The sequence below is a fragment of the Melopsittacus undulatus genome, chromosome 1, assembly GCF_012275295.1.
Source record: "Melopsittacus undulatus isolate bMelUnd1 chromosome 1, bMelUnd1.mat.Z, whole genome shotgun sequence".
Taxonomy (NCBI): Eukaryota; Metazoa; Chordata; class Aves; order Psittaciformes; family Psittaculidae; genus Melopsittacus; species Melopsittacus undulatus.
Genome location: NC_047527.1, coordinates 126,019,226 through 126,080,173, shown reverse-complemented (window position 1 = coordinate 126,080,173; position 60,948 = coordinate 126,019,226). Strand labels below are relative to the sequence as shown.

The window sequence follows — 60,948 nt, the reverse complement described above, 5'->3', positions numbered from 1 at the left end:
AGCCCACAGTGTTCCAGAAGATGGTTATGTACAAGGAAGGCAAATCTTGTCTAATCCTTGATTAAGAAGCTACAATAACTGTTACTTTCAAAAAATGAGAAGAATCATATGTATGTCTCGAATACAACCATCAGATAATTACAGGCTGCCCAGTGGCTGCATGAAGTGCAGTAGCTGAGGAATAGAAAAGGTTTTTGTGTTCTTTCAGCAGGACATCTTATTCACTCTCACAAATATACAGCAAGACCTATCCTTTAAAAACAGACATACACCCATTTCCTCCTGATTTATCAAATATTCTCATAGACAATACTTTTTGTAGGCAGAAAGTTACAAAGCCAACGAGTTTGATAGAACAATGGTAGTTTTTCCTAAAAATGAAATCCCAAGGTAACAAGCACCCAGTCCTATGATTTTCACTCAGGTTTGTACATTTGAAGTTGTTGGGAAGAGTTAATGCTACATTGGGTAAAATAGCATCAAAGTGAAACCAAATAACTTCTCATTGCATGGTCCATCTAAAAAGGAAGGTACCTACCAGGATTTTTAGGAAGCTTTGCTTAGATATCAGTGGAAGCAACAAGATGTCAGAGAGAAGAAGATCAGCTTAGCAAATAAAATACTGGGTTTTGTAATTTTATTTTAAATGAAATGGCATTCAGATACAGCCCAGTTATATCAGCATAAATTTAAGCAAATGTTTAAAGCTAACAAACTCCTGTAATTGATCTCTTAGCTTCGCAATTCTTTTGTTGTTGATATTGATTATAAGCTCAGACTAAATTCACTCTTTCGCATTACCCAGATTCAAAATCAATCATGTTAAAATACAAAAATGTCTTAAATTTCACTTTCTACCCTAGCTTACAAGAGTAATAAAACCACTGAAATGCCTTCATTAATAAGCCATATTGACATGATATAAAACTGTACAGACTGTTGTTTAAAACAAGCATTATAGGGTAAATTATTATAGCAGTGCTAAAGATTTTAAGCAGAATTTTTCCCACTTGTCCTTATGTAGTCTCTTTTGACTAAATTACAAATAAAAACCACTTTGAAAATGTACTCTTAAATTCACCAGAATAAAAAAAAAAAAAAAAAAAAAAAAAGCTGTCTGAGAGAAAAGGCTACATTCTGTGGTGTGTACTCACTCCAAATTCCCAGGATGTGGAATGCTATTGGAACAAGGGGTTTCCTCATGCTTGATGTACTTAGAAACACATTCTGCACCTGACAAGGTGAGCAGTCTGCATGCTGGAAAAGTACTGAGTACTGCTGAGTAAGGCAACTGAGACAAAGTATGGCTTAAGTTCAGTGTGGTTAAGGCAGAGTACATATTTTGAAGCTGTCACTTCTTCTGCTTCCACATCAAAGCACTAGTGCTCTAGGAATGTGTTTAAGAGCCCTGCTTAAAAAGACCTGCTGGAGCTGGAGGTGGTTCCCAGACATAATCTAAAGAAATTCACTACAATGAGCTAGACAGTCCCTGAAAAAAAACCCTTTGTTGACTTCAAAATCTTACAACCATTCAGTCCAAAGCTCCAAATATATGCATATGTAGTAAAAAGACAAACATGTTAAGCACAGCTTTCTCAAAATACCCACCCCTTATTTGTCCCCTGTAAGACCCATCTCCCCCTTTGGATCAGGCATCATCTGAGTGAGTGTGGCAATACTTTGGCCTAATAAGTAAATCAGGTTTACTCCTAACCTTGCAAAAGATGTAGAATTACTGCTTTATCAGGACAAATTCTGCACACTGTTATGCTGACCTTAATTTAAAGGAATTTCTGTGGCATTAGTTTAGATTAATTTAGGTTTTCAAGTGAAGGCAAATTGTAGCCCATTTTAGCCCATTAAAATAAACTGACCCACAGCTTCTGTTTGAAGAATCAATAGCTTAAACAAAGCATTGGCAGTACTTTCCACATTTACTACAAGAAAAGCCCCATTCACCCCATTTGACAAGTTTTCAGTTATTATTTAACCTTTCCAGTGCTAACAATTTCTACCTTATCCACAGAAAGACACCAAAGCTCAGGAAAGCGTATCAACAGGGGTGTCATATTGTTGCATAAGCTTATGCTTAAAAATACCAGAAAGTAACTGGGTTCTGATCATTCTTTGGCTTGAAGCTGGAGCCTCCTTGGATAGATCAGTTCTTCCACTTGTTGGAGTCCCACGCAAGGAACCAGCCTGTGAATGTTGGGGGTTCATGTCCCTGCTTCACAATGACAATGGAGGTCCTCTTATCTCTGCCAGAAGGATCTGTTTCAATATAGCGTTTGGCTAAAACCAAAGAGGAAATATAACATGTAATAAATTAGTTAATTCCTTTGGTATAAGAAATACATTAAAAGCCCTAGTGAAAGAACCCAGGGCTACTGTAACACAGTATTCAATTAAATTATTTCAAAGGCAATGAAATGTTCAGGTAATTGCTGATTTCTCCCAGCTGCCAATGAAGGAATTTTCCACAAGGTTGAAACAGGGTTATTGTTCCTTTGATCAGTTCATTGCCATACAGCTGGATTTGGCTCCTGAATAGGATAAAAAAAAACCCTGCTAGTGCTGTGTAGATGCACAAGCTTCATTCCTGCTTTGCTTATGTAAAAGCCAGTATAGTTTCCCTCAACATCACAATGTGACATCCACACAGATCAGAAACACAATCAGGTAACCCCAGATGCTCCAGGGAAATACCTGCAAGTGTTTTTAGAACAAACTTTGCCAGAAGAGCTCAGCTTTGTGAAATCACACCAGGGAGAATATATGATTTTCCAAGGAGGTGCACACCATATGAGTTATCATGCTTTGTTCTGTAGCTGGAATTTCCTCCTCCTAATTTAAACTCAGTGAAGGGTGGCAGGGGAAGGACTTGAGGATTTGTTGGCATGCCTTTGTATAAATTAGTATAGGGCACAGCTCAGTAGGTACCTCCTTTTCAATTCTTTTTCTTCTCAGTGCAGTTTCTTTTCATGGAGCTCTCCTATATATTCTTTAAAAAGCTCTGCAGCCTAATAATACTATCTTGATTAATTTTATCCTTTATATGCTTACAGATAACAAAGATAAAATTAGTTTTAAAGCACATTTGAAGGAGAAAAAAAATTTCTTCAGGATTACATCCTAATAAGCTCAGTAACTCCTTTAAACACTGTAAACATATTTCTTCTAAATCATCTTTTTCACTTCTTTGAGTAATACTGATGCTACTTCACTCAAAATTCTTCCAAATTGATTTGATTTACCAGATTTAACGGATTCCTGTCGCTCAGTTTCATTAGCATCCTTCCCAATCCAGACAAAAACCTGCAAACAGAGGAAAGAGATAGCTTCCATGTTGTTACAAGGATGTTGCATACAGCAGGTAAAGTACAAAACAGTTGATTCTACCAGGAGAAAGAATATACACTATAAAAAGATTGCAGAGAAACACAGCTGTCACAAACCACAACTGATATTATTTTTTTCCTTGCAAGAGATCGTAGTTCTATCTTCCAAAATCCACAGAAAAGGTAATTAGAGTTCCCTTCACCACAGTACATAAAGGTCCATACTTCCAGTGTCAAGAGAGTGGTGAGATTTCAGAGGGTAGAACTAGTCTCACAAGGAAATCAGAAGCCTCAGCCTGCAGTCCCCACTTAGTTGTTTGGTTGGTTGGGTTTTTTTCCTGTCAAGGATCTTTTTGGGGACCAACTATGTGTCTCAGACTTCCTTCCTTCTTACCTGAGTCACTATGTTCCAACTACTTTCCATCCAGCTCTTCCACACACCTTGTCCCATCACTCCTTCATACATGAACCTTGGACATTCCTTCTCATTTCCAACAAACATCAGCCTTTTTTTCCTTAAGGATTAGGCTGAAGAACACAAATAAAGGATGAGATCTGTGGCTTCCTCCCCACTTTCCCCCAAGGAAAGAGGAAGGGTAGAGAACATACTGTAAGAACCAGATGTGCTCTATGCACCCCCAAGTAAGTTTACAAGTCATCTAAAAAGCTCTCAACATTCTCAGTTTTCAGTGAACCTGCGAAAATTACAGATTGTTTCTGCTAACCTCCACTCAGTTCGTCTGAAGAAAACTGTGTAAGGGTTTAGTCTTTGTCCCCTTCTCTAATAAAACCTTTTGTAGGTGCTGCTGCTAAATGGATTTTGTGGCTTCTGAATACCTTTTATGCAATAACTTTCTTTTTTAAAAATCAATAAACCTTATTGATAAAGTCAAGAATATTGCTGAGAGCCTTTCAGGGCCTCATACTCTTGCAGCATCCATTGGTTTTAATGGGGAGTGCCTGCCATGATCCTACATGATGCTTGGAAAATCACTCGTGTCTGTTCACACTAGCACATCAAGTAGCTCAAAAAATATAGCTCCCCTGGTATAATTTAAAGAAAACAAACCCTCTTCCATTCTCAAAAGATTATTTTTCTTCCCATCTTATGATCTAGGTGGTAAGGAATAAATTATCCTCATTACCATGAAAAGCATGGTCAAGGACATAGCTTACCTGCTCCCAAGCATCCAGCAACATAACATCATCTTCAGCTAAATCGTCCTGAGTGAATTCTCCTGGGACCTCCTCAATCTGAAAAGGACATTATGTTTTGGTTTGGGTTTTTTTTCATAATTTATCAAGATATTCTGATTTTGCACAGACCAAAGATACTTTTAAGAGGGTAAGGCTAGAAGCTGTTGCACAATTCTTTTTGCTCCTAAAGAATAAAGCCCTAACCTGATTTGATGAATATGTCAAGGGTGTTTCTCTGAAAGGAAACAAATCACATAATTGCATATCCTATAAAATCAGCTCAAAGTTTGTCAGGATTGATAGGATATCCTCAAGAGGGGCAGAGGTTTACAACGTAATTATGACTGTTGTTAAGCTGGGACTGAGGTCTGACAGAAGGTGGCGACAGGGAAATTCTCATAGAGCACCTTGTACCAAACAAATCAATCAGCTAATCCCAGCTGATGTATTCCTGCAGCTTACATTCATCAATAAGAGAAAGAAACTGCATTGGCCTGCAGTGGGTGAGCTCAGTGATGGAATATAAACCCAATCAAGTTTTCCAGTCACTTGACAGTGGGAAATTAGTTGATTAAAGCATCTCACAGCTTAGTCCCCAGAGGAAATGCAGACTATTTGCTTCTTCCAAGGATGTGGAGGCAGATGGGAAAGCAGGTTAATACTATTCTGTGTGAGAAGGAGAGATAGCAATGTAGCTAGTGGTCAGCCCTCTACTTTTAAAGGACTGTCAAGGGTGTGGCTATGCTTGGTCATGTAGGAGTGCTGAAGAGACAGTGAGCAGATGGTGCAAAAGACACTCTTTTTCTCCACCCTGTGTTACAGTGCCAGAAGGTCAGAGTGATCTGACCCACCTCTTCTGGTGCACTCTAACAGTGATGATTCTGTTAACTAGCAAAATGCTTCAGGAAAGAGGGGATTTCACAGAATTTGGAGGGAATTTAAAACAAAAACTAAACAAGTGCATAGCTCCCACAACACTATTTACAGAGAGATTTGTTCCTGTATTTCACAGGAGTGTTTTAGAAGCTTGTTAGGAGAATTCACTTTACTACTCTTATGAAAAAGTAATCCTTATTAAAAGTTCCTGTTTGTTTTATCCCTCTTCAGATGAATCGGCTGTGTTTTAAGGAGACTACAGAGATGGTGGCAAACTATGTCCCCTACCCAGAAATTAGTAGTTCCTTGCCAGACAGTGACACACTGTTGCCCTCCCATAATACAGGAATAAAGCCCGAATACACAGTGCACACTTTTGGTATTTCTGCTAAGGAACTAGGTCTTCCTACCTTTTAAGCATAGGTTTGTACATCAGACACATAATTTTATGTCTTAAATCTCTATGGAAAAATTCAGACTGCTAGGGATTTTTGGCAAGGAACATTTCCTCACCACCGCTATCAAACACATTAAGGGGCAAGGCAATGACCTGCACTTTCTCAGTGAAAGCAGTCTGGCAGTGCTCTGCAAGAACGCTATTGCTTTCAACTGGGCAAACACCTCATCTTTTTGCATCTGCAGGCCTCTAGTCCCTGGCTGGAACAGGCTCTGTGTGCAGACTTCTGCATTATTCATTCTTCTGTTCATCCATTGCATTTGGATTGATTTAAAGCATGAAACATCAATTCTCCAGCTCTTGTCAAGCAAAGCTAACTAAGCTAGATCCCCAGATTCATTTAATGTCTGATGATTCCCAAAGCAAAATATACCACCAACTATGCAATTAAACAGAGAAGAAAGTATCCCTCATATACTCACAATAAATCTGCCAGTCTTGTTAGAACAACCATACAGGCGAGGGGGGTGATCTTCAGCCTTTGTCAAGAGTTGTGATGATGTCTGGTACATTTTTTTACCTCCAAGTGCTTTCCAGAATTCCTCTGAAATACACAGTATATAATTTATTCAGCAGTGGATTTAATATTTGATGGGTTAGCTTGTTAGATACATTTCAAGAATCCCCAAACAATATCTGCGCTGTCTCAAAGATGAGTGCATTTTCCTATAGTTCTTCCCACAGTTTGCCAAAATAGCAATGAAAATATCACTTGCAGACCTAGAAAGAGCAATGCACTATGTCCTTCTCCCCTCCTAGGCACTTGCGGTAAAGAAAGGATCACATTCCTCTGCAGCTCCTACTACTGTCCTGCAGACTTCCATGGCATCACACTGCTCATGCATCAGCCAGTTCTGGATGGATCTCCATAGTAAATGTCAGGTTGGATTTTAAAAGGGAAAAAGTGAGCATATAATTCTGGCTACAAAATATGTATGATCACAAAACCCCATTTAGGCTGTATTTCCATGCAGTGCTCTGTGTTCTTAGCTACCTATTAGCAACCATAGGCCTCATACTAACCAGGTTCCTGGCCTTCATTAATCTTAGTGGTCTGGCAATTAAGAATGCTGGCAATGTATTGAGCTCCATGTTCCTCTTCTTTGCTTGATCCTTTTCCTACCCAGGTGTAGCCAGAGTTGTTTGGCAGTTTCAGAACAAAGACATCATTAGAGTTTAGAGACATTGCATCTACATCAACCTAGATCAAAAAAGAAACTGTTTAATTTTCCATATTTTCAAATAATGTAATCACTATTTTTCATGCGTATATAAACTGTGTAGATAGACCTTAATCAGCTATGCTTTTTTCCTTCAAATTTTCCCTAGATTTATACTGATATAAGTTACAGAACCTAACCTGAGACAGGGAACCTGCTTGAAGGGCAAAACTTAGGACTGTTTGGCAGTGGGAAAGACTATATCATAAGGGTTGCTGATTCTTGTCTGTTATTTGCCAGCTGACTCTTCGCTACACGTTTTCTTACAGTTTCCTCTGAAAGCTGTAGATTGGTTGCAGCCAGTTACAGCATATTCTTTTTGATTTATTACATGGATTGGTCGCTCAGGGCAGTGGATTTGATTTGGAATTCTGCATTCCTACTAGATGTGACTACCAAACAAGATTAGTCGGAGAGGCTATGGCAGCTATACCATTTCCCATGGAGAACAGCTGATTTATCTAGCAGGTGGCCTTACCTCTGCAATCCTAGTAATAGTTGCAAGGTTCCTGCGGATTTGGAAGAGTCGTGTTGGTGGAGCAGGTTTCTGACCTTCATTCCTGGATGTCCCATCCTTGTAGACAATAAGTGGTTTGTTTTTGAACAAGCTCAATAAATGTGCAGGCTCTTTGCCTTGACTGACTCGGATCTGTACATATGTAAAGAAATGCAATAAAAGAAATGAAAGGACACAGGCAGTTATTTTTGGTCTTTGTTGAATAGTGCAGGGGATGTTAGCCATTAATATGAAGTTTGTTAGTACGAGGGAGAAGTGGCAAGCAGAGAAGACCTAAAGATATAGTTCCAGATACATTAAAGTTAGAGCATCTGTGGGACTTTTTTGTCAATCATGCTGACACAAAGACAAGATTCAACATTCTAACATATCGTTTAGCTGATTAAAATGGCTGCTATCTACTGTAATGAGAAAATTACTCTCTTTCAAAAGAACTGTCATTTCATAGCATTTTATAGAGTGACTGAGAAACTATCCTGGAAGTTTAGTTGCCTTGTATTTAAGCAGAACAGAATGAGTATTCATCCCTTTCATTATTTCTATGTGTATTTTATCTGCAAGAGGGTGAAAAATATGAGCATAAATCTGTGTTGCAGATAACAGATGACAAAAACAAACTTATATTACAGATGTAAAAGATGTTATTTCAATATAAAAAAATGAGCTATGAAGAATAGATATTTTTTAGGTTAATGTACTATAAAAATTATATGTATAAAACTATTTATTCTTCCTTCATATCAGTGCCACCTGTCAAGGGGGAGGGCTGCGGCTACCTGCCTTTCGCTCTCAGAAAGAAAGAGGAAAAAGGGAATGAGGATGCTGCATAGCCAACAGAGAACTGGAGAGCTCCAGCCCCTTAGCCCTGCCTGGTGAGGCTTGGGGCAGTGGGGCAGCAGTGGTCATGCTAGGCAGCAGGAGCAAGTGTTTCTACTGCAGAGACCACAATAGCTGCCTGATGAGGATACCCTGGAACACATACACTTGTGTGTATGCCAAACTGCAGCAGGATTCTACAGATGGGGAAAAAAACTGATCACCAAACAAAACAAAACAAAGCAAGCCAACAAAAAAAGCTGAAGGAAACATACTCTTGCAAAACAAATAGGGAATGACTTTTTTAGTCATTTGTACTGTTGCGCCATCTAGTGACCACAAAGTAGTACATTTAAACCCTTCAAATAATGCTAATACAGACGTTAAGCACAGGCAATATAGTCTAGGTAGCCATGTACATGCATACAAAGGCACACATATGTGCTCGTGTATATACACATACATATATATACGCACATATATACATTCCTAAATTTATTTCAGACTAAAAGTGTTTTTAAGTATCGTGTCCATTGGGCTGAGATGGATCTCCTTCAGTTTTAATAAAGAGTTTTTAAGCACATTACTATTGCAGTTGAGAGTAGTAATATTATTATTACTGTAGTATTAGTACTGGCCTTAGGTATGAGGCTGGTCCACACTGTGCTGGACTCTGTTCAAATATAGTACACGTGTTAGGAATATTTTAAGCAGTAATTGCTTAGAAGTGTTCTAATCCTTCCTTAATTTAATTTCAATCATAAATCATTACTGATTAATGGCTAAAAGTATAGTCTTCCAACTAGATTAACTGTACCTTAGTGAGTGAGGGAAGCCTTTTACTTTGGTAATTAAAAAATGGCAACCACAGAACTTTGCCTAGAAAATCTCTGTCCCTTGTTCTCTTACAGCTCTAGTTTTCCTGTGAAAAGAGACCTCTCACCTCTCCGCCTACTCACCACTCCTCACTAGTGATGAAACAACATCACACACCCTAGTCATGCTAGGACTAGCTTATCTCCTCACACCTGTTAGCTGTCAGTGTCCTGCACCTTCTGCAAGTGAGGGTGTGTATCCTGCTTTCATGGAGCTGCGAGCACTACAGAATGGGAAAATCCAAGGTATGTTCCTCAGTAAGGCAGGCACAAGCCAGATGCTGTCATACAGTTCATCATATCATAGAATTATAGAATGGTGAGGTTTGGAAGGGACCTTAAAGATCATCTAGTTCCAAACCCCCTGCCATGGGCAGGAACACCTTCCACTAGACCAGGTTGCTCAGTATCACATGGCTTTCTTATCTCCCAGTTTCGGCCCAAAGTCACGTATCCTGTCTGGGCTAAACATCACAGCTTCCTCCATAATCAAAAGGAGACAGGGGAGCTCCCACAGGTGTATCACCCTGTCAGACACCTGCTTCAGGGTGAGTTGCTCTGGAAGGATCTTATCATCTGGTCTCTGCTGACCATGTACAACATCTATAAGTCTAGGCAGGACTAAAACCTAATTTTTAGACAGTGAAAGTCAAAGGAAAGAAAAGGCAGTTTTAGGCTGTGTTATATCTGTGTTCTTCTGAATATCTACATTCAGAAAGAATGATTCATATGAGGAACCTCCAGTGACTTTAAAAGGAGTCCATGGTGCTTGACTTATACAGATTGTGAGCAGTTAACTTTCCCAGTCTTCAAACACTAATTCCTCCTTTCGGTTCTTATAGAAATTGGTATATTTTGCATGCTGTGTTGAATTTTATCCAAAAGACACTAACCTGCACAGCCTGACCATTCAATAGCCGATCCAGCTGAACAGTCAGAAATGCAGAAGCAGTCAGTTCATCTTTTGTAGCATGGGCTCCTTGCCTAAGAGAGAAAGACAAAGAGAAAGACAGCGGTTAAGTCCAGTTTCAAAATGATCCAGAGCTTATACTGCATAACAAATGCACAGTAAACAATCTTGCATTTACATGTGGTTCTACTGAAAAGGACATTAAAGTCAGCATAAAATAATATTCACATTCTGGAGGTTTTTGCAAAGCCAACCAAACACACCATGTGTAGATGATCTGTCCTTTAGGGTAAGTGTAGAGGATAATGTAGCAGTCGCCACCATAGAACTGTCCATAAGTCTCAGGTCCCACAGGAACTCTGCCACTGCTTTCTACACGCCAGATCTGAGGAAACAGAGATATCACTGGAGTATGCTGCACTTCATCCTGAGACTCTGCAAGAAGCAATTCACTGTGTCATCCCTTTGAGTGACCTTTGTTTCTGTTCCCAAGTGTTATGGAATAAAACCAGAAGGATTCTTCATGAAGTAGATCTATACACCCTGCACCCACTGAATGAATGAATAATGACCATCAATAAGACAATGCAGTACACTTTTCTTTGTCTGATGCTTTAGTGCCACACGATCGTCTCATAATGCTATGTTGAACTCACTTTAAGATCTTAAGATGACAATATGACATGAATGGCACAACATATCATCTGGGAGAGCCACACTGCCGTCAGATAGCACACTGCTATGCAGATTTCTTCCTATTTGATTCATTACAGCCCAGTTCAGTTAACAACTGTTCTCCAAAAACACACTACTAAAATTATAAATCAAAAAAATGCTGCAGATCAAAGCTGTTTTGGCTTAAGCCTACGGACCATCTCAAGTGTGATCCTAGAAACCTAGAAAACATAGCAATGAGACTGTAGGTATTTATCTCTTTTTTTTCTTCCAGAAACCCAACATGCAGACTTGTATTAAACAGGCTGAGTTGCTAAAATGCCAAACTAGCCCTGTGTTGCCAAAGATATTCCTGCAGTGGGATATGGATAGATCTAGAAAGACTGTACAGTCGTTTTTTCTCTCCAAATCCAGGCTACCTGAGAAACACGATAGGGACAAAGAAGGTTATTCTAGACAGCAGACTGGATACATACATAAAGACACAGAACTGAATATTTTTACTCCAAGGGCAAGTCTTCCCATTCCAGAGTTCAAGCTGATATAAGCCAGAAGACTCTCCTTATGCTAAGGATCATATTTAAAGTACATCTTTAACAGGTATTGCATAGAGGTTCGATTTCTACTTCAAAGTATCTTTTCTGATGATAGAAGTAACACTGCCACTAATGTAGCATTACTCTATGCAACACTATAAATGGCAAAACATAGAGTAGCAGCCTATCCCATTACACATAACAGACTACACTGGGTAGATGGGATGCAATTTGACACAACACAAAAATTACCTCCACTTTCCCTGAACCGTCATCTACCATGTTGTGCTGGGCAGCCATTTGTGGAGACTCATGTAACTTGGTAGCATCAAATTCAATTTGCTCAATTTTAGCCACTCTCTCCGTGACATACACTTTGCCAAAGCCATCACTTTGATCTTTATCCTTCCAGTCTTTAAAAAATTGTTTGAAAATTGGTGTTTCACCTCCTTCTGGAAGGACTTGAATCTGAAATGAAACAAGACACATGAAATGGGAGGAAAACAAAACTGACACAGTTACTCAAACAGAAACTTTTCTGAGTTACTTGTGAGTGAAATACTGCCCTTATATCTTACAAGCCCTCAAAATATTTTTTGCTTATTTAAAACCAAAGTTTTAAACAGAGCTCGTGTTTTCCTGGTGTCATCTTACAAACAGATCGCACCTGTGTGTTGGCAGGATAATTCATCTGCTGTATGAATTGTTCAGCATTCTTCATGGCAGCTTTTCTCTCTTGTGGGTTAGCATTTTTGCCTGGTTAAAACAGAAGGATAGCAATACATGGGAAAGCGTAATGAACTCACAGATCCTGCAAAAAACAAGATGTCCTTGAGCCAGGTTCTCTCTGACATTGCCCTTGCCTCAAGCCTTGAACAAACACAAATGCTGGACATAGCATGCGCAAGAAGATTCACACATAGGCTGAATGTCCAAAACAGCAGCTTTGAAAGCAGCTAAAACAAAAACAAAAATGGAGACATTATTTTTATTTTATTTTTTTCTTAGAGTGTGGGCCTCTACCAAAAAAATGCTGTTTATAATATCTGCTTGGTTCAAGGTACAAGAACACCCCGCTGTTATTCTCTGAATATTTTCCTTACTGGGCTGCAATGTGGTAAATAAAGCTGCTGTCCAGAACTGCCTTTACTTCCTCAGGCAGTGCCACAGTCTGAGTAAAAGCAACTCCCACTTTGGCTGGCTGGGTTGTGCAATTTCCACCACCCTTCCCCACCCGTTGCTCCTTTTTCAGCCTTGCTCAGTGTTAGACACCTCAGGAAATCTCTGTGGGATGATATTGTCTGTCAGGTCTGTGTCCCAGCTGGCTGTCAATTACTATACTGCAAAGACCTCTTAGTCTAATAAGATGCTCTTATGAGCTATTCATTGTATTCCATTCTGAATGAGATTATTAGAAAAGCAATTCACACTCCTCAGCTTAGTGGTCTGAAGATTTCCAGCAGAGATGATAACTGCAGCCTCCCAGTGCAAGGGTGAGACTCATAGACTAATGTGAGTCATTATCGTTACACATTATTTTTACCAGCAGTAGCACAGTGAGGATGCATGGAGGAGCCAATAGGTTCACATTCAAAGGGCCTAAATAGTATTTTATTTCTTTTATGCCTGATCCTATTGGTTTGGTTCTTCTTGAAGCTGTCATGTAGAGAGTAAAAACCAGGAATCAAGGGATCAGGTAGACATTAGCCCATCTGAGCATAATGCTCCCAAAACACTCTCTTTTAAAGGATGCTTCCCTAACTGCAAATGAAGTTTCAACAAAAATGCTTACGCCTCTTCCTGGACTGACTTCAGCAGTTTGACCAATGCATCAATTAATAATTTTCTATTCACATGGTAAAAACAAATGCAAATGTCACAGAATAATACAGTGGCCTCAGATGAAAAAGGGGAGATACTCAGCACTGGAGGCAATGGCAGCGCCACAACAATCCAGCTGCAAGGTGTACAGACCTAATTCCTCATTAGTAGTATTCTCCTGGGAAATGTTCAGTCAAAGTAACTTCAGACACTCCTACAAGCATTGATGATACTGCAGAGAAATATTCACAAGACAAAAAGAAGCATCAAAGCATGTGCAAGCTTATGCTTTTAGTTGATGCCTGAGACACTCATCTTGCAATTTCACACTTCTGTGGAGCAATGTATGGAATCTACCCATTATCAAAATTTATACATCCAGATTTTGTCCCAGAAGATAGTGATTTGGTGACAGTATATAGAATATGTAGAATTCTTTATGTTTGCTTTGTAACTGCCACTTAGATGAGCACTTAGGCACCCAGGCTTACAAATACCTCAGAAATAACCAGGATCCTTAGACAAGACTTGATCTGGAGGCTGTTACCCAAATGAGCAATCTGTGTCCACCAAGGAACTGCACCTGCATCAAGGAAGACTGTGTGCAGGGTATTGTGTCCAGCCAGTATTAAATTCTTGCTAGTGTCCCCAGGGTGTCGTGTCAACTCTGTAGATATATCTGTGTAGCTTCTGCAGTTGCAAGAGAAGTGATCTCTTACCTTTCCACACAAAGATCTTCTTTGCAGCACCATTGTCCAAAATGAAGCACTCCTCAGACAAAAGCATAGCCATGGAGAAGGGGTTTTCCTCTGCTACCAGGGACACTTTCATGGATCCACTTGCATCTGACACCTAAGAAGCAAACATTTCAAATTTAGAGCAACTCTGGCTTTTATTTCCAAGTTAATTTTGGCTCACAAAATTACTATAATGATTCGCTGCCATTCTTATATAAATGGCTAGATGAAAATTGTGTGCTGCTGGAAAGCAAGGCAGGTTGGTGATAATTTTGTTTCATTTCATCTTACATCCAATAGAGGGAGATGTAGTATCAATTTTAATGAGCTTGTTGGATTCCTGTCTAACAACTTTGTAAAAGAAATCTATTTCTTTCCCCTCTCAATTTAACAGCTCATTCAGTGAACACCTGACAGTTTAAATTCGGTATTTTCTCCAGCCTCTCCTATATGCTCAGCTGAACCAGTGTAGTCCCTAAGTGTCATCTTCTGCTACCAAGCAACCTGCATGAAGCCAAAAGTACACATGCGTGCTGAACAACGTTTGAAATTGTAATGAAATAGTCCTGCACTGTTATTAACAACAAATACCTATATTTATAATATATAATTTGTTAACTGGAAACTGTAACATAAAACTTGTTACAGAATCTGTTTTGTAACCTCTACCACCACCGTATGTTCATGTAAGTTTTTTAAACTTTCTGAAACTCTCTCCTGCATGGTGAAAAGACCAATTATTACTATTAAAAAGGAATTATTAATACTTTTGTAATAACTTCTCTAGAAGCCTTTATTTCCTTTAATTAGCAAGTATAAATTATAAATATACCATTATATCTTACCTTGTGTATTATGGAAGCACAAGATGGCAACTGCCACTGCATACAACAAATAAAGATCAACTATTATATCTATCATGAGGGCTCACCGTAGACCTGCCTCCTGACTTTGACACTTGCTGTTATATTGCAGCACATTTAAATTTAGCTAATAGAGCTCTGTTAGCAGGACAGGTAGGATTAGAGGAATTTATTAGATACTCACAGAATTTTCCAAGAGTTCCTAGGATTCCAAAATTTACTACAAGCATTTTTTCTTTAGTCTTGTCTTACTACAGTGGTTCAGATCATACCTGCAGGCTTTTCTCTTCCTCCTACCCCAAACCTTCCTATAAAGTTAAATATCTGTCAGATTTTTGGCAAGAATGTAATGATTAATGGGAACTAAACACAGCACATAGACCACAAGGACTAAAAATGGCCTTGTAACAATGATCACCTCATACAGGCTTCTTGTAAAACCCTGCACCACATGTGGATAGGGGAAGAATCATGTTATAGGCAGGAAGAGATGGCTTTATCCTACTGCAGTCTGTGGGATGCAGGAGCTGCAGAGGAAGGGACTCACCCTCTCTCATACTTCACAGCAGCCTCAAAGCTACTGTGTATGGCACCTAGAAGGTCATACACATGGGATACAGCAGCACTTAGTGCTGTCAGTGGTGCCACTTGTTGACCAAATCCTTGTTCTTAAGTGACTATGGGGAAGACAAAAAAGTACACTGCATGCCAGTGAAAGACTTTTCCGTCACACAAGGCAACCTCACTGCATAAGCCAGAACACAAAATACTGAAGAGAAAGATCCAGACATCCATGCTAATGAAAGCTTGTAAAATAAATACTCTTTGTGCAGTCTTCAGGATAAAATAACCTTTTCTTATTGGGAGGAGGGAGGATAATGTGTTTTATAGATACTGTTAAAACATTCCCCTTTTCTGAGTACTTTCTTCTTTTTTCATGTGGGAAAATACGAAAGAAAGAGGAGCTATGGGAAAAACCAAACTAAACTAAACTAAAATAAAAGATACAGGCCTGGAAATAGTTTGGTTAGTTTGGGTTGGGTTTTGGTTTTTTTTTTGGTTGTTTTGTTTAACAGTAGTGTAGCTTTGCATACAGGTAAGATACTCTACTGCTAGCTCAAAGAATAAATTCCATGCCTCTTCTAGGAAGAGCCGTATGCCTAGCATGATGTGAGGGAAATTATTAGCTTTACAGACTGCAATCATGAAATTCCTACTGATTTAAATGGAGTCAATTTTTTTCTGGAAGCAGTACTATCCTAGTCAGTGTTAAGCTATTGCAGGTGAGGAAGGAAGAAAAGGGGTGTTGGAAAAGAAAGGAGGTTTACATTCAAATTCCTTTGGATTTATACATAAAATATAACACAACTGTCCACCTTTCAAACTTTGCCAAAAATAACTTAATCACATATGCTTACCAAAACTCTCACTATTAAAATAGAGAAGGCACAAAATATAATTTGATTTAAGACCAGCTAATTCTTATTTGACCTGAACTGAGTGCCTCATAGGCGATGCTTAGCTTGTTTCCTGAGTAAACAGGATATAATCCTTTTCTTTTTTTTTTTTTTCCTTGAAATTATCTGGGCTGTCTTGATTGATATCCATTGAGAAACTCGTCCACTGGCTGCAAATCAACTGACATGAAGGCAGTTCTGTAACTGAAGCCACAACTCCATGCATGATGAACAAATGAATGCATGAATACTGTAGGGTGTATCTAACTTAAATAATCACATAAATTACTTACCATATATAGTTTAGCACTTCTCCTGTTTGTAATATCGGCCAGCTCATCTTCATTATCATCACACTCGGGAAGCTCTGGCTTGCTCCCTAAAACCTGTTCAACAAAATAACAACAAATCCCGTGAAGAGAGAGAATAGATGCTACAGTATAAATACCCAAACACTGTAATGGTTGTCCAGTAATTGATTAATCTGTGTCATGTTTACATGTAATCCAGTCTAAATCCAAACTCATGGGTGATTTTTTCGCCAACGCTTTTGTATTGCTAGGAACAATTGACATCGTTCTCAACATGTATTAATTTCAAGCAGTTTGTCTTAGAGACTGGAGGATGACACAGAGCACAGAAGGGAAAAATTTGTACTTAAAGTGCAATTTATGCTGAAAAAGAAAAAATGTTAAATTCTGTCCCAAAGAGATGCCTTCCAGAGAAGGTGTCCTTCCTCCTTCTAAGACAAACTTCCATGCCGCAGCTAAGTCCACACACAGCCACATATACGCCTGGGTGGTATGACAATTGATAATTTTACATGAAGATTACCAAGTGTGTATTGAAAAACAGTTAACTGCTGTGCTGGAATTGGATTGTATTATTACCTAAGCATATGGCTGGCTGAGCTGCAACTTTCCAGGGCACCTCACCATTGTACAGATAATCCTCATGTGACACCTCAAAAAGAAAACAAGTCGTGCCAGCAGAGACTATAATCAAAGACTCTCAAAGCTTTTCAGCAAGGTTCCCCAATAAGATGACTTAAACCAAGAAACAGTTTAAAAGACACTGAGTCTTCTGATTCTTATCTACATATACTCTTCATTTCACACAAATCCCATGGTAGGTATATACACAGGATTTTGCTCATATAATTCTCCCTATAAAGACAGTCAGGCTGCTCCCCTGGGTCTTTATACATTACAATCCAGCATATTGAGAGCTCTGGTCTGGCTCCTCTGGGCTGCTCTGGCGTTCGAAACTTAGGCTTGCAAACTTGCCAAGAACTCAGACCCACAAATCCATCCTACACACCTGAAAATAGCAGTGCTCTCTTGGGCATACAAAACAGCCTAGCTACACTTTACCCTAGACATCCAACCATAATGGAAACTTCAAACTATACCTCTCATAAATACACAAGTGCAAACACAGGTTTGAAAACACTTTTAAAATCATCAATTATTATCATTTACTGCTGAAATACTGAAGATTACTTAGATTAGAAATAATCTAAAGAATAATTAGGACCCTGAAAAGATACCAATGCCTCATCTTCTTCATTCTTCGGCTTTAGCATCTTTGTGGACAGCTGCTGATTTCCAAACCACAGACTCTTTATATCACTTCACCTTATCTGTCATTGACATATTAAGGTGTCAATCATAGAATCATAGAATAGTTAGGATTGGAAAGGACCTTAAGATCATCTAGTTCCAACCCCTCTGCCATGGGCAGGGACACATCACACTAAACCATATCACCCAAGGCTTCATCCAACCTGGTCTTGAACACTGCCAGGGATGGAGCATTCACTACCTCCCTGAGCAACCCATTCCAGTGCCTAACCACCCTAACAGTATATAACTTCTTACTTATATCCAATCTAAACTCCCCCAGTGTAAGTTTCAACCTGTTACCCTTTGTCCCACCACTACAGTCCCTAATGAATAGCCCTTCCCCAGCATCCCTGTAGGCCCCCTTCAGGTACTGGAAGGCTGCTATGAGGTCTCCATGCAGCCTTCTCTTCTCCAGGCTGAACAGCTCCAACTTTCTCAGCCTGTCTTCCTACAGAGGTGCTCCAGTCCCCTGATCATCCTCGTGGCCCTCCTCTGGACTTGTTCTAACAGTACCATATCCTTTTTATGTTGAGGACACCAGAACTGCACACAATACTCCAAGTGAGATCTCACAAGAGCAAAGTAGAGGGGCAGGATCACCTCCTTTGACCTGCTGGTCATGCTCCTTTTGATGCAGCCCAGGATGCGATTGGCTTTCTGGGCTGTGAGCACACATTGAAGCCGGCTCATGTTCATTTTCTCATCGACCAATACCCCCAAGTCCTTCTCCACAGGGCTGCTCTGAATCTCTTCTCTGCCCAACCTGTAGCTGTGCCTGGGACTGCTCCAATCCAGGTGTAGGACTTTGCACTTGGCATGGTTACACTTCATAACGTTGGCATCAGCCCACCTCACAATCATGTCAGGGTCCCTCTGGATGGCATTCCTTCCCTCCAGCACATCAACCGAACTACACAGCTCGGTGTCATTGGCAAACTTGCTGAGGGCACACTCAATCCCACTGTCCATGTCACCGACGAAGATGTTGAATTCAACCCTTACTCTCTGTTGCTCCACCGCAGAATGATGCTTATACTCTCCCCGCCACTGCTTCTTGCATGCAGGTTTGTCCTGGAGAAAAGCATGAGCAACGCTGGCCTCAGCAAGGTGCGCAATTGCTGCTATTTTGCAGTGGCCACCAGTGTGCACACTCATGTTGTATGTGATGCTGTTTAACCACTTAAGGCTTAATCAGCTCCACAGCTGTTTCAAACTAAGACATGCCCACAGCTGGCCTTGGCAGAGCCCTTACATGGCTATTGTCTAACACCAGCTTACCTCTCAATGAGAGATTTGGAATACAAATTTAACATTGTTTTATCAAAAGTATTCATTAACTGCACACCTTTAGGTCTTGTCTGAAGGGGGAGGGATAAAAGGAAGTCAATCTGCATTAATTTTCAAAGCTTTGGCTTTGTTAAACCTTTATGTTTACACTCCTTGGCTGGTGCAAGAATATCTTAGTGAAAACCAAAAGGACATCAGATTCTCTACAGGTGCCCAAGTTCACTCCTCTCTTGTGGTAGGTACAATATATTTTATCCTGCCTGCATAACCATAATCCCCTTTCTTCTTCTCATGTGCACTATCTCTTCTCTACGAGTATTTGAACCCCAGAAAGAAGTGCGAAATATGGAGCCAAATCTTTTACTGACACATGAAATTCTACTCAGTTGACCTTAAAAAGAACAGAAAAAAAATCACAGACAAAAGGTTTCTAATCTATAGGAATGTGACACGGTAAATAATTTAAAATAAACCCATCAAAAGGATAAATTTAGCAAACATTGTCTTCATAACTGGAGAAGTCAGCTCTGCATCATAAAATAGTTGATATTGACTTAATGGGAGGAACGAGTTTGAAGACTTCAGTGAGGCTGAAAATCCAGCTTGGAAAACAATATTTGAAGAATATGTCAGGTGAAGGTTAATTAAGAGAGTAATCCAGTTTCATAGAGTTGAACTTGTGTACACTAGCACTGTGTTTGTGTTTCTTCTTACTAGACACAGTTTGGGTTAGGTTTCTGGGTCTGAAACTAAACTATTTGTTGTGGCTGTGATCCCAAATGCCAGATCTCAAACACCTTGAATTCCCCTCTTTATATGCTAAGAGCAATAGAAAGAAAAGACATTTACATAGCTTAATGCTGTCTTGTGCTCCTGATATTTTATTACTTAATACTTTCAGAAAACAATCAAGATTAGTAGATTATCATTTACTCTCTAGGAGCCTCTGACATAAGCAAGTATATCCTGCTCCCACAAACTCAAGGTACACATGCAGGTTGTGATGGAGTATAAATCCTCAGTGCAGGTCAATAGGTCTGAACCACAGGCACAGCATAGACTCTGGCAGACAAACACTTAAGATTTTTATTAACCTTCAAAGCATAGAAGAATATTACAAGGAATGCCTCTCTGAAATAAATACTGCCTCAAATATCTACTACAGTGGTCTGTAAAAGAAGATTAATCTAGTAGAGAGGAAAGGGTGAACATGATGCAAGCTAGTAACCACCTGGCTGATCCTGGGTACCAGAGCAGACATACATCCTGGTGCTCATTGGGCAAAGGCTACTTTAGGACTTTGCTGCTGAAGTAACTGGGTAGTTTCATTTCTAATCATTTCGGCTTTGTGGCTCTCTTGCCAGAGCACAACCACTGCAGAGGATATTCCGGTCCACTCACAAACAACTTTTGACATTGGTCAGATTATGAATAGCTGAATATGCTTATTTCACTTGTTACTGTAACCTGGAACTCTTTCCACTCATTCATAGACTTTGAAAAAATTACACTCCCAAAAGGAAAAAAAAAAACCCTTTCACTAAACTGCTTCTAAGTAGCTAGCAGGATTTCTGCCTGAAATTGCCTCTCACTAGCGATTCCAGACACAACAGATGTCATTACATGCTCACCTTGAGCAGAAGACCTCCCACCTGCCTGAACAGAGATTGAAAATAAGATGGAAACAGCCATTAGGTATTGAACAGTGGACAAAAATTATGGTCTATACTAACAAATAGTTCCAGCATGCTATTAATTTTGAGGGGGTTACCATGTAATTCATCATAAGGACTTTCTAGTATTAAGGTCTAAACCTGATCTGTATGCAGTCAGATTGCTATGAAATAGCAAAACACATCAGTTGCTCATGGCACTTTTGCCACTTAAATTATGGCCTACATTTTTAGCCAGCTTCTGTTTTCTTGGGAATTTCAAATGCAAATCACAATTTTATTCATATCTCTATGCTTAACTTCCTAAAAATAGGGCATTAGTCCTTGGCAGCTTTTCATGCAATATTTGCAACTTTGCATATCTGTCTGGGGTAATTTGAATATAAATCCCTTACTGATATGACAGTGATATTTTAACATTCATTTTCTGCTCTGTGAAACAGGCCATGGATAACATTTTCATTAAAAAAGTATCTAGATCGGTCTTTAGAGTACAAAATCGATGTTTTTCACAGTTTGCCTCCAAGGTAAAACAGGCTACCTTCTGTCCTGCTGGGACTGCACAGCTGGCAGTACCTAAGTTAGATATTTACACTGAAACCAGGTGTGTGAGGCTGAAACAAGCTGAGGAAATCCCCAGCCTACATTATCTTCAAATGTCTGGCTTTCAGGATGTTTCCAGGATGAACAATGATTCCATGCTAAAGAAACTGTGAGGGTGAATGGCAGTAAATATGCACATACAGCAGACTTTTTGTGACCATTACTGCTGCTGAACATTGAAAACTGAGCTATTGATCTGCCTACCTGCAGCATAATTAAAAATGCAGTAAGTAATCACACTACATCTTTTTCACATTTATACTCATTTTTTATCATTTTCCTTTGCTACAGGCTCCTCTGATACCACCAGAACTATGAGAATTGAGGCCCAAATCCTGCAGAGAAATGCACACGTGCTTGAGATGTCTGTTTTTTCTGCTTACTGGGACATAAAGTCAGGCACACACTGAAGCCTTTCTAGCTTTGCAGATCCCAATTTGAAAGCCTTGCAGATAAAAAAATCTTATGTGCTTCATAACAGTGCATGTTTATGTGTTGGAAAATAATAGAAATAAATCAGTAACTAATGCCAACATGAAGTCTCAGACAAAGAATACTCATCTGCTAAAATCCACAAAACTCACATCTTTTCATACCTTAAGTGCCTCCACTTTTCCAGCAGGGCATTTCCAGTGCCACCATATGGGCAGGTCCTGAGGCTGCAGCATGCTGGATCATATCAATATTGGGGTAAAAAGAGGAGTATAGCAAATACTTTGTGAAGCTTGGGCTGCAGGCAGCAGCAGGGGTTGGCAGCCACTGACCCTGCTAGAAAAGCAGTTCCCATAGGATGCACAGTCACTGGAAGGATCAGCAGGCAGCCATGGTAAATAACAGCATCAGGGAGAGCAGAGGGAGGTGCAGAAAGGTGGTTCAGCACTTAATCCATAATACGGGAAAGCGGAAAAAGCTACTTGGGGCACTGAAATATTTTCCCAGCACACCACTGGCCCTATGCACAAGATCAGCATTTCTAGTCCCATAGAGCCCAATAAATCAGCCTGGGGATCCTCTCTGTTATGACACTCAAACTGTTGCATCCAAGACGAAGCATACATTTGGACCCTAATGTTTAAGAAAGCAAACCAGAGAGTATTCTGATAGTTTTTCTCTAAAGAATCCTGCTGAAGCCTGAAATAAATTAAATATTTATTAGGATAGAAAAAGGGAGAGAGAGCAATAATGTTTCTTTCACCTGGTTGTCTAGGAGATGCATCCTGCTCAGCTCTTTGAAAATCATTTCCTCCTGCTAGTTTAGGTGCTCTCCATTAACTGATTTTTGTTTTTAAGTTCCTACACCTCCTCAAATTTTGTGTAAATCAGCCAAAATGTTCTACAAAGGGGCTATGATTTATAGCTCTTAAAAAAATAGTTGCCACACTGATTACTGCAGCATTTAAATTCATCTTAATTACCTACCTCTTATTTTTACAGGTAAAGCCAAGTAGTATCAAAGTCATAGGCTGGTATGTAAGCAAAAGACCTGGCCCTAATAACCTGCTTTGCAGTAAGTACGATTATTGTATTTACACATTTCTTCAATGTTACACACTCAGTGTACTGATCAGTGAACTGATCCCATAACACATGGAACGGTTTCTTCTATACAGCTGTTCTTCATCCTTGCTTAGATGTGAGAGAGCTTTTACTTTTACCTTTCAAGCTGTATCTGTCTTGGGGAGATGCAGGATTCCAGAAACAGCAGACCCCTGAGCTTTTTATACAGCAAAGAATCACTGTCCTTTCAGTTCTTCACCATGAAATCCCCCTGTTGCTACAAAGTACATGGAAATAACAGCTCCATGTGGAGATAACTGCTAACAAGCCTTTTCTTTGGCCTTGCCTTCTTAATTATGCTCATTTAATAACTGAAAATTATAGTGGGTTTTCATCAATAGATTTCTTGATAGCCTAGCACAGAAAGGAAAAAAGCCGTTACAAACTCTATTAATATTCTAACATGTAATTATAAGATTATAATTGAGTAATGTGGTAACCCTGCAAGTGCTACAGCTGCTGAAGAAGAAAACATAACAAAGATGAGTGGTTTTCTCACCCACAAGAATGCAAACGAGACATATTATAATTTAATTGCAAGCACTTACAGAAATTCATTATGATTTTAGAAATTCACTGAAAATACCTCCTATAGAAGCATCTTTCTTAATGTAAGAAATTAGGTTTTCAACCGTCTTATTAGAGCTGTTTGTAAATGATTTAGCTCATGCCATTCTGTACAATACACCTGAACATATTCTGTAGTAAAATTTCTAATGCAGGCACTGAAATTCATATTCGGAGACTTAATTAAAAGCCTGACTTTCAGATGTACTTGCCACCTGCAGCTCCTATTCAGTTCCCTGTCATTTAAGTACCTGGGTTCAGGCAGCCAAGAAGAACATTATGGGTAACTCACAATGTAGCTGAAGAGTCCTGATTTTCTACCTGGGTCTGGGGAAAACAGGGGACAAAATGCTCAGCTGGTGCAAAGCAGCTAAGCCTGCTGAAAACCAGGCCATGCCTGCTTTGTTTGAGCACAGGTTGTGTAACTGAGTCCTTTCAATGGCAATTTGCCTCCAGAAAAAAGACTGCCCTTAATGAAGGAGGTCTACCCAGTAATTAGAAAGAAAACAGGACACCTGGGTTTGACAGCTTGAAACTAGCTCCCTGCAGGGCAAAGGGTTTGTACTTTGCATCCACATTCATAGCCTATCATAAACTCTAATTAAAGAGTGTAATGATAAATAAACCAACACTCCTCAGACTGGACAGATGTTGCTGTGAAAGGTGCACAAGCATGTGCAGTATTTTTCCCCATAGACTGTTTTCAGTTCATATCCTACAGACTCCTACTGTTTGAAATGGCAGGACCCAGACCGTGTTCTTGCTGACACCTGCATATATCCAAAACCATTCCAGGGAAGAAGTAAATTTGTCTTCCTGAGGGGTAAATTTGATCTTTAATTTCAAAGCAGCCTGAGAAGGCTCATTTGAGTACCTAGTGCAACGACAGCTAGTAACTATAGTCAGTATAGTTACAGTAATCTGCTGTTTTCTGCCCATTAGCTTTCTTCAATCTTTGCTTTCTCAGGTAAGTGTAGTTAACTTCTCTCTGTGTGTCTGACTGCATAGATGAGTCCTTGCATGGGGGACTGGTACAATTTTCATTGTCCTCACCCCTCTCTCAATGCATTAATTTTCCTTTGTACATGACTGTTCAATATTTCTTCTGCCCTGGGACTGAAATTAATTTCTAGTATGTTTCACAAAAATCCCTGGAAACTTGTTCATTTTGTCCAGCTACCACAATTTAGATAGTAAAAGATACTACTTTGGCTTACATATCCCCAAAGCCATGGGTAATTTGGCCTAATATGATTTCATTAAGGTATTTTTCATATTGGGAATTTTCTTGCAAGCTAACAGGTCAGGCTGGACCATAATAATTACATGCAATTCACTGCTTATGAACTAATAACATTTGAGTTTATCATGTAGCTGTGTACAAGCTACATGATTAAACAATAGTTTAATCCCTAATAAATGCCTGGAATTTGTATTCTGCAAAAGAATTTACCCCTCCTCCTCCTGCATCACTCTCTGTTCCTCCACTCCTTTGTATACAAAACAAACAAGACTCTCCTTATCACGACTCCTAATACAACCAGAAGTAAGGGAACAAGAAAGCAAATGCCATGAGAGCAGTAGTTTTTGCAGGGTTGGGATGGCAGATCCTACTCTTGCTGCCTCAGGGAAAGGAGCAGGAAACAAACCGGTGGGGCACACGCTGCTCTTCGAGCTTTATGCAATGATCCAGGTGACAGGACCAGAGGACTGTAGGAACCTGCCTAGCTCCTTCAGAGCAGCATGCCCTTATGTTGTCAAACCCACTTATGCTAAGTTACAAGCCTCAGCAAGCCTTAGTTTTTCCCAGCTACCTCACTGTGCTTTGTGCCACCCTTGGAAATTATCTTTGGTTTGCAGTAAGTAATTTTTAGGGGCTTGGATTTAAGGAGGGAGGAGGTTCTGCTCTTCTGTCCATATGGCCAGACATCTATCCAGCTAATTTAAGGTTTACTGGAGCTTGAAGCTGTGGTGATGTTTGCACTACTCGGGTCTCTAGAGAAGCAGCTTCTGTTACTTGTGTTTGTGATGGGATCTCATTTTCTGTGCTTTTGATATTTTATCTGCATGACTGAGTTAGGACCACATAGCGCTACCAATCCCTTTTCACTTACAGAGGTAGAAAGGCATGACTGGCTGTAATATGATCAAACAATTACCATACTTCTGTGTAGTATTTATTCACACTGTTAGCAAAAACACCACTGCTCACAATGGCATTCAGGAATTCTCAGGATTTAGTGTCACTTAGGAGTTTTAAAGAAAAGAGAGGGAGGAGACAGCTGCATTATTAGAAAGAAGGAAAGGTGCCCTCTGTTGTTCAATATTTAAACTAGATGAATATTTACACAAGTGTTTCATGAGGAGCAAATCTGCATTCATCTGTTGTAAGGTCACGAGAGCTCTACAAAACCAGGGACATGACAACTGCAAATGCTGAGCAAACAAGGTTGTGGCATTTTTTTGTTTAAAGCAGAAGAGCAATGTCAAAGATGCGTGCTAACATGATCCTTCATTTTCATGTGGTTTTAGGCTTCAGCAGGCATGTTCCTCAGGTTTTATTGTTTCAGGCATGAACACCAAAAACCTTTGCAAAAATTAAACAAAAGCCAAGAGCCTCAGCAGTAAAAACTGCAACAATCACATGCTACCAAGAGCTGCGGTGTTAAGGGACTAATTTGTAGGTGAATGATGAAGCAGTATTAAGAATCAGACAGTTTTGACTTTGTAGAAAACAGAACCATCCTGAAAAGTGTTAGCTGAACACTTCATGATTAAGCAGAAGGGACAGATGCAGACTAAATGCTTAGCTTAGTTAAAACTCAAGTCTATTCTCCTTTTTGATTGGCTTTTACACCCAGCAGACACACTGTCAAACTGCCTGAGATACTTGAAATGTACCACAGGGAGAGAAATCCATGTAGTCAGCACAGTACTGTCAAACTAAAAATCTTTTAGGTTGTCTAGTATTTCAAATTGCACAAATATAGTAAAACAATTATACTAAGACTTTATCTTCCTCCCCTATTTCATCTTAGGGATACCATACCAGACCAAGGTTTTGGTGTGCTACAAATGGAGGATTGGGTGCTTTGCATCTTAGGTGATTAACTGAATTTCTGTTTCCTGCACTACTGCCAGCAGCTTCAGGTCCCTGACCAACTAGAAAACTTCACAAACACAGATGTTTCCAATTCCTTGTTTCTCCAATTTGCCATTACTCTGAAAACAGAAGCACAGCTCACACATTCAGTAGCCAAACAGTGGACAATAGCTCCACTGAAAGGAGACAGGGTACCTCAGTCCATCACTCATCCCACTCACCACTTCCCATGACACTACATAATGAGATCATGGGAAACTGCTTTTAAAATTCAGGTTCCCCAGTGCTGTCCACTCTTCAGAATTAGAGCAGAGATTCCAACTACAGTCAGAAAATTGCCTGTCCTGAGCATGACTACCTGGTACTGTGGCTGCTCTCTCAGACCACAGTGATCTCAGTGATCTCCTGGGTATCCAAATGCAGTGCTGTGACATGTCTGCTTACTACTGCAAGCAGTCAGAAAGACAAGCAACAGGGCCCATAATGGACCCTAGAGTATTTGGGGTCAGTTTTGAAACTGTATATTTAGTGTTCCTTTTGGTTAAAGTTAAAAAAAGAAGCATAGCTAGCTTTAACCCTCATGTGGTCACTCTAGAGCAGCCAAACTCACGCAAGCATTGCTAAGACCTATTTTTGGGTTGGTCTCACGCAGGTGAAAAATTTCCTGTGACACAATTTGAACATTCAGGCCTAAACCCCAGCAGAATGAGTAACTCTATTTAGCTGTTTAGATGTTTAAGAGGAGAGTCAGCATCTGGTGAATTTTAATATGGGCAGCTGTGGCTGTGGGGACCAGTCACAGTTACTGAGCAGCGACAGCGGCAGTTTGTCCAAGGTGGTCTGCTACTTTCTAGATTTATGAGGCAGCAACCACTGCCGGTTGGTACCTCACCTCAAGTACAGCCAGATCAAATACCTCTGATGTCCCTGCACAGAAAGTTTCTGCCTTGTCTTTGCACTCAAAGAGTTCTGGTGATTCCTGCAGCATCTTATGAGACCTTCTGTGCTCTCACTGCAGGTCTGAGCTTTCCAGACACGCTGCATTTCCTGAGTGCGAGCACAGGACTGTCACTTAAGTGGCCCCTGGTCACTACGGCAGATGAAAAACAGGCTTGCTGCTGTCAAAACTACTCATGTGCCCAGCTTCTATCTGCTCTCTTTTCCCAGGGCAAGCAAGCTCTATCTTGCTGGCCTGCCACATCAAATGATCCAGCCCTACAGCATGCTTCAGACAGCTCTCTCCCATGAGCAAATTGTCCAAGCCATGCCAGCCTATTCCCACTTCTTGCTAAAAACTGTATCTGTGAGTAGGCAACTGCACTTGTCAGACTAGCTCACCTCACCTGCAACTCCCCAGCTCCCAGTGGGAAAGAGACTGGCCTGGAAACAGCAGCCTAGCATGGCCACTGCTACCTCTTCTAATCCCATAGCAGGATAGAAGGCTGGCAGGGTTTGTTGAATCAGGCTGTGCCTGGCCTCTGTGGGTACAGGCACAACAGCCTTCCTTTGCTGGCTGGGAGTCAGGACTCTGTGCTTACAGATCAGGGCTATGATCGCTGTTGGCTGTTTACCTCAGTACCTGTGGTGGGTATGTCAGCCTCTGCACTTCTCTAGCAGCACTGCACAAGCAGGTTTAGCCATTTAGCTACTCATGTGAAAGCATATTTCTAGCTCACAGGAGGGGAAATCATTCCTGACACTTATCAGAGAGATTTTCAGGAAATCTCATTCCAATTTCAGTGGCATACTGAATGACAAAATAAATACTTAAAGTATGAAATTATTTTCCCTAGTAAATAAATCAACCTTTTTCTAAGAAAGCTAGAGATGGCAAAAATCCATCCTTTCTGATGCAGGGCAGTCAGTCTGGGTAAGGGCTATAGCAAATTAGAGACCATTGTGTGACAGCAAGGAGAAACCAAGATGAAGAGAGCCAGGAACTGGCTACCACTTTAACAGGAATAGGAATTAATAGGCTTTATACGTTTGTGAGGTTAACTACCCTCCTGGTGTACCAGCAGCACATTTCAGAGCTTGGAGTGGGACACACACAACTGAGCTGCAGACCCTGTTATGTGAGCAGCACTTCCTAAAGTACAGCTACCTAGCATAATGAAAGGTAGAAGGTAAGCTCTGGATGATGACAAGCTCACTCAATTCAGGCTCATTACAATGACGGTAATGAAAGCCATGAACCTACTTGCTCTGAGCTACCCATTTTATTTCCCTCTATATTCACAATGAAAAAAGAAAAAGCAGAAATGTCTTCACATACTACTGAGCAAATGAAGAAAAGATTAATTATAAAAATATTAAATATAAATAGAAACAAAATAAATGTAAGATAAATAAATAGAGAATTATAAAAAACATTTATTATTGGAGCGAGTCCAGAGGAGGCCATGAAAATGATCAGGGAACTGGAGCATCTCTCCCATGAAGACAGGCTGTCCAGCCTGGAGACGGGAAAGCTCAGGGGAGACCTTATAGCAGTGCCTATAGGGGGGCCTACAAGAAATATGGAGAGGGACTTCTTTAAGGGCATGTAGTTATAAGACAAGGGGGAATGGCTTTAAACTGATAGAGGGGAGATTGAGATTAAATATAAGGATGAAATTCTTTACTGTGAGGGTTGTGAGGCCCTGGCACAGGTTGCCCAGTGGGCTGTGGCTGCCTCATCCCTGGCAGTCCTCAGGGCCAGGCTGGAGGGGGCTTGGAGCAGCCTGCTCTAGTGGGATGAGTCCCTGCCTATGGCAGGAGACTTGGAAGCAGATGATCTTTAAGGTCCCTTCCAACCCAAACCATTCTGTGATTCCATATCCTAACTAAAAAAAAAAAAAAAAAAAAAAAAAAAAGCACTACAGGATCAGAATGCCACCTTGCTGTTGTTTTTGCCACCTTGCTGTTTTTCCTGCTCTTAAACATCTGTCAGGGTTGTTACAAAACAACAGTTGCACACAGCTGAAATGTATGACAAACAGATGCAGGGGTGAGGCCAGCCCATCCCTGCTGCTCGTAGCCTGTCAGGGGGAGGAGGCAGCCAGCCTCCTGGCAGTCATCCCTGCAGCCACCCTCATCCTTGCTGCAGCCACGCAAAAGTCTGACTTTGCATCTGCATCTCAGTTGATAAGAGGTGCAAAGTGCAGCCTTTCTGATCAACACTCCCAGCTCACCCTTATGTGAGCTTATCAGAAACTCCCTGCAGAGCCTCGAGCAGTAACCCTGGGATGGGTTTAGCAACAGGAAACTGCTGCCAGGGGACAGTGCCAGCAGGTTCCCAGGGTGCCACCCAGCCATGGGCTGAAGCGGGCTGCAACCCAATACTGTGATTCAAATAAGGAGCAGGAGGCTGGGCTCTACTCATCAACTTGTGCTCTCTGTGTAAAAGTTATAGGTGTAAAGCATGTGCCGCATAAGAGCTGGTGTGAGAATTCTGTACAGGGAAGTAAAAGCCAGAAAAAGGATTGTTTGTTTGGGTTTGGGTGTGCTGGGTGCCACCTCCCCTACTTTGAGCACAACCACATGTGTACTTACAACCCTTAGCAAAAAAAGCCTTTGCAAGCAGAGGTACAGATCATACAAAGGGGTGGTGATCACATCTAGCATGGCCACAGGAGGCAACTCAGCACCTGGCATGTTTTGTGCTTAAGCAATAACTATTTATACTGCACATGACAAAACTGAATGCAAGCACCATGAAAACTAATGGTATACCTGCATGCACCATTAGCATTACTTCCTGAAGTTAATCTAAAGTACAAGACAATATTCCAACTGTACATTTTCCATTTTATTGAAGACTGCTTTATGACCCTGCTTCCCTCTTCCTTCTTTTTGAAGAATGAATGGAAAAGGCTTAATTTAGCACACACACTGAAAAGTGACAATGAATGCTTTAATTAGCATGTGTGGCCTGCAAAAAAACAGTGCTTTTTTTTGGAGGTTTTTTTTTTTTCAAGATCTGAAAACTCCATAAATTGTAATATTTTTTTTCCACTCTTTTTAAAGTAAGTGGTTAAACATTTTAAACACACAAGGGTTACTGGAGCCTAGGTGCAGGAGAGTTTGCCATAGAAATGGTTAGGCAACCTGCCTGGCTTCCTGAATCTCCATGCAATTTGCTACATTTTTTGTTTCATAGACATGGTAATTCTGTATCTTTCCTCTTGCTTGGTTCTGTCCCACCTCCATGCTGCTCTTTCCCCATACAGAGCAGACAGGGTGGTTGAGGTGTGAGCTATGCTGTTCATTCAACTTATGTCTAATCCAGAAAAAAAGCAAGCATTTAGTTCCTGAAAAGGTATTCCCAGATGATTAATTATCTCAGATTCTGCTGCCCAGTGAATTTAACAGTGCTTGGATAAGGAGGGAAAGGAAGTATAAACTGGCCCCCCTTAACCTAAATCTGACTTCCTGCAATCTTTGAAGAACTTGAGGCTTGAGGCAAATCCTATTTAGTTCTTGAGGCATAAAACCATTTTATTCACCGTTAAGTTAGTAACTGGTATGCATATCACAATACCTCTATGAGCTGGTCTGGTTCACTCCCTTCTTCCACAGTAATTAATTTAGACCTTCCATTCCGTTCATTGTCCCGAATGCCAACAGCAACTTGAGTAGCCTTCAGCCGCTCGTATTTATTGCATGATGAGCCACACCACTGATAGATTTCCTATAATAATTAAAAGCACACACACATTAGGAATAAGATTCAATGCTGAGGAAAATTATGAAATTAATATTTTATTAATGATTATGTGACTGGATCTAAGTCAAGAGAACATCAGTGAAGCTACATCTTTCAGAGGTACCTTCCAGAAGAGATTTCCTAGGTCACCTAGATATTTATAATATGCAAGATATTTACATAATGTAATTTAGTATCCAGATGCTAGGAGATCACTTAATCTCAGAATAGTCAAAGTGCTGGCTTGACTGAGTTTTATCCCAAATACAGATATATCTCCATATATATATATATATATGAAGAACCCGAAAGTCTTAATCCTAAATTTGCTACTGCAAATTGGTTTTTAGTTTACATTTGGCAGTTTCTCATCTATGCTATTCAGCAGTGCCAGTTCTCATCTGTGGCAAGAAACAAAGTGATTTCAAAATCTCAAGGAAATCCTGACTGTATGCGCTACTCACAAGTAACATTAGATCCTTCAATCCAGTTTTTATTTTGGTGACTTTTTGTTGTAGAATGGTATTTGTTGCACACTCTGCTGCATCAAACCACATCAAACTGATGATGTCAGATGTTTTCAACACAAAGTTTTCTTCACCAGAAGATTTTTCCTCAGTGTACAGCTGATCTAATGCTCATAAAATGTCATTAATTTCAGATTAATGTCAGCCCTTCCAACTGTTGTTATCACTGTCTTTATAAATTACTTCTAAAGATCTACAGATCAGGAACACCCTGGTTTTCTGGTCAGTTACTCCCCAGCACAGGATGGACCCTTCCTGCCTCAGGAACTGACTAAAGACAAGAGACACATCTGTAGAAGGTCTGTTCAGGAAATGCTGCAAAGAGCCACAGGTAACCTGCTGACCCAGGGGCTAACTCTGTGCCATTGCCACCTTCACAAGGAGCTCCTCAGGCACTGAAGAAGCTGCTTTTTGTGTTGATAAGCAAGTGCACTGGTGGCAGTAGTCCACCACTAGATACCATCTTACAGGTCTCCAAGAACTTCCTATCACCTGGCTGAATAGGTAGCGAACAGGCTTGCCCTGCACATGACTGGGAAAGTGCAATTCAATAAGAACAGAGTGTGTTCCCAAGGCATCTCTCAGGAAGGAGAGCCACTAGAAGCAGCCTAAGACAGGTCACCTAACCCAGTCATACCACAGACCAAGGACCCCCAGTTTTGGCAAGTCCCATTTTTCATCCTGAATGCAAGGCATTTCAGAATAAAGAATTTAGATTTCAGTCTTTGTCCTGGTTCAGGAGCAGTCATTTTTTCTCCCTGTTGGTAGCTGGTGCAGTGCTGTGTTTTGACTTTCAGGCTAGGAATGGTTGCTGATAGCAAGTATGTTTTGAGTTACTGCTCAAATGTTTGGTTTGTCCAAGGACTTTGTGAGCCTCATGCTCTGCCAGGGAGGAGGGGAGGCCAGGAGGAAGGAGAGACAGGACACCTGACCCAGGCTAGCCAAAGAGGTATTCCATACCATAGCACGTCATGCCCAGGATGTAACCAGGAGTTACCCAGAAGGTCTGGGACTCTGGGGGCTGGAGGAGGTATCGGTTGGTGCTCGATCGGGCAGGGTGGGGTGAGTTATGGGTCGGTGGCTGGTGAGATATTGTATTCTCTTCACTTGTTATTTGCTTTATTATTATTACTATTATTAGTGGTAGCAGTAGTGATTTGTGTTATACCTTAGTTATTAAACTGTTCTTATCTCAACCTGTGGGAGCTACATTCTTTGGATTCTCCTCCCCAACTCTCTGGGATTTGGGGGAGCAAGGGAGGGGTGTGAGTTAATGAGCTGTGTAGCTGTGCAGATTGGGATTAAACCACACCAGTCTTGATGAAAATTACTAAAAGAAGCAGAACATAAGCCACAGAGCTGCTAGAGGCTGGGCTGGAAAGAACTGGTTAAAGGGAATTAATTAGCTTGGCTGGCTGCTTTTCCCCACACTCCCTGCTCCTGGAAGAAAGTGATTTGGTTCTATCAAATAGCCCAAATAGTACAGCAATAAAGGTACCCTATAATTTTCACCTTTTAAACAGATTTAACTGGTTTGTGTTCACCTACAAAGCAAATAAGGATTTAATCAGGACCCTCACTGAGTTAAGTTACAGGGTCATAGTTTTACAGGCTACATACAGCTGTATAAAACTTAGTTTTTTTCGATGAAAACCTGTTTCATTCAAAGAAAGCTTTTAAAGCCATTTCTGCTGACCACTGTTATTGAACAGTACTTGAAATAGTAGTTTGCAACAAGTGAGAAATGAAGCACAGCTTCTCAGTACTAGCAGATGCAGCTTTTTAGAAGACAGCTAATATTGATGCCACCTGCATGCAAAACAGAGCTAGCAACTTCTGATATACACTTTTTGCCAGCTCGGTTATAAAAAACAACAACCAAGAAAACCCTCAGTGATCTCACAGCCAAGTTCCCTTCCCTTTGGAAGCATCCTTCAAAGAAGAAGTTTCAAGCCTACGTCAGGCTTATACAGATTCCCAGAACTGGATGCCTTTCAACTTGCAGATGTTGCACAACAAAAGCTGTGAGGTTTTCAGCTTGCCTTTAGCAAGAGGACTGTAGGCTTAAGACAAAGGAAAAACAAAAGTTAATAAAAAATCCTGCTTCCAAGTTGTGGTTTAGACTCTGTCAGCTCCCTGAGTGTGCAGAATCTGGAGACACGCTTGGCTTCGTGTCTGAACCTTATCTTAAATCTGGCTTTCTGTGTTTCCACAGGAAAAGAAAATATTAGTGCATATTTGAGGAAGCAGGCTTTTTTTTCTAAATAACTAATGAAACACTGCTTTTAGTCTGTAGAAAGTAAAAAGTTTCAATTTCAGCAGAGTTTTTAATATATTTATTATAGCCATGCACTGCTTTAGACAACTTCTCCAAAGTTTTGGGAGACTTCCAGAAACACAGACTCCTTTAATTTCTGAGAATTTCAGCACCCAAACTTACTCATTCTCATCTTGGCTTACTTCCTACTAATTGAGCTTATCTGCAATTACATGAAAAACAGGAATCACCAAAGATATAGCAGCAATTAATAGACATCTTTTAGTTCCCTATCTGGAAGCAATAAGAGGAAGAAGACATAGATACAGAATTAGCTGAAGAGGTTATGAAGCTGTTGCCTTAGTGTGTATGCTACAGTTCATGGAGATGACTCATTCAGAAGGGTTACAAATCCATTTTCCAGTTGTACGTGTCTGCCTTCTCCTGGTCTTTTGGTAACTGGCCATGCAATATCAAACAAGTATTCTCATCTACAAAATGAACAGTATTTACTGACCATAAGGATATTGTGAGAACTAAATTGTCACTGCAAATTACAAAGACCTTTACTTCTCAGATAATAAATTTACATTTTCTTTTCTTAGCATATCTTAGCATTATCTGTCCCACTACACAGCTACCCTCTGGCTACCCTGCATTCACAGCGCATTCTCCCACTCTGCCTTCAGTCAGCAAGTGACTAAACTAAGCTCTCCTACAGTTCACTGGCTCCAGACTTCCAATAAAAGTCTACAGTAATGGATTTCAGGTCTTTTAGTTTGCATAAGTCATTATTTTTTTATGGAGCCCACATTCCTTAACTACAGAAACATTCCCCCAACTAATGTGGCCTAAATATTTTTGTCCTAAACTAAAATAAATAAACATGAAATTTTGTTAGCTGTAACTTTGAGAAACCTTTTGTGGTAGGGTTTTCTCCTGCTGCACAAAAAAGCTGCATCAACAAGTAGTGTCTCAAAACATCCTTGATCTGAAGTTCACGTGGATAAACCATATTCCTCCTGTAAGCTTAATCTTCCCTGGTTACTTAAAAAACATTGATTTTAAAAGCTAGAGAAACAAAAATCTGCTTTTTTTCAGCATTAGAGAATAAAGACAGTATTCTTTATTAAAACCCTGAAAGCTAAACTTCATGTACAGTATAATCTAATAGAAGTGAGCAGCCACAAATCACAAAGATGTCTCAAAATGTATACCATTTTACCATATTTACCATGAGCACTAAACAAATGTCTTAAGCACTTAGTGCTACAAGCTTTCAGGAGCTTAGATTTAGTTCTTTTCTCTTCTGAAGTAAAATCGTCTTTATTTTAAAATATATCTAAATTTGAGGCCTCATGGTAGAAGTTCAGCTGGATATTTACAAGCTTGTCTTTCCAACTGAGTTTACCCATTTCAATCCCTAGGCAGACTGGGGGTTTAACAATTTAAAGCCAGAAAAAGATAATTTTTTTTTTTTAGTTAAAGTCACTTCTTAACAAGACTAATGTTATAGATCTATATTTATCTGAAATACACTCAGCTAGTTATCTAACCATGTCCAACAGACCTCTGAGCTTTTGGCTTGTATCCTAGTATTCATGTATTTATTTTTAGACATATATTATACATACAAAGTGCTCAGCTAGGGTCATAATATGGTATTTAGCTCACTCGATACTTTCACAATTTCTTAGGTGCACTACAACTTCACTATTTTTAGGCTTGTTTTGCTAACCTTATTTTGAATTGGCAGGCTGACAAAAAAAATGTTTCCATTAAAATGAAATTAGAGTGTTCACACCCCTCAAAAAAAGAAGGAACTTCATTCATCACTTCTTCTTATGCCAAGCTCAGTTTATTTTTGGAAGTTTGTACTAGCAGGTCTGGGGTTTTAATCTCTTTACCAGAGTTTCAGAGAGATAATATGAAAGAGAGCTATGCTACTACCCGATATTAATGTTTGTTGATATCAATATACTGGTGACATCAGTGGGACAATTAGCGACTGAGGGTCAGCAAATGTTATCATAAATAATCACAATGATGACCCTAGAGCTCCTGAGGGAGACTGTGAAGGCAAACTTTATCTGTGCCATACAACTCACAGTCATAGCAATGCCTTTCCTCATCTGTGCATTCTGGGGACAGAGTTCTGTCTTCCAGTTAGTGTAGCTAGATTTCCTGTTTTTATTCCTGATAGTTTCTGGTCTGAGAGTGACCCTGAGCAAGTCATATGAGATTTCTATAGCACATTAAAAATGACCTAACATTTAGCTTCCATACAACAGTGCATGGCAGGATAGTCATGCATGGCTCATGAGCAGGAGTACCTTGGCACTTTTTGCTGTTTGGAGAGGGCATGTGAAAGTACTCCTCCTGCCCTCCCACTCCAGCCCCAAAGGGCATGTAGAGCAAAAGAACAGAAAACAGAAACAACCTGCTTATTTCAGGAGTGACATAAACCCAAGTTTTCCCTCCTAACACACAGCCACCTCTGTATTCAGCTGGCAGCCTGCTCAGTTTGGACACAAACAAAAATATACTCTGCATCCTGGTGTCTTTTCTAAGCAAAACCTAAGCTTAAATCTGTGAAGAACTCAGTTCTGTTCTAGTTACAAACATGTCCTCAACACTGAAGTGTTTTAAACCTGTATCTTTGTTGAAATACCTGGTAATTTCCAGGCCCATACTGTAGTTTCTGATTTGCATTCTCTTACATGAAGAGACATAAAAAAGCTAAACAAATTTGGTTTCTAATTCTGATTCAAAACAAATCTATTGTGAAACTTCAATTTGGTAGAAAATAGCAGTGGCTTGTTTAAGAGATTAAATCTCACTAATCTTAAAATATTAAAATAAAAAATTAAGCTTTCAGTAAGGAAAGACTAAGCAAAGTACCAACAAGCTGCTGTGCCTCCATTCTTTGTTGGCAGGCCCTTAGGCACCCTAAAGCTGTCCACCTTGGCCTGCATCTGAACCAGAAACAGCTCCCAAAATGTAGTTGCACCTCAATTAAAATAAATAACTAATATAAAAAAGTTACCACACTTAGCTGAGTCAGTTAAAACTGTAGTGTGGATCCTGCCATGTCAACATGACACAACTTATTCTGACTCAAAGTATGCTCGTGAAGGTGTTGTCTCCTGTTCCTCTAAACCACAACAGTAGGTACAGAGGCAAGGCTATGAAGCAGAGGGGCTTAGCAAAAAACAAAACAAAGGCCTTCAGCTAAATCTGCTTGCTCATGTGAAACACCGTACCACATTCTCTTTACCCTCACAACTCGTACAAAAGGGCTAAGGTAAGTTTGTAAGGTTATTACTGCCTAATTCCTCCCTTCTCTTAAGCTTAGCTGCTTCCATTTCTAAGAAAGAAGCAGATCAGAGGTTGAGCAAATAACCAAATGACAGAAAGCCCCGGTAGTGGTTTCACAGTGGGCAGGTAGCAGAAACGATTATGAGGTATCTAAAGAAAGGTAGGTCAGGAGGAGAGGCGCTGTGATGCAGGAGTTCCCAAAGAAGCCTGCACTCCTCATGCTCCCATGTGAGTGAACCCTAGATACCACTTCTTGAGGGAAACAGAATAAAACTAGCAAAGCTAGAGGCAGATTGAACATGCACAAATATTGGCAAAGCTTCTATACATATCTTGGCATGCTACTATCAAAATAATGGGCATGCACTCAGCTGAGACTCCATTCATTCTCTTCATGGTCTTTAATAAACAGCTGTTCCAATATGGCGAGAGTTCATTTTAGCTGAAACTGTTCTTTGTTAAAGTCTAGTCTCTAAAAGTTATGAGATTTAAAGGAAAAATGACAATACAAAATATGAATAGACTTGCAAAAAGAGGTTTTATATAAACTGCAAACAACAGAAATACTTCCAGTGCCTTCAGTTCTCAGTAAAAGTGTTTGTAAAACAAAGACACATTACCCTAGTGTTTGTACTTCAAACACCAAGTTTTTGGGAATAAAATGGAGAGCTCAAAAGCAGGAGTGTGATGTGGGTTTTGGTTTAAGTATTATTTTTTAATGAAAAAGTGCTAAATGAAAAACAAAGTCCAAGTGATGTAGAAAACTTTTGATTTTTGGAATTGGCATATATGTTAAGAAGAATGTTTAGATCGAACCAGGTTAATGTAAGCTTCTGGAGGCATTTTTCTACTTAAATTATTCAATGTTTTTTTCCATCTTGACTGTTGAATTCTTGATACAGGCGGAGGGGAGTGGAAATCACATATTCATCCAATCTGCCTTTCACATTTGTTAAACTGGGACACACTGAGCCATTGAAAGTTGTAGAGTTTTGATAATCCAAAACAAACTCTCAATTCACTCAGAAAGTTGCAAAGGCCACCTTCAGCCTGGCCCTGGTATAATCACAATAGTGCCTTTGTTACCAGTCTTGGAGTCTCCCATTTGATTCGACTGGAACAAATTGTTGGACTAAAAATAAGTCAGATGTACCACATTCATACACTTACCACATTCATTTTTCCTCTCACACCTGTTTTGACAGTATATGCTAGGAACAGCTTTTGCTACACCATCATGTATTAAATGGTAAGCACCAGGAGGATATTCATTCTAAATAACAGCTGCTCAAAGAGCAAAACATCTGGATTTCCTACAGTACCAGGAAGAAAACTAACCTGACTGAATCCCTGCATATGCACATATGTCCTGTACACCTTGAACTTTAATGACTGTCTTTGTTTCAGCTGCTTTTCTGCATAAAAGTGGGGTTGAGGGGAAGCTTTCAAGTCCATAGAGTATGAAGGAAAACTACGTACCCTGGAAACTCTGACTGAAGGTGGGGGGAAGCTTAATGTTTATATATTTTTTTCTCTCAGTCTGATGACTTTGGGACCATAAAAATTTCCAGAATGCTGGAGTTCAAACTGCTGGAACTGTAAAATTAATTGGTTCATGGAATTACACAAAAATGTGTGCTTGCTTGCTGAGATACTCCATGCACAGACAGAAACACACTTTAAAGTCCACGAAGTTAATAAAGAACAAAAGCAGTTTAGTTCCTCAAGCTCTGCTACTTGTTTGGCAGTTTTCCACTACAGCACAAGCAACAGTTTAGCTCTTAGCTGGGGGAAACTGGGGAAGAGGTTAGTTGTAGGAGAAACATGTGAATGAAAAACATGGAAAAAGGACATGACTAATCAGTTGTTAATGTCAGGGAAATCAATGAGAAACTTTAACCAACAGACCCCAACATGCAAGAATCTGCTCTTCCAGCTCCCTTTACATACAGTAACTTTATTAAGACAATTAATGTACAGATTCTAAGTTGGTTTTTCTGAAGGAAGAGAAGCAAAGCCACCTAGAAGAGAGTGCAGGCAAGAAGCAAAACAGGAGCAAGCAAAACTACAGCTGTGCTTAACATGCAATGTGATACCCCTTAGGCATAATCATAAAGAAAAATATATGTCCTCTTGGTCTTTTACTGTTAAAAAGCAGAAAAAAGCAGAAGTTAATTTTCTTTTTGCAAACATAATTTAATCTATAGGTGGTTAACAGGTTTCATGAAAAGCAGATGTGATAAAAAGCCAGCCTTTTTGTTTTTATTTTTTCTAGTGCCTGTGCCAGGCAGCAATCTCTTTCTTTTTGACATACCTATTAATTCAGGAGCTCAGGTAGAAGCACACTGACAGATACATGATCACAACAGATTTATTCAGCCTCATACTTTTGAGCTCTAACATTATAATTTTCTCTTGTGATTCATTAAGCCCTTGAGGAGTACACACACTGGTTACTGGATGGCACAAGTTGTTTTTAAGCACATCATAGGCTCTTAAATTTCAAACCAGCAACCTCATGGCTTTTTATAATTCATTTTATAACCACCACTATAGGAATAGGAAGAATGGACAACTGGCTGCAGTGTAGCTTTAGTCTTCACTTAACTTGAGATATCTCACTGCCTGCATTCTTCCTTTGGGAAGAAGAGTACTGTTTCATTAGCAGAACTTTGATTCTACTGACAAAACTTCCCAGCTTCAATCAGGCCCAAGCTCAGAACTGTTTGGTACTTACCACACATTCCTCTTTTCCCTTTATTTTAAGGGCTGCCTAATTTCTTCCAGGAGGCTGTGTGGTACACAGCACTCTCCCTGCCCTCTGAAGCCCTGTGGTTCCATAGCACTGCCACTGCCACCCACTGGGAGGGAAGTCAGCCAGACAGAATCCAGTCCTACATGTCACAAAGCTCTATCTGAACAAATGTGTAGAGAATATTTTTGCTGATCAGTAAGGATACAACTTTAGAGAGCCTTCATGCAGCAGAGCTTCCTGAACTGAGAAGCTTTCAGTAACATCAGCTGATCACTTCATGTTGCTCTATTGCTCTCCCATTACTTAAATTTTTTTTTTGTGAACTACTGCTAAATTCACCTCAGAGCTCCTCTAAAGACTTACCCATTTACAGTGGACTTCCAGCCATGGGAAATTTCAATCTGAAATTATTATTTCAGCTTGAAACATAGTTCTTATAAAACTTGCTCAAGAGTGTCACTGTGACAGTGTATTTTTGACCACCCCTATTTTTCTATAGGCACTTCACTAGACTTGCATATCTTCATCTTGAACTATGTCACACATTGCCTTTTCATCTTCCACAGGAAAGGTCTGGTTTATATAATAACCTAGGATGAAATTCCTACAGATGTCTACTGAAACACTTTTCCTTAATACATCCAAGAAAACACATCCCTCACATACCATTGACATGGCAAGACCAAGAACTGTTATTAGCCATGTGATTTGAGTGCCATTTCCCATACCGTGGTAAAAGAGATCTAGATGTTGTCCAAATCTAATCTGTCTTCCTGCAAAGGCACAGGGTTGCATTGCTGCTTGACCTCTTTTGTCAAACAGGAAGACAGAAACCAGAGTGATGCTGCAGTATGAGAAAGGCTCACAGTGTACATTCGGTATTAGAAATGAACCTATATGGCATTTAAATAGATCAGCAACAGTGCTCTCCTCTTAACCAATCTTATCAAAAAGGATGAGCAACAAGATATACATGTAACAACGCTACATACTAGTGTTATTGTCATGCCTGCAGTGTGACCCAAACAATTACTTTAGGTGAACTGGGTAACTGTCACACAATGAGGGTCAGGGCTAGTCAAATTCATGGAGTATATCAGTTCCACAGCATGTTCATGGGAGGTGAACTCAAGGCCTGTGACAACCTGACTGCAAAAGCATCATTTTCTCTATGTATTTAGTTCCAAATTGGCCATCTCCCATGTGCTAACTTTGCAAAGTGACTTTGAGATACTGATCATTAGACTCTTTCAGTTGATTAGACCACACTGCCATAGGAGGAATGGGATAATGTTGGGAAAACACTGGTTGGTGTTCTGCCTGAAGGTTGCTAAGCATTATAAAAACCAGATATAATCGATATAGCTACTTGATACTAACAACTTCAGTTGTCACACCAGAGGATGCTTTTCAGAGGAAAAAAGACAAATGCGCAACATGAGTTCAGAAAAACTTCTTTTTCAATAGGTCAGAGAGCTCTTCTCTGAGATCTTGTTACAGTAGATGACCACTTCCTTGTGAAGCATTACAGTTAAGACCAACGGAAAATGCTGCCTTGCAGATAAGCTATTTTCCATCATATGTTGTTTTCTATGTGGTAGCATATCAGGCACAGGAATTATTTCCAATTGATAACTAGCATCTAACTAGAGGGGACTACAACTCATTTGCTACTTTCAGTATCAGAGTCTTAATTATGAGGTGACAGTACTATATTTTAAATCACCCAAGGAAAGCAAAATTATCTGTCCATGTGCATTGTCCCTACTTGTTTTGAGCAGAAAACCTGGAAGTATAAGATTGCTTCTCAAGAGATCTCTTGAAATATTAATTTTATAACACTTTATATGACATTTATTAACACACCTGCTTTGCAGCTATTTAACAGTTTTAGGAATATGAAGAAATGCTCTTGAGAGAACAGTCTAATCTGCATTCTGCCCTGAACCATAGCACTGATCTCATTCAGCTGGTAGGTACTGCCAAAGTTAATCAGAACATACTGGGAACAAGTTAAGGTTCAAATATCAGTAGTAAAGTATGCCAATACCTAGAGTGTGAAAGAGAACTCTTTCCTGAAATTTTGAACCTTCAAATGTTGTGACAGAAACCGATTTTCTAAAGCATATTCTTCCTGTCAGTTTGAGTGAGTGACAAAATCAGTTGTGCATTTTAGGGGATGATTCAGACCTTAGAAGTGATGCTGCACCTCTTACTTTTCAGTGTGTTTTGCTCCAAGAAATACTTACCGTTCCAAGGTCAATAATGAAACAATCTCCTTTGTTGAAGCTGGTCCAAGCCAGAGGGACTTCTGTGGCTCTTACAACTCTCCGGCCCTTGATATGCAGAAGCCTTTGGGCACTCAGATCATTAGTAACAACATGATTAAATCCAGAGGCAACACCACCTGCCTGAATAAAAAGAAACAAATCAGCAAGCTTTATTTCAGCTTGATTTTGGCAAATTTCATCTTACAAGTGAGGAGCTACCTGGAGAAAAAAAGTAGTTTATGAAGTGAGAGGGGAGCCAAAATAATATACTGTTTAGTAGTGCTGACCACAAACCAGAGAGGCACAGCAAATGCTGCTGCTGCTCAACCTTCAGGTGTGAACTGCTATCAGAGGGAGCAGACATCACCATGTTTCAAAGGGTTTTCAGATGAATGGGCAAAGGGAAAACACAGGATTTACAGCACTCTGCTGAATCATCCAGAAGATGAGGTAATATTGAACCATGCTGTTAGGACAAAAGTCAGTAGGCTGTCAAATAAAGACTGAGGAAAAGCAGAACATGCAGCCCCTGTATAAGTTTTCCTCAACTTCCTTACATCTCAGAGGTCTGGGTTGTTCTAGTGTCCAGTTATGGGTAGCAGAAAGGACAATTCCACAGCAGCTCTATAATTCACCAGAAGGAATATTTGCAACATATGAGCAACCTAGCAATGAGCACCAAACTGGGGGAAGTGAGATCAAACTGTTGATTTACAATCTAAAGTCTAAATTTAAGCATAACTTGTTCCTGTAAACTGGCTTGGTTGTCTGCCTCTGTGAGAGAGTACTCTCCACTCTGCCAGGAGACCCAGACCTTTGGCTGGAATAGGAACTGGCTCTTGAAATTACAAAGAAAGAAAAAAGTAAAAGGCCAGGTCACTGCCAAGGTCTCTTATGCAAGCAGAATTAGAAGCTTCAAATTGCTTGTTTAAACTATAACAAGTTGCAAACCTTCATAATGGGATAAAAGGCTGACCAAGGAACAGCTCCCAGAGCTCCTGCTATGGGGACATTTTCAGAAGATACATTACTTTATTCTTAAAAAAACAACAAAGATGTTGCAAAAAGATTCTTTCCAAAGATTCAGCTTCTGCAATCAACAAAGGGGGCTTTAAACACATCTCAAAAAAAAAAAAACAAAAAAACAAAAAACAACAACAAAAAAAACATTAAAAGTATTTGGGAGGTTCTATCATCTACCACAGAGCAAAAAGCTGCAGTAGGACTGCAAAAGCACCATTTTTAGACTAAAGTGAGATTTTTGGTCTTTTCCATTCTGTTCACATTCTTAACCACTTAAGCACATTGAGCTCTGCATTTTGAACAAAATGATTCAGTCTATAACATAGACTTCTGTGATATTTACCATCTCCCAAGCAGAGTCCCTACTGTGAGCTCCCTTAGACACAGGTATGAAACCTCAGGATAGCTAGATTTCGGGGGAAGAGAGGAAAGGTTTTCACACACCAGAAGAGGCACTGGTAAACAATCTGTTGCTTTCTGTACAATTACTGGTTCTCCTATAGTTTAAAATAGGTGGATCAGATCTAAAACCACTAAGCATTAAGACATTTTTAAACTTTCCATTTACAAAGCAAAATATTTTATTCAGGGCACAATGTTACATATGTTTTTTAGAAAACATTTTGACAGATGGATCTTTACCTTGTATTTAATTCCTCCTTTGAAGTAACCCACAAACTCAGTAGACTCATATCCTTGAATTTCTCTACTCTGCACAGGTTTGCCTCCTAAATAGTCATCCATTTGAACAGCAAAGATGGCTGCAGCTGTGCTTTCATCCTGGGTACATTCTTTCCCTGAAATAAGATGAAATATTATAAAGCACTAATATAACTTCGAATACCGCAGGAGAAACTGTGTGACAATCAGGCACTGCCTTCAGCAGGCTGCACAGCCCATGCATATGTTGCAACAAAGCACTATGTCATAACCTTGCTCACCACTAAATGCATGTCCATCCAGAAAATTACTTAACTACTTGTAAAACTGCATTCATAAGGAAAAAAGTGAAAAATTGTGAAGGTTTTCTTCTCTCATCCTCTTTGAGCAAGAGAACATTTTAATTAATTTGGTTTAGCAAGTCTCTGCAGTAACAATTCTTGGACTCCAAGTTGAATTGCAACAAAGGAAGTTCACATCATAGGTCTGAGTACACAGTAAACCATACATTCATGCTAATAACTCACCAAGCTATAAAATTAAAATAGTTCAAAAGCAGTCCTCTTGACATTACAATGTAAGCAAGGCATTCTGCTTAGATATGCTTTATTAGATTGCCTGGAACAGCTTGGAGAAAGAAAAGCAGCTTTGGGGCTCAGATATTTGCTTCATGATGTCACACTTTGTTTTGTACCTTTCAGGGATAAGCCTCTTGCCAGGACTGTGGCAAAATGCCCTCCTTACCTAGTCTGTTGATGGCCTAATCACACTGAAGAGCAGGCGATGTATTAAAACAAAACTTCTAATAAAGGCTTATACATTTTCTGATTAACATTTTCAGCAGTTCTGACTGCTTTGTGATGAGCACAACAATTCCCAAGAGCAGCTTCTCACTTACATTAACCATTTCCTTGCTTCTTAGGTGACCAAGTGGAAAAAAAGCATAGAGTCCCAGGCAGTCTGAACAGAGATAACTCTCAGACTGTGGGAGAAGGGGAAGTGTGCAGTATGGTATTGGTGTCACCTCACACCATCATGAGTCACTGGTACCACAGGAAGCCTGTCAGTAAGGTATTAGGAAAGAATAAGGCATGGGAGAGGGGGAGAGGGATGCTTAAGGGTACCACTGGCCTAGCTCCTCTCTTGGAGAGAGAGTGCCCTATTCATGGCCCAGCAGTGCAAATACTATAGGACACCTCCCCACTGCCCACCACCAACTGTGCTTCTCCCAGGAGCACTGCCACCATCACAGCTTTTGTAGTAACAAAGGTGCAATGGAAACCTCCAGAAAGCAGCAAGGATGAACCAGGGAATAGATCCAAATAATACAAGCAGCATCGGGAAGAACAAAGTGTGAGGTCAACCTAAAAAAAGTAAAACAAATACTAAAAGCAGGATTTAACATAAGAATGTCTGGGGGAGGAGGTAAGTTCCCATCACTCAGTGACAGAAGAATGAAGAACTCATTATATGGCAACATGCTTTCTGAGACCTGGGTACCACCTTAACATTGGTGGTAAAGCTGGGGGGAAGGGTGTTCATTTGTTTTTAGAGTTATTCATGTTCATTAGAATTGGATCCTTCAGATTTATTGCTTGCATTTACACAGGGGTTCAGAGCATTGTTAGAGGTAAGAGCCACTAACAGGCTTGACCTGACAGCTGCTATGCAACACAATACTCTGTGAAATCCTGTTTAAAAACCACAAATGAGCATCAGTCTAAGCAGAGGTTATTCAAGCATGTATGAAAAACAGATTTATGTTGAGTTTGAGGAACAAACAGGTATAAATGAGGAAGAAAATTCATATGTATAGGAGAAAGATCAAGATTTTTGCCAGACTAGATCCTGGTTCACATGAACAGGTTTTACCACTTAATCTGAGGACAAGGGTTAAAAGAAGAGATAAGAACACCATGCGTGATTTGATTAAAGATATGGAGTATAGCTAGTTTTACTCCCACAAGTAGTCTTATACTGGCTGTTTCCTCTAGCAATAGTTTCAAGCCCCCTTAGGATAAGTAGTTTAGTTACTAAACATCTGTCAGGTGCCAACACAGACAGCTGAGCCGGGGTCTCTGAGCAAGTAAAAAATGGACACAGCTACCACAGCACAGATTCACATAGATTGGCTATCCATGCCAACACCATTGCAGCACACGAGTTAGCTTGTTCGAAATTACTCAACCTGGGCAGCACTCCACTAATATTTGGTAAAACAGTGGCTTTTGCATAGGAAGCTTCAGGCTGATTGAACTTTTTGGTCACTTTAACCCTAGGGTGCCAATCACAGCACAAACTGTCAGCATGCTAAGGTCACAGACCATCCCCCCATGATCTAGACCTCCTTCTGGGTACACACCAGCAAGACATTAAGAGGAAGCTCATTACTAATATGTTATGAAATTTGGGACATATTTGGTAAAGTCAGAATCCATTCAGACTCAAAGCCACCATATGAGGCTCACACAATAACAAATGCCAGAGATGCCATGCAGGAACGGGACCATATCACCAAGGCCCATTAAGTATCTAAGCTCAAAACCTGTAGGGCTTCCACCAATCCAATTTCACAAGTGTTCCATCCAGAAGTCCAGCTGATAACTGCTGCAGGTGTTCAGAGACAGCTTACGGGAAATCTTCAGAAAGACTCTACTGAGGTCTTACTGGCCCACAGGTGATACAGCCTTCACCAATGAGGAAAAGCCTGCTGTACATAACAGTGATGAGAACTGGTCAGCAAGAATACCAAAATGATACAAACTCTTGCCCTGGGTGTGACTGCCTTTCCCCATGCACCTTGTATGGATGAAGTTCTGGTCTCCTGTTGCTATTAAGCTTGCAGAAGTGTCTTGACCATCTCTGCCCCAGCAGTTAGCCACCCTGCAGTTAACTTGCCAGCTGCACAGGAGCACTGTATTCCCAGATCCCTTGAAGCTACTTGCAATACTGGGATATCACCACATCAATACAAGAGGTGCAGGATTTACCACTAAAGCTCCTTAGGCAACAGCAAAGGTGTTTTAATCAGTGCCAATGTCACTGATTTGACATCATTTCCAGTTGCAAAGAGTCCTTGCATCTTTCCCTGTGAGATGCCTACTACACCTTAACTCCTACGTAAGTAGTTCTAGCTTCATTAACAGAGGTCTAAACAGCTGAGCCCTGCTACTAACTAGCAGTGCTGCTGGCACAAGAACTTGGCCAGAAATTCATTTATGCTGCCATCATGATTATACTCTTGTCAAAGACAGACACTAACCCACATGCCAGCTGGATAACTCATAACACATGCAAAACTAAACAAGCTTGAAATATTTATGCAGAAACAATCCCAGCTTTATCTGCTATTCTTTTTCAATGCACTCAAAAGTCCAACAAGAACCACAGCAACTCAATCACATTAACATTAATGCACATTGACCTGCCTTTATGTGCATTCACTGAGATGATTGCCTACAAACACAAACCTGATGGTGAAACAAGAAACAGGCAGCTACGGAGCAACCACTGTGGCTGGATGTCTTGGTGACCAGATAAGGAAGTCTCACAAAATCTCCAGAAGATGAGGAAGTCACCTAAAACACATCCTTATGTCAGACTTCCTTTTTACCCTAAACACTGCGCTAGGTAAGGCTAAAGGCAAAGGACAGCCCAACTGCAGGGTTCCCTGTTACTTTCGACAGCTTACAAGGCTGTCAGACTGTTTCACAGAAAAACTGGTGACTTTGCCTCCAATCTCTGTATAATCAGGAAACGTCTGAAAAGGCAACATCTGGACACAAAGCAGTGCAACAATGCCATAGGGAGATGGCTGAGATGGAATTTTAGCACCAGTAGAAACAAAGGCAAGAAAAGTCTCCATCTGAATTTCATTTGGTTGGATGCAGTCAAGACTCGACTGCAACCCTTCAGAGCTTTTCCAAGCTAACACTACAAAGCAAGCACACGTTCACCTTTCTGTCATTTTTCTCACCCACAGAGCCCGCTCGCACTGCTACACTCTTCCCAGCGAGGCTCGGCATCGCCCCGATCCTTGACTGTAGCGCTGTTACTGAGCACCTCAATTTGGAAGCTTCACGCACGCAGCCCTTGTAAAAACGGAGGGGGAAAAATCATCCCTCCATCGGCTGGAGCCCGGCCAAGCCGTCAGAAACTTCACCAGCAGCATCAAGCAGCATCATCAAGGAGAGAGAGGACGCTCTCTCTCGCTACCCCTCATCCCGGACGCCCGCACCGCCCCGCTGCCTACCGAGCCAGTAGTGGAGGCGGTAGGCGACGGCGGCGGGCCGGCGGACGGTGTGCAGCACCAGGTACGCGTCCCCCACGAAGAAGTCGCCGTGGCGGCTGGGGGGCACCGGCACCAGCTCCAGCCGCTCCACCCTCCACACCTGCAGCCCGCTCTGCTGCCCGGCCCCGGCGAACGCCGACGGGGGCCGCTCGGAGGCCATAGCGAAGAGCGGGGAGTAGAGAAGCACCACGCACGACTCGCCCTTTATAACGCTCTTTATAGCGCCCGGCCCGGCCTCCCGGGAGGAGCGGGGCGGCCCCGTCTGCAGCCGTCGAGGTGGGAGAGGCACGTCCCGGCGGGCAGTGGGATGCGGCTTCCCTGCCCGGCGCCGCTGCCGCCCGGTGCAGCGGTTTCGTCTGTTACTTTTGAACACGCCTGCTAAACTCAGCCGGAGCTGCGGCAGAGGTGGGATGAAACATCTGCCTCCCTTGTGCTAACGCGTCGTTTTCCTCTGTTCTAAAACGAGAAGGGGAAAAAAACCCCAAAAAGTCACGAAAGCAAAGCACAACCAGCCTGACCCAGTACTGACGAGTGTTCCAGTGCTGAGCAGTTTGCTTGTATAAGGATCACACCTGCCTTGGTTTTGTAAACTACTGGTATCAGAATGCAACAGTTTCTATAGCTTGTTCTTGCTGTCGGGCTCTGCTTTTACCCCGGATTGGAATGGCAGAGTACAGCTCTTTTTCTTTATCCAGCAGTTTCATTTTGTTTGTCCAGTGTTATAAGGAAGCTTTTTGTAAGGGGAAAAATCTTGTTTCTTTTGGAAGGTGCCAGATGAAGCCCAGAAGGTATGTAAATCCTTTCTCAGAAAATGGAAAAAGTACTGTGCTGCTGTTTTCTCAACACCACACAACAGCAACCCAGAAGGTTTGAACCCACCTTGTCTATTTCCTTTATAAATGGTTGGTACATCATCCTGGCAGGTCATTACAATATGAAAATTACAGCAAGTCACTGTTTTCATCTGATATTGATAAGAGGTAGATTAATCTAGGAAGAATACAGGTAGAAACAGCTGAAGCTGTCAGTACATTGAAATACAGGTTTCAGAGACGTTTTTGCTTAGGATTGTCATTTTATTCACCTGGATGAGTTTTGAAGCTCATGATTTCCCCACTGTGTTGTTTTATCAAGTTAACACAAGAAGAGTGCAGGTATCCACCCGTGGGCAGTTCAGGGCTACCTCAATAGCAGGTACTAGAGGCACTGCTATATGCAACAAAGCAGCTGGAGGCAACTTCTCTGGCAAAAAGTTAAAAAAGCACCACATCTAAGAAATCTAATTATCTTCCCTGCTTTCTTTCTATACTGTCTGATGCACAGTTTTAGCTATGAGGGGAAAGATGCTGTTACACAAAGTGTACCTACTACCATGTTCCATTTTGGTGAGCATCCTCTCATCAGCTTGCCAGAGGTGTACAGGCACCCTCAGCTTTATCCCCACTGTTTAAAAAGAACCTGCAAGTGCTCTGTTTTGTCCAAGCTCCAGGTGAACATGTCACAGCTCACCTTCAGCAGTTCATGGCTAAGCATTTTATCCCTCATTCTGCCAGGGCTGCAGGGACCCTGCTTGATAAAGCACTATGCCTCCCAAATGCAATGCGTTTCTGCAGACTGTTCACCATATGAAGAAGAAAAACAAACTTCAGGAAGAGCAGCCAAAGAATTCCAGCAATTCCAGTTTCAATACAGTATCGATGTTTTGAAATACTCATAAATGATTTCTCAAGTTTACCCTTCCATCTATGCCAGTTGTTCCTTTCACTTTTAGTCACATAATTACATGAAACAGATTTTCTCATATCATGCTTTTTTTAATTCTTGCACATTAGTTTGCTTTGGTCAGTGCAGGTAGACCAAACTCTGTCATTGTAGGGCTTTACTAATGCTTCTGAAGCTGGCCAGTTGCACTTGCTTTGGAACTGCACTGATTTTTACCCATACATGAACTCAAAGCAGTCCGGTTTTATGCAGCCTCACGTCTCCTACCTGTTCTGCCTGTTTTGCCAAGCTGAGATTGTTTGTGCACAGATTGCACAGGCCAGTTGGTCAAATTTACATCTCCTTATTCTAGCTTTACATTTTCAGACCACAGTCAATCACAGACCAAATGCTGCTCTCAGCTGTGATCCCCCTTGCTGTTGAGAGATGCACACTAATGCTGTTTGTTCAGCATTGACTGTGCCCAGTATCACACACCAATGGCCAAAGGTTAAAGACACAAGAATAGCTTAATTGTTTTGTCTCGAAGTCTGTGTCACTACTCAGATGCAAAGGATGTTAATACTGACACCAGAGTTTTCTCATGCCAAAATCTGACTTACTGGGATTATGAATTGTGTAATCAGTTACTGGCTTCTCAAAGAAAACCTTCAGTTGAAGTAAGTGACAAGATATTTGTTTGCACTCTTCGATATTAATTTTTGTCTGTTTGCCAATCTTGCTTTTGCAATCTCCCTCCTTAAGAAAGTAAGTACAGTCTTTTGTCTTGGCCCATTTCCGTCTATTTCTTTTTTTTGTAGAAAAAATAAGCACTGGAAGTGTTAACAATGCAGATTTTCATAACATTTGAAATATCAAAAACTTTCCAACTTGCAGTTATTCAAAAGCAAAATTTCAGAGAAAAGTGAGAAGTATCCTCAGATTTGTACATTTAGAAAGAACATTTGAAATTACTTTTTCTGTGCCTCTGCATGCTTTTTGATGTAGTACTTGAAGTGGAGAAGACTACAAAACATTATTGGTTTTGTGACTCAAAAGCCCTGGGTCAAATTGTAATTATTGCACTCAGTAGATATTGCACTATGATGGACTTTCAGACCACCTTAACTTGTCAATGATTTCAGTTCTAAGTTCCTAAGCATTATGTTTTGCTGATCAGCTGTGGCTTTCTGTAAGGGTGGCAAAGGCCTAGTGCTGTTTCAGCTTTGGAGTAACAAAGGGAAATAAATTTGCCTCACATCCTTTTCTCGGGGGGAGCTCAGATACGGCAATCAGCTGCTGTTGCGGACCAGGAACACAAAACTGTAGATTCCTACCTACTTGATTGCACTGTTTGAGGTGTGGCCATCTTTAAATGCCCACGTTTTCCCCTGGAACTGAAAGGTCACACAGGAGTGTCAAGGTGTTTCTGCTCCTCATTTAGTCCTTAAAACAGCTGAAATAGATACAAACATAGTGAGTTCAAAGGCTTGATATGACTCAGAGAATCGAGGACTTGTGAAATAATTTACCATTTGATTTTGCTCATTTACTTCCAAAGTCTTTTGTTGCATTAAGGGATCTTCTTCCCTTAGAGTATTGTTGCAATATACTGCTTATATGCAGGGTGTGGGTGTGTATACACAACTGAAAAAACAGAATGCAACCTGCTGAGTTCTGATTTTTGTCCCAGTCTGGGGTAGGGATTGCAACAAAACAAAGTGATGCTTGCAGGTGATATGCACAAGGAACCCAAACGAGCTTCCAGAAACTAAGCCCCAGCATCTTTCCCAGCAGGAATAACTTTCAGTATGGATTGCTGAAGTCTAAGGTTATAGTCCTTCTACAAGGCTGGTGCCCAGCATTGAATTAAAATTCCAGGAACTAACAATGGAAGGAATGAGAAGGGAATGTGAGGAGAGAATATTTTCAAATGTCACAAGTGTTTCCTTCTACAAAGCTTATTTCTTCTTCACCATGTATGCCAAATACCCTCTTGAACCAGTGACCCTACCTCAACAATGGGACTACAGATGTTTAGTTTTAACTCCAGTTTCATGTTACAAAGTTTGCTGTACACAGAGTATGTGCGTCAAAAGCACACTCCTGCCCAGTTGCAGAAGTCAACCCCTGTCCTCATCTGTTCTGTTGCTGAATCAAGTGTTATTTCAGATTTATTCCACATCAGTAAGTCAGTTCACAGATCTAAGCTAAATTCCTATTTGCAATATACTCCTAAAAAAAACCAAACCCAAAATCACTGATACTGTATGAGCAAAAGGAGAATTAGACCATACAGCTTAAAAAGCAGTTATCAAGACCAGGCTTTAGAATGATGTTACACTTCCTAATTCTTTTCATTCTCCCATCACCCCTCAAACCATCCTGCTCAGTAGCCCAGCTTTAGCAAATCTAGAACATGCTGGAGAAAGACTGAAACCCAGCTTTCCTCCTCACTGGCAAAGTTTGAGTGATGAAGCTAGACGAGAGAGGTATGCAGAGCTTCAACCCAACCCCTGGCATAAGCAGTCGGTCCTCCTTTACTGTCAAGAGAAGAGTTGGGGCTCAATCCTTCAAGTCCAGAGCAAACAAAAAGCTTTAGTGCACAGCAGGTGTCTAAGGCATAGAGAGGGTAGGATCGCAGCTATGCTATGTGATCCACTTGGCAAGTGGGTGACTCCTACCTACATCCTGCTCTGCTTGTGTAAGTGCTCACTCACTCACTATGGCAGTGTCTGTGCCCCTGTACAGGCAGTGAGGAATTCTTCAGTGGCACTCACCACTTTCAGCAGTGCAGGTAAGGGCACTGCATGCCTGGCAGCTTAGAAGCTCTGACTCTTGAAATTCATTCTTCAGCAGTGGTGCTGGAAACGTTCTGAATATTGGTTTCCATCAAAGCATCTGGGAAAACATTTTTGACACTGGGCTAGTGAGAAGTGAGGTGTTAATTATTAAGTATATTACATCTCCCTGCATTTTTGTACATTCTTCCCCTGAAATATTCAATGAGCAGCATTAAAGTTTAATCAAGAAATTCTGATTATATGTTCATCCCAAGCCACAGTATAATGTATCTCAAGGAGTCAGAAAGAGGGAATTGAAGCACTCCTTCAGCAATCCTCTATTTTCTAAGAGACAGAAGGTCTCCTTTACGTTTATATGACATTTCATTGCATGCCATGGGAATAGACAAGATTCAGAAAAACATTCTCAGACTCACAGTTTTACCCACCTTGGCTATCTAGACAGAGAAATACTGTCATTCACATGAATGATTTATCAGCCTGTCCACGTTTCCTGCTCATGTGGTCTGCCATAGGAATAAATCATGCTGTTCTCTATGGATACACGGCTCAGTGAGTTTCACCAAAATAATCCCACTGATCCTTAGGTTTGCTTCCTTATGTTTAGATACAGTCATATCAAGTCTGATGGGGAAAATCTCCATCTCTTTGCAGAGTTCAGGTTTTCAATGAATCAGTGAAAAAATGGAAAGGCCACTCTTTATTAAGGAAGATTCAGAAGTATTGGCCAGAAATTGTTAATTGGAAAGTTTAATTGAAACCCTTTATATCTGATGATAACTTCAATTATTGCTACAAAATCTCTTTCTTTTATCAATTCCCACAGTATTGGTGGGATTCAGTGTGCACACTGCTTTGTGAAACAAGACACCCCATGAAAAATGGTTGGTTCCATTTGTGTCATTCACATGGTGCACTAAAGGTTATACCCTGTCATAACACAGAAATCAGTATCAGCTGATTGCTCCAGCTCCTCTATTTGTTTTAGAAGTGGAAGTGGCAATGTGTAAGATTGGTGACTTTTTTTCCGTTACAAAAGATGAAGCAACATCACTTTACATCACAGAGGATGGAAGGCAGTAGGGAATGAAGCCTTGATTTCTTGCTTGCTTTCTCACATAAAATTCAAATACATGGCCTAAAAGGGCTAAGTATGAGGTAGTTACAGAATTTGTCTGCATAGACTGACATTCTGCAAGTGCCAGATAGTGGTATTTATTCATTTTGAATCTGAAAATACTGTACTTCTGGTCTGACTATAATTTTGGAATGATCTTTTGAGCACCAAAAAGTGATAATTGAAGTTTCTTAATGTTGCAGCATACTGGTTTTGGTGATGGTTTAATTGATTTTTGAATACTTGGAAAAAGGGGGAAACTAATGCATTCCCATTTACCATCAGCACAGTAACTGAAGTTAAAGTATCTAAGTAAAACAAAGGAAAAGAGGTTTACCCAAATACAAGAAATAAGCAACAATTTGAAGAAAGCACAGTCATCATCTGGATCCATTAATTCAATATGCAACATCCACTGAGCTCATAGATCAACTCTACAACAAGATATCCTTAAATTTGTGGAAGGAGTGCCCGAAGTGTTGTAATTATACCAGCACAAAACACTAAGATCACTAACAAGAGTCCTGTTGTAGCATTTTAAAATAAACACCCTCAGCATTGCTTCAGTTGAAGAGGGCAGGAAAGCTTCCTTTATTGGCCTTCCCAAATTAAGTGAGTAATTGTAAGATCACTGACATTTATTTGGGATCTGCCCACTGAGTTTAGCAGCTCTAAAACAAAGCTGTCTGAAGGACAACAAAGGCATCCATAAATTTGTTTCTATATCAGGGTCACCAGATTTATAAAATTAACTTCTTTTTCTCTGAATTATTGCAAGAATACAAATTTGCTAAAAAGCTTCTGAGATATGCAAACCTGCAGGAGGCAGCTTCTAAAATAATTATCTTTTGGTAGTGCATGTTCAAGATGGGGTCTTGTTGCTGCCCATGAGGCCTAAGAAAGATCTATTTTAAATCAAAGCTTGGAACTGATTTCTGTTTCAAAAGTCTGAAACATGCTTACTAAAAAAGGACCCAACCTCCCTGTTTTCCAAATAGAACTATGCATAGAAAGCATGGAGCCTATTATTCTAGAGAATGCACATCCTCAGGGACACAACAGACCCTCTTCTGACTCTTCCAATTTGATTGTCCACTATAAAAGCGTGGATACCCAATAAAATAAAATGTAAGATAAAATGCTTAATTGATGTCAGACAGTGAAGTGTTCAGATTATTTACACACCCTCAATCCTAGCTAGCTAGCATTGGTTATAGTTCCCAGAATAGATGAATCCAATAAGAGCTCCGATATTTATCACCCCCATTTCCTTTGTGTCAATGATACTGTATATATTTGTCCTCCCAAACAGAATGACAGTATTCACTTCTTACAGAAGAAAACAATTGAACAGCTATAAAGCACCTTTAGTTCTTTAGCTTCTCCCTCAGTTTGTTAGTTTAGGTACCTCTTTTCCCTGGGTCTTCAGTTTATCCTGCTAACATAATCCAATCCCACCATCCTGGTGCAATGTTCTGAGGTCTTTGGCACTCTCCTGTCCTGTGTTTCCAAGCTCTGCTGTGGAGCTTTCTCGACTAGATCTGCCTAGAAGCCAAACTTAAATATTGTTGCTATCCAACCATTCCTCATTCTTATATGGCTTCTTGGAGCACATTTCTCAAAACACTACTTTTAAAAATAAAATCCTGAACAGAATGAAAGACCAGGGGATGCCCACCCTTATGGGACCTACAATGGTGTGAAACCGTGATAAACTGTGTGGTGGTAGGAAAAAAACAAACCAAACCAAACCCACCAAACAAAAGACAGAAGAGCAATGAAGTCAAAAGATACATTAATAAATTTCATGTTCTTATTTCTTCAATGCCGCAGCAACACAGCACTATGCACATTGGACTGTGTGCTTGAAGTTCCGGATCTGGAAGTCAGTTAAGGCTTTGTTCAACTCTTCTTGGATTCAAGAGAAACATATTCCTTGCTCAGTGCAAGGTAGCCAACATGTGATTCCACAGCCCCTGCATGCTTGGGCTCATGTTTCACACAGGAATGCCAACCAGTTTTTAGAGACATGATCAGAGTGAAGAGTGCATACTGATACACTATTTTAAGGCCATTATATTCCCTTTCCTTCCTTGCTTTTTCCACAAGGTCAGAAAATTTCCTCTGTTTTGGAAAAGAAAAATCCCTTCGGTATCCTTTGCCTTTCTCTGTTTCCAGTTATTTTCACTAATAACACTGTTTGTTATTTACTTTCAAAGGTAGAGAATCATGAACAAGAATGATTATCCCGTCAGGGAAACACGTACAGGAACACATCTGTGTATGGTTCCATGTTTTGACTTTCCACTGGTGCCAGGTAATTGCTGTTTTCATACCTATATCTTGAGATGAACATTCAAGGAATATCATCGCAACTTAGCTACTCTCTTCTTCAACTATGTAGGAAGAAAAAGCAAATAACTGTTTCTCTTTACAAAGTAAAGTATGAGAGGTACAGAGTCAGCTGAGGAACATGCTATTACAGATAAGTTTATTGTACTAAGTATAATTTTAGTACAACCTACATGACAGACACTTCCTTGTTTTATTTTTCCAACTAAGAAAAGGCCTCTGTGGAGGAAAAGTAGCACTTCAGTGTTTATAAAGCTTCATGTTTTAAACAGTTACAGAACAGACCTTGTGTGTTTCATGCTCTGCCTGCTGGTTTGTAACTTGAGGAAATCCCATGGTACTAAAACTGAACTGGCTTGTTATTAAAAGAACCACGTACAGGCATCCTGCAGCAACAACAGCCTTTCCTACTGGCCTGTGGGCATCCCACTGCCCCCTCCAAAGCCCTCTCCCTGTAGCTCCCTACTCCCCTTCTCCCAGTCTCCTCTCAGCTCAGGAAGCGTCGGGAGTTCCCTGGCTGAATTTTGCATAGACCATGGCAAAAGACAACAAGCAATTGCAGCAGTCAGCAGTGAAGTAAGAGAGTATTAGTCTTATCTAAATGAAGATAGGCATGAACACTTTTCATTTCAGCTTCACTCATTTACTTAGCATTGCAAGCTCTCCTATGTGTCTCTTTGGATGCAGTTAGTGCCTTTTTGAAAACAGTCCCTTTTAAATAAAAAAAAAATAGTATTTTTCTTCCTGATATGAACTAACCAAAGTGTTGACTAACTGCAGCTGTGTTACAAAGGTAATAAAATTACCCTGTTTCACCATAACACGATAAGGTATAATGCAATGCTCAAAGCAATGATTAATGGAGCAGAGAAGTGTCTGTCAGAAAATGATTCTTTACATTTTTTCCAGTATGTTAATTGTGGTCAATACGAAATATTTATTTTTATTATTTCAAACAAATCTGCTATCTGCAATCAGCTCTTGTAAATCAGGTCTCAAAAAGGTCTTCATAGAATCATAGAAAGTTTTGGGTTCAAAGGGACCTTAAAGCTCATCTAGTTCCTACTCCAGTGCCACAGGCAGGGATACCTTCCAGTTAGCTCCGTCCAACCTGGCCTTGAACACTGACAGGAATGGGGCAGCCACACAATTCTTTAAACTTTAGATTGTTATTCAATTGTTAGGTTGACTGTTTCATGTCTATTTATGAATTTGTTCCACAGGAAAGGCATGAGATTTGGTATTTCAAAGGCTTAGTGTGACAAGCATATGAATACTTTCAGTACTGACAATACTTGCTGCTGACCAGCTGAGTACTCCATGTGTATGTGTTTAATTTTTCAAATGTATGTGTTTGTGATGAAAGAAGGATAGAATAAATTGTCTTTTAGTTGAACTTGGGCATAAATTCATGGCAAATAAAATATAAAAAATTACAGAAATGTTGACATAGCTTAGATTAGAATTAGGAGTCCTGTGTATAATTCAAACACTGATTTTAATCTGCATGGTAATCATTTACATGGGTAGGTAAATCATTCACATGGTTAAATCTAGCCCAAAATACTTTAGAGGTAACACTGAATTTGAAGTATATGGGGAGTGAGAGGGTGGAGGACATCCTGAACAGAGGCCTTGAAAGCTTTCTGTCTGTTTTATAGTGAAGGGTAAGTTTTATACATATGCAGAATGTTTTATTAATAACCTACAGAATCTACTGATTTGTCTTTGTAGAATCAGTATGCATGGGTGGCAGATCTGAAGAAACTTTGTGGAACACTTGCTTCCTGTGATCGTTTTTGAGATCACAGTATTTACAGTAAACCTGTAACCCTGCCTCATCCATTTAGTATTTTAGAAAGTATTGATATTCACTCTCTGCATTTATATAAGCTGTAGAGGTTTTCATAAAGCATTTCTAAAGGAACAATCCAATAATGCTGCCTCAAACAAAAGTATTCACCTCCGTAAGCCTGTTTCAAAGTACACCAAAGTCAATGGAAAAATACCAACTGACTAAAACAGATTTTAGATCAGTTGGCATTGTTGGTGATGGATACTGGTCATTTCTCATACACTGGACCAAGAGGTGACCACACCACAGTTGACTGTGTGCCAAATGGCTGATGTAGTTGTCAGCAAGATTTACAGTGCATTTGCACTCCCACAATGAGAATGTGAAAATAACAAGGATGAAGAGATCTTGCATGTATTTCCAGCTGCTGAGGCATGAGAACACCACTTCAGCCAGTCCTTGACACAAACGCCACATTTTAAGAGCTTTGCAAAGAGTGTGAGAGGAGATGGAGATCAACCTGAATAGCAAACATCTCTGAAGGGGGAGCCTCAACCCCCTTTGGACCGTAACAGAACTCCAGTTCTAAGATCTCCAGTTCCAAGTTGAGGCCAGCATGAAGAGTTACCCCACTGCTCTGCTCAGGTTCTGTGTTTCATCCAAGTGCAGCTATAAACCTTTGCAATGGGCAGTAGTGCACAGAGACACAACAAAAGGCTGGGCTCTGCTGGCTACTGGAGTGCACCAAGCCAACAGTGCAGCAGATGCAGAGCTGCTCTCCAGAGAGCACCTAAATCTCCATGTTGAGCGGCACCATCACCAGTTCTTTCAGACCAAGCCACTGCATTGTACTGGTAAGCCTGGCAGGGTAATGGGGGTTTCTAGCTGGATGGCAGCACTACATCTGCCCTTCATAAAAGTTTCAGCTAGATGTCAAACCCCTGTGGAAATTTGGAAGCAAGGGATCTGTCCTGTCACTAGCAGTAATGGTCTTTAAGCTGCTTCCTACCAAAGGTGTGCTGTTAGAGAAGAGAACTTCATACTTCTTTACAGGGTTCTTAACAGGAACAATTTTTTGCTTAGCTGTATATATTGCATATGATAATGGTATATAGTATAATTACATCAAAACAGTTGAACAAAAAGCCAGAATTTTCAAGGCAACCTTATGTTTACAACTCTCAGTTTAGGTTCTTAGGACATCTCTTATTGGATATTTAGGAGTAAAGAGCATTACCCATGCATAAATAGATTTATTACAGGTACCTTAGTTTCCTTAATAGCCTTATGTACCCCAGAGGCTCTAGCAACTTGCACTCTCCTCACTGCAGAGCAGCTCTGTGGCTTTTTTCCTGGCTCCTCTAATGGAAGAGTAAAGTTGCCTAAGCCAGGAAATTAGTGTCCGTAACATGCCCGTCTGTCTCACTTCCCACTGCAAGCAAACACAAGGGTCAAAAAGGATCAGAATGAAGATGCACCTCTGTCATCTACATTTTTAAAGATGAGGTGTCATGCACAGAGGTTAAAGACAGGTTTCTTCTTCTTTTTTTTCTTCAGGAACACTGGAAATACCTCCACATGTGTGATAAGAGATCAAGGTTACCTGTAAGAGTTGCCTGTAACAGACTCTTCCCTCATGCTTTTGGGGCAATTAATTTACCTGCTCTGGGCCTCCTTTTTCCCATCTGCAAAAAAGACAAAGCCAGTGGCATTCTTTCGAAGGACTGCTATGGGTGTCATATTATTATTCTGTCACCCCTATGTGTAGGCCTAGCTACTTTTTTGTCATTATCCACGATAGCATAAATACAATGTTATTATATTATTATTATGTTTACCAACAAGAGGTCCAGATCCTAATAATCTCTGAAATAGAATTTGTCCTAAATCTGTCATTTGCCATGCACAGAGAAAGCACCATTTGCTGGACTGGGTTTGCCTCATGTTCAGAAAATAGGGAATTTCCAGACAGACCAGTGACTTTATTCTTTCCAAATCCAAATCTGGGGAACCCCAAATTTCAACCAAGTGTCTGGAGATGTAACGCAATTGCTCCCTGCCTTCCGAGAAGCTCTCTTTAACAAAAACCATGCTCTTTTCTAGTATGAGCATCTTACACTTTTTTTTTCCACTAAGCGCTGCATCTGGGGCATCCTGGAGAAACACCAAATTCTACAACAGTGCCCACAGAGCTATGAGATCATTGCTTAAGGGATTCTTTCTAGCATCCCAGGCTTTCCATGGTGATGTGTAACTCATTGTCTTTTGAACAGGCAAAATAATCTAACATGCAATTTTCTTATGCTAAATCACTATCTGAAATGCACTTTTTGTGTAGCTTATTTACTGTTTAAATCTAGAGACGTGAGTCCAAGTCTAGCTCTGGATATGCTTCTAAAGCCCTCACCAATACAGACTATGACTGAAAAGTGCTTTTCCCTGTTACTCTCAAAACCCCCCTACACTGATTATAATAGGAATTGAAACTATTAGACCATGTTGACATTTCAGCTGTCAGTCCTTAGTAATTACAGTCAAGTGCAAAGCTGCTGTTCCTACGAAAGGAAGAAGTGTAGGAGGTTCATTTTGGCACTATCTGCTGATCATCAACACTTGGGTGGAGAGGACAGGGAGTTGTCAAAGTAAGCTCATGATGGTTCTCAGCCTCTCTAGTTCTCAGG

The 60,948-nt window shown here is 40.4% G+C and overlaps 1 protein-coding gene across 1 annotated transcript; it reads right to left on the bottom strand.

Annotated features, from left to right (window-relative positions):
* Positions 1-1,096: 1,096 nt before the first annotated feature.
* SCIN (scinderin) lies at positions 1,097-48,687 on the bottom strand. The gene is made up of 16 exons (XM_005152889.3): positions 48,460-48,687; positions 44,190-44,344; positions 42,504-42,665; positions 31,233-31,382; positions 16,589-16,681; positions 13,958-14,090; positions 12,085-12,173; positions 11,670-11,885; positions 10,470-10,591; positions 10,190-10,280; positions 7,567-7,737; positions 6,892-7,069; positions 6,291-6,412; positions 4,515-4,592; positions 3,255-3,315; positions 1,097-2,292 (listed from the first exon to the last, which is right to left on the bottom strand). The coding sequence occupies exons 1-16, from the start codon at positions 48,656-48,658 to the stop codon at positions 2,159-2,161; spliced, it is 2,154 nt and encodes a 717-aa protein (XP_005152946.2). The 5' UTR covers positions 48,659-48,687; the 3' UTR covers positions 1,097-2,158.
* Positions 48,688-60,948: the final 12,261 nt, after the last annotated feature.

Bases quoted from the DNA above. Each gene is read 5' to 3' on its own strand.
- SCIN (XM_005152889.3), bottom strand. From the start codon at position 48,658: ATGGCCTCCGAGCGGCCCCCGTCGGCGTTCGCCGGGGCCGGGCAGCAG. The intron at 44,345-48,459 runs GTAGGCAGCGGG...ATCTTATTTCAG, and splicing joins CCGCCTCCACTACTGGCTCG to GGAAAGAATGTACCCAGGAT. The intron at 7,070-7,566 runs GTAAGGCCACCT...TTTTTGATCTAG, and splicing joins CTATTACTAGGATTGCAGAG to GTTGATGTAGATGCAATGTC.